At 45.8% G+C, this 71,379-nt stretch overlaps 2 protein-coding genes across 4 annotated transcripts; both read right to left on the bottom strand.

Moving 5' to 3' along the window:
* Window positions 1–16,013: 16,013 nt before the first annotated feature.
* On the bottom strand, window positions 16,014–43,017 carry CASP2 (caspase 2). Of its 3 annotated transcripts, none has more exons than XM_077345853.1 (11): window positions 42,886–43,017; window positions 39,224–39,374; window positions 36,746–36,913; window positions 33,994–34,075; window positions 30,799–30,893; window positions 27,572–27,748; window positions 24,610–24,738; window positions 24,316–24,406; window positions 19,419–19,568; window positions 19,213–19,322; window positions 16,014–18,903 (listed from the first exon to the last, which is right to left on the bottom strand). In XM_077345853.1, the coding sequence occupies exons 2-11, from the start codon at window positions 39,371–39,373 to the stop codon at window positions 18,769–18,771; spliced, it is 1,287 nt and encodes a 428-aa protein (XP_077201968.1). In that variant the 5' UTR covers window position 39,374; window positions 42,886–43,017; the 3' UTR covers window positions 16,014–18,768. The 3 variants fall into 3 exon arrangements, 2 of the variants coding, with proteins under 2 accessions (XP_077201968.1, XP_077201969.1); XM_077345854.1 differs by lacking the exon at window positions 42,886–43,017 and adding an exon at window positions 39,628–40,379; XR_013232701.1 differs by lacking the exon at window positions 16,014–18,903 and adding an exon at window positions 24,165–24,220 and having other exon boundaries at window positions 19,209–19,322.
* An 11,823-nt stretch (window positions 43,018–54,840) lies between these two features.
* On the bottom strand, window positions 54,841–64,531 carry TMEM139 (transmembrane protein 139). Its single transcript, XM_077345852.1, has 3 exons — window positions 64,099–64,531; window positions 57,643–57,939; window positions 54,841–56,186 (listed from the first exon to the last, which is right to left on the bottom strand). Exons 2-3 carry the CDS (start codon window positions 57,894–57,896, stop codon window positions 55,787–55,789), a joined length of 654 nt encoding a protein of 217 aa, XP_077201967.1. The 5' UTR covers window positions 57,897–57,939; window positions 64,099–64,531; the 3' UTR covers window positions 54,841–55,786.
* Window positions 64,532–71,379: the final 6,848 nt, after the last annotated feature.

Genomic DNA, 71,379 nt, shown 5'->3' with positions numbered 1-71,379 from the left:
AAGGACCACTTTTCTTTTCCCGGAAGTAGAGCCGTGTCTTAGATAAGTTACAGCCCCATCCAAAGGAGGTGCCCCCAGGAATGTGCTTTCTGGGGAAGTGATAAGCACAGGTTCAGGAGTGGACAGAACAAATCCTGCACAAGCTAGAGACGTTAAGGCTGCCGGGGACCTTCCTCGGATGCTCCTCTACAGGCCCTCCAAGTTATGTGCAGAATAGACTCAGGTGGTTTAATCCCCCCCCCCAAGAATATACCCCCAGGAAAGTGCTTTTGCCAGGTTCAAGAGTCAAGTCATCCACATCAAAGTGCCTGGGGAGCCTATGGATGTTTCCACAGGTGATGAATTTCAGCATCCCCTGTTGATTTTAAATTGGGTAAACATTTTGTCTGAGCAGAGACGGCCTGGAAAGTTACCCATTCGTAAACTAGCATGATCCTCCATGACAGCTTGAAAGTTCGTGGAAAGTGGACCGTGAAATGGCCCAAATTTGTCATGAACTTTGGTTTGTGAGCCAGTTCACAGAATCAGAGATGGAAGGGGCCATACAGGCCGTCTAGTCCAACCCTCCTGCTCAATGCTGGATCAGCTTAAAGCATCCAGGGTAAGCGTCTGTCCAGCCACTGCTTGAAGATGGCAGATGGTGAGTGGGTGGGCAGGAAGGGTTGTGTCAGTGCTTGGCTCTTGTGGCCCTCTCTTGCATGCCCAGGGAATCGCCAATCACCGCTTTGGGGCCGAGAGGCAAATTTCCTCCAGGCCAGACTGCCCAGGGATTCTGGGTTGGGAAGGAAGGCATCATTTGGGCATGGCGTCACTGTGGGTGGGTAGGTAGCTGTGAGTTTCCTGCATTCTGCAGGGCGTTGGACTAGAGCAGGGGCAGTCAACCTGTGGTCCTCCAGATGTCCATGGACTACAATTCCCATGAGCCCCTGCCAGCATTTGCTGGCAGGGGCTCATGAGAATTGTAGTCCATGAACATCTGGAGGACCACAGGTTGACTACCCCTGGACTAGAGGACCCTGGAAATCCCTGCCAACTCCATGATTCTTCCAGGGCTCACCACCTCCTTAAGCAGCCAGTCTCCCTGCTGAACTACCCTGACTGTGAAATCCCCCCCCACCCCTATATCTAGCCTGTACCGTTCCACTGCCAATCCCAACTCATTTACCAAAGCCACAAAACTAGGAAGGGCTTGACAAATTCAAAAATGTTTTAACTGGTCTTTAAAATATATATTTTAAACACCCGTTTCTTTCTAAAATGAAGAAAAGCAACAACGTTCGGGAGAATACTCAGCTTGCCCAACCCAGCATGGTATGAAGAAGAAGAAGAGTTGGTTCTTATATGCCGCTTTTCCCTACCCGAAGGAGGCTCAAAGCGGCTTACAGTCGCCTTCCCATTCCTGTTGGTCGGTGTGTCAGACTAGCACCTGAGAGACACAGATCTGAACCTGTCCTACAGGAAAGAGTCTATGTTAGGGGGAATTATGGCACAAAAACAGACCTACTGCATATTCAGGGTTGAATGAGGTAGCCCCAGTCCCAGACCGGCGTAGCGTCGAAAGCCGTTCGCATAAAAGCACCCACCAGCTGGCTGCAGCCTGCGGTGTAGATTCGTTCCACCACCCGTTGAGAGAACCTCTCTGCTTTCATTCCTCAGGTCACAGGAAAAAGTGATATGCCCCTCACGAGAAACATATAGCTTAACACAGAGACGGCTGGTATTTGGTTCCAGCTAAAGTTTCCGAGCAGGCTTAAGGCAGCAAGGAGCTCCCAGTGATTCTGGAGGAGCAAAGGGAGTGACGGCTGGGATAAGGTGTTAATCCTGAGGGGAAAGCGATGGAGCTTAAAGAAACAACAACAGCCACCTCTTCCATCACGTTTTTTCAAAGGGCGCCCAGCAGCCAAAAGTCTGGCTGCCAGATCTGTTCATTCCTCTCCCTTTTGCCTAGGTCAGGGGTAGTCAACCTGTGGTCCTCCAGATGTCCATGGACTACAATTCCCTTGAGCCCCTGCCAGCAAATGCTGGCAGGGGCTCATGGGAATTGTAGTCCATGGACATCTGGAGGACCACAGGTTGACTACCCCTGGCCTAGGTGACACTTCCAGCTGTTTAGGAAAAGGGTACTTTTTGTGTGCAGTTATTGCAGTGGTCAGAGCTTGCACAAAATCTTAACAATGAATAAACGTAACGATTATTTGGAGCGAGTCTTTGGAGCGTTCGCAGTGCAGCATCCTTGTTAAAGCTTGTAAGGTCTGGGCGTGGTGAGGGCAGAAAACCTACCGGGAATCCCGTGTGTTTCATGATGCAAAGATCAGCGCACTCAACCGAACCTTAAAACAGGGTCCTTGTGATCCAGATTGTCAAACAAATGTTTAACTTTGGTCTAAGGAGAGCCAGCTTGGTGTACTAGTTAAGAGTGGCAGACTCAAATCTGGAGAACTGGGTTTGAATCCCCACTCCTCCACATTCACAGCTGGGTGACCTTGGGCCAGTTTTCTCAGAGCTCTCTCAGCCTCATGAGGGTTGTTGTGGGGAGAAGGCAAGGGGACTGTCAGCCACTTGGAGACTCCTCTGGGTACTGAAAGGCGGGGTTCAAAAACCAACTCCTGTAACATGTCTGTGGTTTTTGAATAAATCAAGAAGCAACATTATGGATTTCTGTTTGCTAACTGCGGCTCCTTCTTCCAGAGCCATGTGCGTTCTCCTGACACAAGTAGGTTGCGTACCAAGAGAAGGACCTTGCACTGGAAGAAGGTCCTGTAGTTAGTGGAAGAGAGGCACTGGATCCAAAGGCGTCATCTTAACAGATGATGTGAATGTAATAACTGGCTAACATCACTGCCCTTTAAGATTTATTTTTAAAGGCACCTTGTGTATGGGAAAAAATACATTGTGTAAAATAGTAACAAGGACTGGCCCATGCTATTATCGAGATGTTTTTATATTGTCCCTTTGAGCCCCCGGCTAGCCCAATTTCATCAGATTTTGGAAGCACCGGCCCTAGCTAGCATTTCGATAGGAAGTTGAGGTCACAATATAAGATGCAGGTGATGATAAAGCACCTTGGAACGTCTCTGCCTTGAAAACCCTACAGCAGAGGTGGTCAAACCGTGGCTCTCCAGATGTCCTTGGACTACAATTGCCATGAGCCCCTGCCAGCAAAATGAAAGTTGCATCCTGAGAGGCTCTCGGTCTATGCAGGGTTATTATGGGGCCCCACAAGTCCAGCCAACGCCCAGCCCGCAGGGGCTCATGGTAACTGTAGTCCATGGACATCTGGAGAGTAATTTTGACCACCTCTGCCCTACAGGATTGCTGTAAATCAGTTGCAACTTGACCACACACTCCATCAACTTTCGATCTTTTTAAAGAGTCCTTCCTGAGTCTTGTTTTTCTTTTCTTTTTAAATTAAGTCTCGGGGCAGCAGCAGGAGGAGGCACTGAACCACAATGTGGCTCAGCTAGGCTCCAAACCAGAGAAGTGGCCTTGTGGGCTGAACTCCAGGACCACAGCGATCCTCCAGAACATGGGTAGTCAACCTGTGGTCCTCCAGATGTTCACGGACTACAATTCCCATGAGCCCCTGCCAGCAAACGCTGGCACTCGAGTAAATGGTCCTACACTCGAGTAAATGGTCCTTACACATTTCTTAGATAACAGGAAATTAGCACAACTAATGATGTGAACCTGTATCAGAAAATGCAGAGAAGTCCAGTCCTTGTGATATTGCAGAACAGCTTCTGTAATAAATTGCAGTAAGCTTATGAGCATCCAGACCAGACTTTCAAAACTTTTCTACCATTGAGAAACCCCTGACCCATTCTTCAGGCTTCAAGAAACCCTAGAAGTGGCATGATCATGCAGTGTATGGTTGGGAAGCAGAGCTGTGGACACGCCCACTCAGGACACACACACCTCCCCTCTATCTGGGAAACCCTTCCAGTACCATTATGAACTACAGGAGGGAGATTTAGTTTGTTGTTGTTGTTGTTATGTGCGAAGTCGTGTCCGACCCATCGTGACCCCATGGACAATGATCCTCCAGGCCTTCCTGTCCTCTACCATTCCCCGGAGTCCATTTAAGTTTGCACCTACTGCTTCAGTGACTCCATCCATCCACCTCATTCTCTGTCGTCCCCTTCTTCTTTTGCCCTCAATCGCTCCAAGCATTAGGCTCTTCTCCAGGGAGTCCTTCCTTCTCATGAGGTGGCCAAAGTATTTGAGTTTCATCTTCAGGATCTGGCCTTCTAAGGAGCAGTCAGGGCTGATCTCCTCTAGGACTGACCGGTTTGTTCGCCTTGCAGTCCAAGGGACTCGCAAGAGTCTTCTCCAGCACCAGAGTTCAAAAGCCTCAATTCTTTGACGCTTGGCCTTCCTTATGGTGAGATTTAGTTACAAAGGGCTTTAAAACTGGAATTCAGACCTGACACAATGGATCTGCCTGGTGCTGGGAAGCTGTTTATGTATTTTAAGCACATACTTAAAAAACAAGGATTCTAGGATACTGATGATCAAAAACATAAGAGGAACGTTAATCAACATGACCCCAAACACAAACTTTACCAACTACTCTACCAGGAGTGGCCAAATTAATAGGTGCTGGCCGATACTCATGGTAATTATAGTCCAGGGACATTTGAAGAGCCAGTTTGGACTCCCTTATGCTGCACGTATTAAACTTAAAATATGACCCATGGGATCCTTTGCAATGGAAACATAATAGGTGTGACCTTCCAACTGACATTGAACCTTTCTGTGGCAATCTTCTGTATCCTTATCAGTTTCTTTAATCACAATGGATTCGTCCCCGGCTAAATTCTCCCAAATTTCACATTGATGAATTATGCCATTCACGTTTAAAGGAACTCTCAAGCCCAGTCCTCTAGCCAGTGGTGGCCTGGGCCCCGGAGGCAATGGGTCCACCTCGCTTGGGGCAAGAAAGTCCTTTGAACCAGCCCTGCACTACCTGGCCAACCAGCCTGGGCTCCTCTGTGAGTTGGCTGATAAATTAACTGCCTGATGTTGTTTTGGTCAAAAAGGGGTTTGCAGTCCTTTTATAGATACGGAATGAGCAATCCCTGAGCCCAGGAGATCCTCTTGGCGCTACAGTCTCCCTCACCGCTGCATATCCTGCGATTTGGAATTCAGATCAGGCCTGCCTGTCAGAGACAGTAGACATCAGAGATTTAGCTTCTGGCACCGAAATGCTGCAAACTCAGCAGATTGACTCATCTTCGCGGTGTGGCTGGAGCCCCGTTTCCTTTCGCAAGGAGAGCCCTGTAGACATGCAACTGTACCTGGTATGCTTCCCAGTGAGTTATTTCCAGTTTCCAGACAGGGCAAGATCCCTCAAATAGCTCTCTCTCAAAGGATTTGGCCTGGGCTTGCATTCTGAAGTCTAAATAAGGTATAGCCTGTCAGCCATAGGGACATGACTGAGGAGGCCTCAAATCTCTAGTAAGCTAACAGGTTCTCCAGGAAGAAAACCAGAAAGGAAGGTGGGGAAGATAACATGAGCAGTCCTCAAGGGGCACGCGGACTACCATGTTCCTCATTGGCAGATAGGCACAGAAGTCCTGGCATGTATCCTGGAGCTCTGCTCAGCATCTAAGAAGGCTCCTTCGGCAAGAGGAAGTCTCCAGCCTTTGCCAAGCAGAGCCATAGCATACACAGCCCTGATTCAGGTGAGTTTCTGTGTATACTTTCAGTCTGAACAGAAGTCCTCATGAGTTTCTAGTGCCACCCCTTTTCAGGTGCTGAAGTCTCCTCACCACCCTAGTGACCAGAATCCAGATAACACAAGAATCTCTAGCATGCAGGGGGACAGAAGGGACTGTACCTTATTCAGTCATGGTGGTTGACAGTGCTACAGGTCAACCCTGCGGATTTCCAAACTCAGTGACATTTCATCCCTCCACCAAACCAAGAGTCCCAAAGTGGTAAAGGTAAAGGTATCCCCTGTGCAAGCACCGAGTCATGTCTGACCCTTGGGGTGACGCCCTCCCGCGTTTTCATGGCAGACTCAATATGGGGTGGTTTGCCAGTGCCTTCCCCAGTCATGACCGTTTACCCCCCAGCAAGCTGGGTACTCATTTTACCGACCTCGGAAGGATGGAAGGCTGAGTCAACCTTGAGCCGGCTGCTGGGATTGAACTCCCAGCCTCATGGGCAAATCTTTCAGACGGCTGCCTTACCACTCTGCGCCACAAGAGGCTACCCAAAGTGGTAGACAAGTATTTTCCCCTTCCTATCTCCACAACAGTCACCCTGTGAGGTAGATGGAGCTGAGAGATCTCTAACAGAACTGCTCTGCAAGAACAGTTCCAAGAGAACTGTGATTAGCACAAGGCCACCCAGCTGCATGTGGAGGAGTTTTCCAGTTTAGAGTCCATAACTCTTAAAGATCATGCACAAACTGACTACGACTGCAAAAGCCTGAAACCTAATTTCAGGGCCATTTCGCACGGCTTCAAAATAGCACAATGGTTGCTAATTGAAAACGCTACTAATTTGCCTTAACGCACGACGTCGCAGACAATCTGCAACACTCCTGAAACCAATCAGCAAAAAGCGCTTCGTTGTAGCGCTTTCAGGGGAATTCAGAAAAGTGGATTCACCCTCCGGATAGCGATACACTCCTGCAACCAATGTGCAACACTAGCGCTAAAGACCTGTGCGTTACCATTGTTGCGGGTTCTTCAAAGTCCCTCCTCCTGAGCCTGTCCTCCAAACTTCCGGCGAAGCGATCGCCATTTTTTTTCTCCGAGCGAGCGGGGATAAACGCACCAGCGAGCCTCTTTCTGTTTAGAGGCTTCCCTGGCTTCAGTCCTTCACCTTTAGTCACTAAGCACAAACCACATAAAAGCCCGTTTGCTGAAATAAAGTCCCTTTATTTTTTACACATTAATTCAGCCGAAAATCGGGCCCGTGAGAGGGGGGGGGGGATTTTTTTTTATCACTCGAGGCAGCGTGCCAACGATCATACAATCAAACGACAGCTCACATTAGGCAGCTGGATGGGTCTCTCCGTTGCAACGAATCTACCTAGATTCGTTGCTATGGGTCTGTTTTTTTTTTAAAAAAACCTTTCTTAAAGGGAAAGGGGCTGTTTGGGAGCATGCTAACGGCTGCCCATTGGCTGCTTGACGGCCAGGGGCGGGACGAGCTTGGCAATAGCGCTTCCTTTCTAGCGATTTCTGCCGAGACCGGAAGCCTGTGGGAAACGCTAAAAAACGCAACTGATTCCACTACAAAGCAGGTATGCATAACGACGAATTCCACTATTTTAAATGGCGATTTTTCATTCCGCAAACAATTTGCAACAAAGATCCCCGTGCGAAAAGGCCCTCAGTCTTCCTGAACTTTGAGGTCAGGACCCACAGGATGGGAAATGCTGCACTAGAGGATTTCTCTCTGCTTCAACCGCTATCAAAATCCAGACCAGATGCTGTATAGTCAAGAATACAGTAGAGATTGCAAAGGGTAGTTTAGCCAGTTTGGTGTAGTGGTTAGGAGTGCGGACTTCTAATCTGGCATGCCAGGTTCGATTCTGCGCTCCCCCACATGCAGCCAGCTGGGTGACCTTGGGCTCGCCACAGCACTGATAAAACTGTTCTGATCAAGCTCTCTCAGCCTCACCCACCCCACAGGGTATCTGTTGTGGGGAGAGGAATGGGAAGGCGACTGTAAGCCGCTTTGAGCCTCCTTCGGGTAGGGAAAAGCGGCATATAAGAACCAACTCTTCTTCTTCTTCTAGGTATGCTGGGTTTCTGGGGCCACTTTTGGGAACATGAGATCCACTCAAGGATCATATTCAAACAAGCAGTTTTCTGAGCAGCCATGCTTATCACTGCAACCCCAGGGCTTGCTCACATGCAACAACATGGTGTAGGCACAGCCATCGAAACGCATGTGACTGTCCTCGTATGCAGGTTGCTGGCTGCATGTGCAACACACCCACAGGACAACTGGCCCACATCATCCGTGCTTCTCTGCAAATAAGGCTGGCTACAATCATGTTACGGCCACTAGCATGCATGGTATGCATACAAATTGAAAGAGGGCAGTGCAGTGACCTACCTATTTTCCCTTTGACCTGTCTTCTCCGTAATTACTGAAATATGTGATCATTCGTTCGTAGCTGGGCATGCCAAGACAATAGCTATACAGAATCTTGCTGTTCAGCTACCCTCAGATTCAATTAAGGAGGGTATTGAAAGTAAACTCCCCCCCCCCATGCCAGAGGAGCTGTACAGTCTCCTTCCCTCTCAGAATTGTTCTTTAGTATGACCTTTACATCCACAGAGTTTAAGCTTTGTCATACACTGATGACTGAATTACCTTCTGGAGCTTGAGGAGTTTTTGCAGGTCTGCACAGGCTGGGGCCATGACTGGTAGGAGTTTCAGAAAGCATTCTGAAGTTGGGAGATAAGTTGATGATCTATCACGTACAAATATTTAGCTACCCTCAAGGGACATTCATCTTTGAGCTTGCCCCGCATCTTGTCCTATCACAGGGAGGGACCAACTGCCCTCATCGGGAGCTTTGCTGGGTATCCGGATTTAACTAGTACAATAAAACTGTGCTGAGTTACTGCCCTCGTCTTCCATGTAGTTGCATATGGCATGCTGAGGTTCCCTGCTAGTCAGTTCAACTCATTTGATCCCTTGCTCAGCATTGTGGACGAGCTTCCATGATGTCTAATCTAGAATCTTTTGTTTGAGTGGACATTTAAATAGCTGAAAGTGCCTGGCCCACTTTCACATATTACTAGAGAGGTATTACATAGGAGTCCAGTAGCTACTGCTCTTGTGGACCAATCCCATGTTAATACATTTCAATGGGAGTAACACGAGTGAGCTGCAGACAATATTTCCATCCTATACTTGCTAGGGGGCAGGAGTGTGTGTGTGTGTGTGTGTCAGTGGCACAGACAATTTCTCATGATCTGCCCTCCTTACACAGCTCTTATAATTCCAGTGAGGCTCAAGTGAGGAAGGCCCGTCCATGCCCCAATGGCAAATATTAATGTGGTTATTATTTGTGGCCTAGGAGTATAGGGCTTGAAAGAATGTTACAGCTTTGGAGCGTGGGGATTACATGACTAGCCATGCGTCTGGCCCCACTGGTCCATTGCCAATTGGCTTTAAGCTATGCTTGGGAAAGATCGCATTTTCATAGGAAAAGTTGGTTGGTTCCGTGGAATAGTACAAAAATTGGTTCCATAGAATAGTAATGTAACAAGGTGTCTCATAATTAATTATAGAGTATCATCAGTGCTGCCATCGTCTTTAGATTCGAAAGTTCTCCTCCCAATTTCTCAATCGTCTTTCAGCCTAAACCTGGGAGATCTTAATGTCCTGCCGTATTTTTATCAGCTATTATCTGGAGATAAGGAAAGAAGGGCTTTTAAAAAATACCCTGCGTTTCACTACTTAGTCCCAAAGCAGCTTACAAATACTTTTCCCTTCCTCTCCCCACAACAGACATCCTTTAGGCAGGGCTGAGAGAGCTCTGACATAACCACAACTGACCCAAGGTCACCCAGCTGGCTGCATGTGGAAGAGAAGGGAATCAAACTTGGTTCTCCAGGCTAGAGGCCGCCACTCTGACCACTACACCACTGGTTCTCAACTTGGGGGTCGAACGACCCTTTCACAGGGGTCGTGGCAGGGCAAGCAGCTTGGCCAGGTGGGGAGCGCCATCCATACAACAACTTTGCGGAGTAGATCAAGAGAGTGTTCATCTGTCTGGAGCAGCAGAAAAGAGCGAGATTGGCATGGTGGGACAAGAGGCAGAACTAAACTGAGAAACCCTGGAAAAAAACCCAATTTATATACAATCCTGAACCATGGATCTTCACGCCATTGGCCAGTTTCGGTTTAATTTCTGTGAAAGAGCACTTGCATAATTTTATGGTTGGGGGTCACCACAACATGAGGAACTGTATTAAAGGGTCACGGCATTAAGAAGGTTGAGAAGCACTGCACTACACCATGCTGAAGGGTATCTACATTTCTACCTAGTGTTCTTATGGTTAAGAATGCTTTAAAACTGATTGTACCCACTACAGAGACGCTTAACATGACCCAGCACATGATGCACATATGTACACTGATAGACTTAATTCTTGGCATCTCCCATTACCTTGGGAAGCAGGGCTGAGAACTCCTGCCTGAGACCAGGAAAAGTCACTTTTATAAGAGGAGACAGTCCTGGTCCAGATAATACAGCTGCTTTCTTTTACTTAGGCTGCCGATTTCTCTTAAAGCAGCACCAAATACCGCGAAAATAACCAGACATCTCTAGGCTTCCTGTTCACAGGCTAGAATAGCTAAATAATCTTTCGCCTGACAACAACTGCAAAGCCCTCCTCCTTTTCAGCTCAATATACAGATCATGCAGTACAGCAGCAGCTAACACACTTGTCGTAATTACTGAGACCCGGTAGATAACCTGGAGAGATGCATCATCTAAAACAAATTACTGGCTCTACAGCACCCTAAGAGAATTGTGAGATACATTTAAGGTTATCTAAATGGCCTACAATGCAGTAGACGGAAAGCCGGAGAATGACATCATTGCACGTTTCCTAAGAACCACCAACTGGGATATTCAACTTTCATTTTTGGACCTTTTCTTCAAAGGTAAAAAAGCACCTCCGGCACCCAACTTGCACTATTTCTACCAGTCCAATAACCTCGCTTCTTAGTCCACACTCCTGGTTCACACTCCAGACAAATCTGCAAGCCGTTCCTTCAACGACAAAATGGAGGACGAGTGATAAGTAGTCCTCCTTTCTGCCTCAAAATATAAGATTTTCAGTATCCAGGTGCAGGAAAGAAACCATCTTTTTCCAGTGTAATGAATAGTCCATGGAAATGCCTGCATTCACTACGGTCTGCTGAAACCGTGTTTTTTTGGCGTTTGCCTGAATGAATACATACATTGACTGTTCAACAACACTCCTTGAGGCTCGGTACACAAATAGCCAAAGCGCAAAAGCCATAAACAATCCAATGCACTCACCAAGGTCTGCTGATACCGTAATGTCTTTTTTGGAGGGGCATTCCCAGTCATATCCAATGTTTCCAATTGGGGGAACTGGGCATTGCTGGGGAGGCACTACACCTTCTGCCTCCCCGTTGCAGCCTCATGGAATGGGGCAGAAGGCATTTGTGCTCCGAGTGCTCCGGCTAAAGGCACAGCGTGGGGAGGGGGGGGGCGTGTAACCAGAGACCCCCATTCTGATCGTGCTGTGACACAGCAGTGGTGTCTCTGCTTTAATACCTCTAACTGCTCCTCTGGCACTGAGTCAGCCCAGTAAATTAAAAGGTGATAAGATTTCCCTCTCCTGACTCTGCCAGGGTTGTTTCTGTCCAAGGCCAGCGATTCCAGAATGGAGATGGTGCTCAGGAGGACCGAAAGGGGGCAGAGGACGGCGCTTGGCTGGACGCATGGCATCTGGAAGCAGGAAATGATCAGGAATCAAGATGAAGAATCGCCAGAATTCATAGACTGAAGACCATGCAGGTGTCAAGGCAGGATTACCACCGATACAGCTGGTTACGTAACGCTTTGTACACTTTGAATTGACAGACTCCCAGCGGTGTCTCTCGGGAAACTCTATTCAAGGCCCAAAGTCTTCAGAGAGATGTTTCTCCATAAGCAAACCACAATCCGAAGAGCAAACAGCTTTCAACAAGATACAACTGAAAGTTAAAACTTGCTCAAGATTGGAATGAACAGCTCTGACAACGTCCTACACCCTTCGCTTTTGCTAAAAGGGTCAGAAAACGTTACGCTGATCCAGGCTTCTGAGTGCTGGGAATCTCAGCCACGTAATAAAAACTGAGTATTGGTGATCCATGGGATGACCGGCGTGAGCTAAAGAGTACATTCTTCCTCTCTGGGCCAAGCAGGTGGGGATGTTGAGGTCCTGTAGGCCAATGGTCCTCAACCCCTGGTCCAGGAACCGGTAACAGTCCGTGAATCAGTCGGTACCAGGCCGCAGCTCCTCCTCGTCCTCCTCCCCGGCTGCTGCCTCGGGGCCTGCCCTGCCACTCTGCCACCGGCTTACCTTTGGTGCTCTCCAGCGGCCGTCATAACTGGGGCTCCCCCTTGGAGTGGCACTGCGTAGCTGCTGCCGGCAGCACCCCCCAGCGGGCGGCGGGAAGTCAGGGACATCGGCAGGAAAGCATGTGGAGCAGGGGCTCAGGCAGCGACAGCAACATCCCTCGGCAAAAGACTACCCCCCAGCGCCCCAAGCCTCAGTAAAATTGTCAAGCGTTGACCGGTCCCTGGTGATAAAAAGGTTGGGGACCACTGCTGTAGGCCAGAAAGCAGGAGCCAAAACAAGCCAATTTAAAAGGTACTTTACTGGCTCTGAGAAATCCTTTGCTTTTAAAAACAACAACAGGGCTATGCCTCATGATTTATCAGTGTCAATAGATCCCCTCTTCCCTCATTTTGGATTTCCTTTCCACTCCACTATCACTTGCTTGAAATAAGCAACATGGCTGCAATTAACACATTAAGATGAAATGCTGTTGTTAGAGGGTATGGCTGTGACTCAGCCAGGCTCAACCCCCAGGATCTTCAGTTTTAAAGACCAGGTGATGTGTAATACCTCTGCCTGAGCCCCCCCACCCCTTCCCCAGTCAGAATAGACAGTGCTGGCCTTGCTATAGAGTGATGGCATGACTCAATATCAGGAAGCTTCAGGCATTTAGGAAAGCTTGATGATTCATACTAGACTGGGGTCAGTTTGGAAAGAGAAACAAAATCTATTATTGCAATTACTGCCAGCAGACTGTGGTTAAAAGGGGGGAGGGGGGCGTTGTGGTCTGAAGGCTTTCCAGAGTTTGTGCATTTTACAGTATCATAAGGGATTACTTCAGTGGAAGGAGGCACCAAAAGATTTGGAGTCATGCCATAATCAAAGCTCTCCGCTGCAAAAAGACTCTGTCACGTGTAATGGCACAAATAAAGTCTGAATAGATCGTTTCTCAATCTCATTTTAACTTGAATTTTTTATCTTCTTATAGAAGGCACAGACATTATAGTTCATAGCACAAATTCTAATCAAGTGGTCAAAACAGTCCAGGTGAAGCAAAACAGTGTGGGGAAAGGAAAATAATCCAGGTGAAGAAAAACAAATCGTGCTGTTGGGGGGCTTCTGGAGCCCTTCCCCAGTTTTACTAGAAGATATTTATATGTAGATTAAAAATCAGCGTACAATCACTGAAGTAAACTTCTTACAGAACAAACTCAAGTAAACTCACCAAGTTATAAGATCTTCTGACTACCAGGATTCCTGAACATCCATCTAGCTAGACAATTCAGACTACCAACTGCAAGAAATGGGTAACTGCTCAGCCATGCCAAAGTCTGGAGAGCAGGAGTGTCTTTAAATTATTTTCCCATGGGCTAGTAAATGGCACACAGCTCTGAATAATGACAAAGTAGCCCGTTTTCTATCATTTGCTTACTCTAAAAATGGTCCCTACCCACTTGGCCTTCTACACAGACACATCTGACTGTCTTTCAGTCCAGTTTCCTGGCTATAAATATGTCCAAAGGTACACAGAACAGCTTGTTGTTTCTGTAGTATGAACATATTCATCAATTTTATTTCCATTTTCACTTATTAATGGAATTATTTCTGCCTAAAGAGCTTGTTTGCAAATGCTTCCTCCCCTTCTAAACCCTCTGAAGCTAGCATTAGCCCTCCTTGGCTGCTCCCCAAAAGGACTACTTGATTTATCCTGCTGCTTAAAGAGAAATACCTTAATGGTAGCTTATAAGCAGCCTCTGGATCCAGTGTTCGATGGGCAGCTTCCCCCACAATCCTTCTAAACCCTCACCCACGTGGAATTAACTCATCCAGGAAACACTGGAAAAGGCTCCCTTCCCCACACTTCTTGTTAACAATTCACACCTCAAATTTTAAATATCAGTGCAACCTTCATGCAATTCCCTCCCCACAATTCTGCTCATGGGAACAGTCCAGAGAATCTACACATCCAATCACAGAACACTATACTGGCATACTCCGCTCTTTTACATATCCGCCAACACAATACGAGGCTACAGAACTAGAGAGGATTTAATGAGCTTGTTGCAGAACAGTGGAATCATTAAATAAATGATCTGCACGCATCCAGGCGTATTGAGCATATGGCCCGGGGGCCAGAACTGGCCTATCCAGGGGTCTTAATTGGCCTACATGCAACTGGAGCAAGGGAGGGAAGGCCAAAGGCAAAGGGCCAGTGTGTGGATTGGAAGGTGACTGGCTGGCTGGTGCACGTTGCTCTGAGGGCAAAGATGTCCTGGAGTCAGAAGCAAACGGGGGAGAACAGCTGAATAGCCACAGAGTCAGCACACAAAGTGTCAGGGCAGGTGAAGGACTGTGAGCTCCCTTCTCCACCCTACCTGTCCTTAGCCTGTGAGGAGAAAGGAGTTGCAGGAGGACAAAAAAGTGCCCCTGAAGGTTCCAGAAACAGCCTAGCCAACAGGCCTGCCTCTCAGTCCTGTTGTTTTCTCAGAAATGCAGGAGGGATGAGAACTGGGGGTGGGGTCTGGGAGATCCAGGTTCAATACTCGCCTTCCTCCTAAGCCCCATATGTCTGGATCCCTCCCCCTCTCTAGTATCCCTTGGGGAGAAAAATCTAGTCTTGCATATGATTAAATTCACTTATTGGAGCTTTTGTGGGTTTACAGTACTACAGTTTACATTACAGTACTACCACGAACACTAAAAACAAAAACTTTGAATTCGCCAAAGGTCTCCTGCCCTATCACATCTAGACACTACACTTTGATGCACAATGTATCTAGGTACCAGCACAAAGAGCTTTCTGCTGCACCAGTTTTTTGTTTGTTGCAATAGGCCTGTTTCTAGAAATATTTATTTCTATTTTGACTTGTATACTGCCACTCTCAAAGACTCACGGTGGTTTCCAATAAAAGAATAAAACTACCCAGCCCAATAAAATCCCCAATATATTAAAAGATGGCTGTCCTATGGAGTTAATACCCTATCTCTCTTCCTTTGCCCAGCAGCAGATGGAGTTCTTTCCTTAGGAGCAAGGGTCTTGTTCTAATTCTAGGGGATCCACTGATGATGACTCTGGGACCTCATGGGACCTCAGCCTGGCCTCAACCAAATGCCTGGCGGAAGAGCTCCGTCTTGCAGGTCCTGTGGGAAACTGAACTCGGCAGTTGGTTGGACCCACACTACACAGTTGACTGTTTCCTTCTGTTGCAGTGGGGGGGAAAAACATTACATCTCTCAGGGTCCTCATCCACCACCAGCAGCATTTCACAGAGATCCATGGTCTGCCTTTGGAGCAGGGAAGTTCCATTCCGCTGATGGGAATTTAAGAAGAAGAGTTGGTTCTTCTATGCTGCTTTTCTCTACCCTAAGGAGTCTCAAAGCAGCTTACAGTCACCTTCTCTTTCCTCTCCCCACAACAGACACCCTGTGAGGGAGGTGAGGCTGAGAGAGCCCTGATATTACTGAAGAAGAGCTGGTTCTTATATGCCGCTTTTCTCTACCCGAAGGAGTCTCAAAGCGGCTTACATTCACCTTCCCTTTCCTCTCCCCACAACAAACATCCTGTGAGGGAGGGGAGGCTGAGAGATCCCTGATATTACTGAAGAAGAAGAGTTGGTTCTTATATGCCACTTTTCTCTACCCGAAGGAGTCTCAAAGTGGGTTACATTTGCCTTCCCCTTCCTCTCCCCACAAGAGACACCCTGTGAGGTAGGTGGGGCTGAGAGAGCCTTGATATCACTGCTCGGTCAGAACATCTTTATCAGTGCTGTGGCAAGCCCAAGGTCACCCAGCTGGCTGCATGTGGGGGAGTGCAGAATCGAACCCGACTTGCCAGATTAGAAGTCCGTACTCCTAACCACTACACCAAGCTGGCTCTTAAGCCAACCCACCGGCTGCATAGGAACTCTAGAATCAGAGGCAAAGAAAAACTCACAAGATGAGAGGAGACGCATCTGTTAGGAAACTGAATTGCTTTATTATTTGCCCACGGAGGCGGTCAATATACAAACGTCTATTATCAAAAATGGCAGTGATAACAACACGGGCTCCCCTTTTCCAAACGCAGGGAGAGACAGCTGCATGGACACAGACACCAAGCACCAATCTGTGGAGAAGTAAGGACCCCAACTCTGCTTCTCCTTTGGCCACAATATGAACTCCTAACTGGCACGCTGAGCTCAATATTAAGCTGCCCACTGGCTCTGAAATAGGTTTCTTGTATGGAAAATACAATCATCTTTAAAAATCCAACCAGGAACTGCAACAAATATAACTGTTGAGAGCTCTGGTTTCCCCCAACAGATATTTCTATTTTTTTCCCCTTAATTATATTTGTTTTAAAACTATAGCACAAATTATTGAGCAAAGAGGATTCACAGAGCTCTTCAGAGTGGAAGGGCAGCTAATTCAACTTAAGGGGCTTGGCCCTTGTCAGCAGGTTTATTAGGGTACATGAATACAAACCAGTGGACAACAAACCCAAAGTTGCAACATTATTGAGAAAAGCAGGAGGAAAAGCAACCTTTCGGATCCTCTGCAACAACCCAATTAAACGCCGTTCTGATTCTTTAGGCACCAAGAACTTTTGTGCACTGGAGTTTCACCATTGGAGCACACCTTTATATGAATAAAGGAAACTGACATTTCACCCTTTACTTAAAGGAGACCACCCCTAAAAGAACTAAGAACTGCTTACAGTACTATAAATGTTTAAAAGGCATTAATAACATTGTTAGTCAAGCAGAACTCCCCGCCCTTACCCTTGGCCACTTCCTCGGAGGGTATGTCTAGTAGAAAAGCAAAAAGATTTCCTTCCCATGATGCATCAGCTGAAGTTAGTAATTCTCCACGAATTTAAGGGATACGTAGCTTTGAAGTAGCAATATTTTAAAATTATTAAAGCAGTGCAGCGTAGACCAGCTAAGAGAAAAAAGTGCATGGTCAAGCCCAGGCCTACGGGGGGTCTGATTCCAATAATCCACACTAATAGACCGATCTCCTATTCTACCACTCACCCGACGGCTAAACTAGAGGTTACCTGTAGCATAGGTGGAGTCAGTGCTCCACAAGTTGCATTTGGCAAACCTACCACCCCAGAGTAAGGCAACTATCACCTCCACAGCTGTTTTGGCTCAGAAGTAGGAAGGAACTGTAGGTTCTCCTTCTTCCGTGCCACAGTCCAGAGCCAAATTAGGCCCTGGTGTGTTTAGGAATATGAGTGACCCAACGTCATGTCTGTCTGCAAAAAGGACAGTCGGGTTGAGGTTCGTGTCACAAGTAACTTCTAGGTTTGCCCAAGGTAAGCAGCGGTTACACCCAGGCAGGCCCCCCGCAAGAGATCAGTATACCTGCCTCCTCGTTCAGAAGAAAGCAGTCAGTCTATATACACCTTACAAAAAGCAAGATGATAAAATAATCTCTATAAAATAATAGTCTTAACTTTTTGCAGCTGCCAGCAGGAGGCAAGATCAGAGTCGCAGAGGCATTTTGCCAAGGACTCCCTGTTGATGCATGCGTGGCTCAGGAAGGGAGAGAAGGAATTGGGAGTGATAGGAAAGGGCAGGCAAGGAGTACAAGCAAGAAGGACCCCTTAAATAAAACTGCAAGACTGCACATAATGCAGCTTGCCACGCTAGGCCGACGTTAGAAATCACCACTCTGGATCTCGGAAACACAAAATTGGTTCTGATGTACTCGGGAGTCTTTACAGAATGCAGATGCTTGACTGACTGCTTCAAAAGCCCCTACTGATTTTTTTTTCCTATGACATAGTTAGAAACAAGCCTGTGGAACCTCAACTTCACATACTCTCCCTGACCCGCCCCATTCAGCACAGTTCAAAAACCAAACAGTTGCTTTGAAGGAAGCAAATAAAGTACTGCTTTGGTTTGGCTGCAGCAACCAACTATGGTTTGCTGCAATAGTAATTAGAATGAGATTCAGGGGCCACTCAGAGCTAGCCAGCCACACCAGGGATAGGAGGCGGTTCAGCCACAGCCTCCTGCACCACCAACAGGTGGGCAGACACCTGTGCAAATGCACTTCCTCTCAGGTTTAGGGCAAGAGTCACATTTCAGCTTAGCCAGCTGTTTTGTTGCTGCACAGCGTTGAACATGAACTTCTCTTAAAGCGTAGAAATGTATATAAAACTATAAAAGACATTTTTCAAAACTATACATTTTCTCTCCCCCCCCCTTTTTTTTCTAAAAGAAAAAACCCCATGGGGTAATTTTCCCCTCTTCATGTTCCTGTTTGTAACAAATGCCCATGAACGGGTCATCATTAAGGTGCCACCCACCATTTGCAAATTTGAGCATCCAAATGGAAAATGAAGCTTATAAAAACCTGATGTCAGTTACAGGAACCCGCCATAACCATATTCTACTGGAGAGCAATGTTAGTGAAGCTTTCACAGGCATTAGGAAAACCGGCTTGGCTAGCCACTGTCTGCTAACTTACCACACTGTTACCTGCTGCCTTTACCAAGGCTCAAGGTAGCTCATATAAAAATGGCAGAAGCACAACAGAGACGTGGCAACGCTCAATGGCTCGTCAGCCAAACGGTTTCTGAATGAGGCGGGTCTGACACCTCCTGTTAGATGCCATAAGGGAGAGCACCTCCCAGACCCCCTCAGACAAGTCGTTTCATAGCCTCAGGGCTACAAAGAAAGTCATCCCCATCACTGCCTTTAGGGAAAGAACGGCAGCGTTAGTTCCCAGGGTAGATGCCTGGGAATAGGTACAGATCCCGGCAGAGAGTGCTGCAGTACTCCGACATCTCCTTGCAGCGGTGGAACTCTGTGCCAGGGGCATAGCCTTCCCGTTGCTTGATCAACCCGTTCACCTAAAGACAGAGAAGATAACGTCAGGCTGAATAAAGGCCGAGAGAGTTAACAGAATTTTTCAAAGCATTTCTCTTTGTTCAAATATCACTGAACTTCAGTATTTACAATAAGACATTACTTATTCATGCCACTTACTCTGTGGGGGGCATTAGATACAAAGCTAGACCTCAGAAAGGAAAGCGCAAACCTGCGTTTAATTATTGCGGCTCTTCTGTCACAGGGACGCATGGGTATGCACGCAGGCGCACAGGCATGAGGCTCAGCGGAGAGGGAAACATTCAGAGCTTTCCAAACGCAAACCCGCTCACCTTCACAAGCATGTCCGCCACGTGCGTATTCTGGGAATCCTCTGCAAACACGGAGGTGAGAGCCTCAACATACCAGGAGCCTCGCTTGGTGTTCCGCATGGCCGCTGTGCCTGTAAACGAATAAACACAATTCAGTTTCTATTTCAGCTCAGCTCAGTTCAAAGATGCGATACTTTTGTGCTATTCCCAGTTCTTAACCCAGATACCTTTCAAACAGGCGTAACCACAGATCATATCAGAACATGTGGGCAGGCGCAGCCTGGAATTCTCCTCCAGCTTAGCATCGCTTTCTTCGCAGCCTGGAGAATCGGCACGTTCACTCCCATCTATCTGGTCCACTCCCCGGTCAGTCTCATCTATTAAGAGGAAACAAAAGAACAGAAACACAAACACATGCAGCTCTGTTGGGCTTCTTTTAAGGACACCATTCAGTAGTCAAACAATACCCCTAGCTGCGTACTTCTACCATCTAATCATCACACAACAGCGTAGAGTAGTGGTCCCCAACCTTTTTCAGGCTGGGGACCGGCAGCAGCAGGGAGGGCGAGTGCCGCGCATGTGCGTTTTCGGCCACACATGGCCCTGCTTCCCTCTCCCCTCCTCCCACAGTAAGAAGCTTGCCGGGCCACAAGCTTGCGGCATGGGAAGTTTCTTACAGGGGGAGGGCGGGGAGAGGGAGCCACAGTCTGGTGTCAGGGCCTTTGTGGCCCGGCACCGGGCCGCAACCCGGTGGTTGGGGACCACAGGCGTAGAGCATTCATGTTAGCTAGAACTAATGCTCTAACCTTCTGCTGTTCTATAGGGGAGATTTCAACAGATCCCCGTATTCAGCTAGGTTGTGCCCCTGTGGACAATGCTGTATAGAATCAATTACACACGTTTTCTTCCACTGTCCATTTTATTCCTTGATCCGAGCTAAATTTCTTAACTCACTGCATTCGGATGAACGTAAGATTCAGGGGTTTTTTGACATCCCAGAACCTTGATATAACTGAACCAGTTGCAAAGTTTTTATATCTTGCCATGAGAAATCGTGAATGTAGTATGTCTTACCCTAAAGCATGATCTTTGCCTATGTTTTCACTAGCAGTGGATCCTTTTGCACTTTCCCTTCTTATATTGTACTTTTATATGCTATTAAAGGCTTGTTGTTGTTGTTGTAGTCAAGCAATGCTTATCCCTGTGAGGACAAGAGCCAAGCATTCCCAGACCATTCCACTCTTTTGGGCCAGGATGAGACCCTCATAAGCCACTTGTGTCTACATTATATGCCCGAGACCTTAGCTGACCAGTGGACGCTGGAGGCACGGCACTGCTACCAATGCACATGGGATTAAGAGTCTTACACTTGTTGCATGAAAAGCAAGCCATGTGCAAGCCAGGCTCTGATTCCTGAGATTTCTGAAGGCTCCCACAGAGATTGGCAGAGGAAGCTAGTAGCGGAGGAGCAAGGAAAACTAGCTGCTGAGCATCTAGTTTTATTGTAGCGGGATTTTTAGCTTGTAACCCGGCGTGAGCCAGCTTGCCAAGAGCAGCAGGAAATAAATTTTTAAACAAACAATATTTGTAATGACAAACAGCAATCCCTTCCAGCTTTCTCGCTCCTGTACTTGTAGGAAATGTTAGTAACAGTCAAAAATGGAAACTTGGCAACCCCTCCCCTCCCCCCAGTACTGATACCTACCGAATTGCTATTTTGGACTGTATTATACACAAAGATAGGTTCCCTAATTAAACCAAGACTTTGGAATTCATAAAACACATGGCAGCATGAAAAATCAAGGTTCCAACTGAAATGGTAAAGAGTGCTAGAATCAAAATACTATAAGCAGGAAAGACAAGCAAGTTTAGGAGTACTCGTAAGAGACTATTATATCTTTCTTGGACAGATTAGAAGCAAGGTTACCAATGGCGAGAGAAGCGAATATGGGAGAAAAGCATGAAGAAAAACAGTGTTTCTAAAACCATGAACCCAGTGCCCATCATCATGCCTTTTTTATAATCACCACACCCCTCCCTCACACAGTACAAAATACCCAAAGGACTTCTTATATATAGCAACACACACATATATAAGCAGTTTAAAGGTGTTAGGGTAAACAGGACAGGAAAAATCTGGGCCAGAGCTCTTTCTTGTTGTTAAGACATACATGGAATGTGTGATATAACACCTAATAGTTAAGACAGAACTCTCTGGAGTTGTAGAATACACTTCGAAGCACCGATCACCCAAGTAACCGAAACAAAACAGATGCAATAAGGAACACGGCATAGGAGCCATTACTGTTTCTCCAAAAGGAAAATTACTGCAGTCAGTAAGGCTGGCAGCATTGGACTCTCCAGCTGTGGTTCTACAAAGTTCAAATCATGAATGGACACATCTACTTCAAGAAGGGAGGGTCCAATTCAACTCTCAAGTCATACAGCAGATACCCCAGACCCAAACTCCTGTTGACACATGTGGAAAGCAACTCTGCTTGCCCAAAGGTATTACTGCATATACCAGAGAGTTCCCCCTTCCAGCTGCAGACCTCTGTGCCAAATGGCATCCATTCCCATAGGTCCCTCAGGAGTTGATTTCCAGTGGGGAAAAAGGGCTGTAGACAGGAGTGTGGGGTGGGAAAGTCCCACTGTGTAAACAGCTCTGCTCACAATTATCTGGCTCATGTCTGAATAAAATCATATTGATAAAAGTATGTTTAAGAGCCTCTTGTGGCGCAGAGTGGTAAGGCAGCCGTCTGAAAGCTTTGCCCATGTGGCTGGGAGTTCAATCCCAGCAGCCTGCTCAAGGTTGACTCAGCCTTCCATCCTTCCGAGGTCGGTAAAATGAGTACCCAGCTTGCTTGCTGGGGGGTAAACGGTAATGACTGGGGAAGGCACTGGCAAACCACCCCGTATCGAGTCTGCCATGAAAACGCTAGAGGGCGTCACTCCGAGGGTCAGACATGACTCGGTGCTTGCACACCTTTACCTTTACCTTAAAGTATGTTCAGTCAGCTAACACCTGCACATTTACACAACTTAGCCTGCTAGTAGCAAACCTGCAGAACAAGACCAAACTGCCAACCGTTAAATTGTGATGGTCAGTGAAGTTAAAGGCAACAACTTTCTTCAAGGTCAGAAACTCTGTCTTGCCTCAAGGAGACAAGCTTAACCTCAGCTGATGCAAAGCTCATCCCAGCAGTCCTGACTTCAAAATCTATTCAAAGCAATTCCTCCTAAAGCTGACACAAAATTTGGCAGGCACAGCATGCCAGGATTTCTCACATCTAAGAGGATTTCCACAGGAGACAGAAAACATGCTTCTGCTTCCAGGCACTGACTAGCCCAAGATGTTGTAAATTAGCCGAAGTTAATGATGAATGCCGTGATAAACTGTTCCCATAATAGAAATCTGTTTTTTTCACTGCCCAGGTAAGACTGGAAAGAAAGCTCTAAAGCAGGAAACAAGGAATCTAAGACGCTTCTAAGTACAGGGGGGGAAATGGCATCTCTCTTGTAATCAGCTGTGCTGCTTATGTCTTCTTATACTGATTTCCCTCTAAAATAACTAGCTTTAACCTATGCATTCCATATAAGCACTCTCAGTATGCTTTCATGAAAGTGACTCTAGGAAAAATAATGTATTTTCTAGAGCAGTGGTTCTCAACCGGTTGTGGCAGGGCAAGCCGCTTGGCTGGGGGGGGGGGTGCCATCCATACAACAGCCTTGCGGGGTAGATCATGATAGAGTGTTCGTCTGTCTGGAGCAGCAGAAAAGAACGAGATCGGCATGGTGGGACAAGAGGCAGAACTGAACTGAGAAACCCTGGGGAAAAAACAATTTATACACAATCATGAACGATGGATCTTCACGCCATTGGTCAGTTTGGGTTTAATTTCTGTGCAAGAACACTGGCATTTAATGGTTGGGGTCACCACAACATCTGGGGTCTATTAAAGGGTCATGGCATTAGGAAGGTTGAGAACCACTGTTCTAGAGCATACAAGAATAAAGTAAAATGCAGAAATAGTTGCAAGAGCTATCTGTTTTACCTAGCTCATGCAGGAAGGCTTACTCAGATTCTACATACACAGCTGCAGTTGAAAGATCAACTAGACCTTGCAATTGTCTTCACTTCAGAAGATGTGATGGGACAAGCTTTCCACTTGCACAAGAGCAGGGGGTGGTGATTTCACCTGATTTCTAACTTCCCCAACACTTTCTCTGCATCCCCCTGTGCTCCATGGAATCTCAAAATTCCAGCAATGTCTGAGGACACAGAAGGCTGCTGTGCAGAAAAGAAACCAAGTTAAGATCCAACACCATCAGTTCCCTCTGTCTGTGCAGCTATAGGACTTAAATCACAGTCTCCCTGAAACACTATATAGGCAGTGAAAGTTGTAACCCATCAATGTTTCCAATGACTTTTCATTTCTCACATCTATCTCTGTATTAGTCTTTCTCTCACACACAGAGCAAGAAAAGAGTCTGCCACTAAAAATTAGTGGAGGAGAGAACATTTTGATGCCTGAATTTCTAAATCTTGCAAAGCTGTCTAGATATAATAGAGCAATGGTCTTAACAGAGAAAGTTGGAATCTCAGAACCATCAACTTTCTCAGTGGATTTTCCCTTTTGAAGGAGATCGTAATGCTTCTGTCTTACAGAGGATTTTCCAGAAGATGCACTGCTAACCCCCAAAGCTGCAGTTAACTCATTCCTTGAGGTCCAGCAAAAATGAGAGTATGTCATAGTTCAAGCGATGAGAGTAAAAAAGAGCAGCTGAGATAAAATTCCAGCACACAGATAAAAACCTCTGGATGCTGGTTTGTGATTAGTGTGGCTAGACAACCTACACCACACATGCTTGACAGTGGGAATTATTACAAAGGGTCTCCCTGCTCCTTCCCCATGGTGCTGCAGGGTCTGTGATGCACTGACCACATGCCATGCAGAGTGAGAAGCACTTACAGAGAGAGGTAGTGGCAACAGCAAGGCAGGGAGGTGAATGTGGGTTCCGCTTACACCTGAGAGAAGCAAAGAGGAGAGTTGAGAGCAAGCTGCACAGAAAGGGCGAATGGTTTGTGAGACCCACCCATCCGTTCCTCATCCAGTCACTTACCTCCCCGGCATGCCTGAATGAAAAACATTTTGGGCTTGTTTTGCAGTCCGGGGCAGTTTGCATTATCAAAGAGCCTGAAAATTTCCGGCAACTGTGAAAAGGACAAGGCGGTTAGCAACGTTCAACAAAGCACCAACACCCACGCTTTCCTAGACATTGCCCTCCCCTGAACACCCTCAATTCTACTTCAGGTCAGGTTCTGTTACAGCAGTATTAGCCAAGGGTTGCCAATTTCATCTACCTCGCATGACTGACCTGCTGCCCTAAGGAGGAACCCCATATATGGTAAAGTACCTGAAGTAGTTTGCCATCCACGCCATAGACTCCACCCTCTACGCCGTGTGAGAGAAGTGACACCACGCAAGAATCTACTTCTCTGTGAGCTGGATTCTTTGAAAATTTTTCCAATTCTTCCTGCATTTCCTGAAGACAGAACTAAAATCAGTGATTCTACGATCTGCATGTCCTAGCTAACTAAAAAATGCAAGCTTCTGACACATCACAACAGAGTGAGATTTATTGCAACCACAAAGGGGACAGATTAGAGGGGGAAATGCAGAAAGAGAGCAAGGATCCCCAACGGGGTGGCTGTGGACAACGTGGAACTTGCCTGGCACCTTTCCTGGCACCAAGTGTTTTTACAAGGGGCCAGGGCCAGGTGGGGCTGTTCCCCAGCAAGGTTTCTTATCTGCCACTAGAAATTTAATTGCTGTGCAGATTTTCAAACATGTTGCTTTGGCACCAGTTTGTCACTGTTTGACTGAAGGTAAGCCGTTCTTGTCTGTGGCTGTGCCCGCCGTACTATGTCAGAATTCCAAAGGTGCCCGCAGGCTCAAAAAAGACTTGGGGCCCCCCTGGATTAGAGGGCACGGCTTTCATCCAGCAAAATAATTCCAGGTTTATGCATGATAAAAGGTTTATGCATGATAAAAAAAAAACCTGAAGTCATTAAACTGGAGGAAGGCACTTATGTCATACATTGCAGAAATGTAAAAACTGCACATTAGTTTATTAAGTAACTTTTTGGAAGCAAAATCATCGGCTACAGGAGACTTGATTGCCAAGAAGTTAATGCAAAATAAACTCATGAGGAGGGCAGTTATGGAGCAATGGCACCAATTTGCGGCATACTGGAATGGGAGAACGGAAGATGCTGATTGAATTGTTTCTGGACTGTTACTGTATTGTATGGGACTTACATATTACAAGCGGTGTGTGTGTGTGTGTGAGGAATCCTAAGAAACTGCCACCAATTCACCACTGCCTTATTCCCTCAGTGTTACAGGCAAGAAATGAGGAGAGGTACTTTGTCATTGCCTCTGCCCATATAGCAACCCTCAGCCGTCCTTGGTGGTCTCCCATACTGAGTACTAACTATGGGCAGCCCTGCTTAGCTTGGGCTATTCAGGCCACTGAGGCATGATAAGGGAAACACGTGAGCTACTGAAATCTCCTGATCTATGCTATAAAGCAAGCAAATCTGTCCATTCCTGCCCACTTCCATCCTTCCTTGAACTCCTCTCCAACTATTTTCAACCATCTACTTCCATCACCACCTGCACAATTAGGGAACTCAAGTAAGCAGAAATCCTGACCTTGTCCGTGGACCTTTTTCTCTGGCTAGCAAGAAGAACCTGAATATGAAGTTTGCTACTAACAAGAAGCTGAAAGCCCACAAGAAACTGCAAGAGGGGGAGGTGAGAAATGACATAGATGTGAGTGGGAAACCTTTCGCACATAGAAGTACTCAGAACTTCCTTCTTCAGAAAGCCCTCAGGAGCTTGAACTGGTGAGTGTCTGCATTTCTGTATTTGTCTTGCTTTAAAAGGGTCATCCTTCAACCCTCCCATTTTCCTTATGGTTAGTTCACAAGTTCTGTTTTTCTGCCTATCTGGGGCCCCCGCCCAGTACACAGAAACATCTTATCTGCGGTTGGTCTTGTTCTGCTGTTTTCATGACCGGCACTTTGCCCTTCAATACCATGACGAAGGTTTACACGGTGCCACCCAGGCACAGAACGTTTCAGAGTACCGGATGACAGGCTTTCATTTTCAGTATGGACATCAGGACAGTAAAATGCTGCAAGTTATAGACTCTGAAGAGCCTCTTGTGGTGCAGGGTGGTAAGGCAGCTGACATGCTGTCTGAAGCTCTGACCATGAGGCTGGGAGGTCGATCCCAGCAGCCGGCTCAAGGTTGACTCAGCCTTCCATCCTTCCAAGGTCAGTAAAATGAGTACTCAAGCTTGCTGGGGGGTAAAATGTTAATGACTGGGGAAGGGAATGGCATACCACCTTGTATTGAGTCTGCCAAGAAAACGCTAGAGGGTGTCACCCCAAGGGTCAGACATGACTCGGTGCTTGCACAGGGGATACCTTTACCTTTATGGACTCTGAAAAGAACGTGGTTACAGTTCATTGTTCCACCCTTTGCAGGTTTCCTGCCAAATTAAGCATGCACAGGATTGGAGAATCATCATGGGCACACTTACCAGGGAATAAAGCTCACTGAATTCAATGAAGTTTATTTGAGTACAAAAAAGGATATATACCAACCAAGGAAGACATGGAGTGAAAATGTCCTCCCTGCTGCTGTGCTTGCAACCCTTTCCGAAGCACAACTGAGTGCACCTATTTTGTTCCAATTTAAGCTTGCCTAACTTTAACTTTAACCAGGTTCTAGCCTCACAGTAGGCCAGTGGCATACGTCACCAGTGCTGAAGGCTATCCTCACTGCTGGTATACTAGCAAGTACTCTTGTTGGGAAATTATTTCAATATATACCACCACTACCACCCATAGGCACAAAGCACCTTAAAATGCAGTATTGAGACAGGGATGATGATAATTCCATATGGTACATCTGACAGCCTGTATATAACATCATCGGGGATATGGGCAGGGGGGGGGGAGAGTTATTGGGAGGTATTTTGATTTTTGCCTGCCATCTTGCTGCTGTTATACTGTTTTATTGTTAATATATTGGGGGGGCGAGTGTTTTTGGTTTTATTGTATTGGGGCTACTGGGCCCATTTTACTCTGCAAGCTGCCCCGAGTCAACTGGTCAGGAGGGACAGGATATAAATGTAATAATAAAATGAATGGAAATGAAATTAACACAAATGTTTGCTTAAGCATCAACAAGCGTTTTCATGATAGAAAGCATGTCAGTCCCTATGTCTCCAGAAACCCAGTGTTTCTTAACAGTAAGTTCCAGACGCAGGCATTTGTCATACTTGCTCTGTTCTCCAGACTCACCTGTGCAGTCTGATCATGCTGCACAAACACCCGGTAGCCAAGGTATTCAAAGAGTTTCTGTAGCGCAGCATGGTCCACATCCCCACCAGAGCGGAACTCTAGATCCTTCTCACCGCTGAAACGCACGTTGCTAAGTATGAGTGCCAAGCCTCGGGGGCGCGAGATCAACCTGTATGCCTGTGGAAAGCAGAATCTGATTAACCCCATTTCCTGGCCCATAAGAAATTAATACAATTATGAGATGCTAATAAAGTTCTTCACTATCAGTCAGATAGTGCAAGGCGAACAAACCAGTCAGTCCTAGAGGAGATCGGCCCGGACTGCTCCTTAGAAGGCCAGATCCTGAAGATGAAACTCAAATACTTCGGCCACCTCATGAGAAGGAAGGACTCACTGGAGAAGAGCCTAATGCTGGGAGCGGTTGAGGGCAAAAGAAGAAGGGGACGGCAGAGAATGAGGTGGCTGGATGGAATCACTGAAGCAGTCGGTGCGAACTTAAATGGACTCCGGGGAATGGAAGAGGACAGGAAGGCCTGGAGGATCATTGTCCATGAGGTCGCGATGGGTCAGACACGACTTCGCACCTAACAAAAACAATCAGATGCACCTAGGCAGTTATAGACAAATGCAAAGATACAGGTGCTTTAGGGATGTCACTGTGTACAGACTGAAGGCTAGCAAAATTCTCAACAGTAAAGACTAGATGCTAGTGTTTAAGACACTTTGCGTTTTTTTCCATCCGTGTCCAAGCCTGCTGCTCAGAAATGGGATTCCAGTTCTAAAATATTGTTATGTGCCACAGTAAAAACAGCTATGCCCAAGAATGTATGGGTGGGGTGGGGAAATCAAATGGCTGCAAAGGAGCTAAGGGGTACTGCGCTTCAGGACTGGACTAAGAAGCAAAGGAAGTTCCTAGGTGTGTGTTATCATAACAAGGCATTACAGAGGAGGGAAGGGAATAAGAACATGGGGAACATCAAAGCAGATTGGTAGCAACACCTGCCTCCATTGTTTGGTATAAATTTTAAAGAGTTTTGTTGATGCTCACGTTTTCCCAGTTACAGCTATTTTCCAGTAAATATTTACTTCCTGGATTGGCACTTCTTTCTTATTGCCATAACCATTCTGCTTTTGTTTTGTTGACCTCAGCCTTGGTCTACAACCGGCCTACACATGCAGCGAAATTCAGGAAGGTCATCCGAAAATTAAGCTGGAGGGTATTTGCAGGAAAAAGGGAGTCAGCTTGAATAGGCAGGAGGAAATCATTTTGAAGTTTTTAATCAAGAAATACAATGGCCAGCTAGCTCAGTCACAGGAAGGTGTAGTATGGCACAAAACAAAGCACCGCAGGAAAAAACTTAATCAGGACAGCCAGATCTGTAACTATTATTTTTATTGTGCTTCAATTCAATCAAGGTTCTTTTAGATACAGTATCCTATTGCCTGGCCTTGCCTAACAGAAAGGACAGTCCTGCCTAACAGAAAGGACTTTCACTGACCTCAATCTGTAACAGATGGAAGCTACTCCAGAGAAATGTCCTAACCTTTTCTCATCCCTGTTTTCCTTATCTGGAAAGCCCTCCACATACGCCTCTTCCCCACCTGAAGCCTTACCACTTTCCCATAATTCTACTTTCAAAACCAATGTAGGAAATTACTCCCAGGTAAATCAAACATGCTCTTATTCTCCTGCATATCAAGAGCTGCTGCCCCCTCAAGCCTTCTGACTTGTGTTCATTCCTGGATTTGTCTGCGTATTTTCTCAGGTCTAATATCACTGGCTGCCCCGCAGTTCTATTCCACATGATCTATTCCCCAAACCACTGCCAGGACTCCTGGTTGGTTCCCTGTCAAGCGGAGCCATTTTCTGAGTAAGATGCTTGAAAGGGTTTTTTCCCCCCTGCTCTATCTAGCCAGCTATACATGCTAGCCATTCACTCCCAACTTTAAACCACCAAGGTCCTTTTTTCAGATTTATGAATTAGTTCACTGATTACAGCTGGATACAGATTTGAGGGGAGGATGGGTTTGAGCCTCATCTTCCAGAAGATTCCTTGAAGACAGCAAGGTGACTGAAGGAGATCAGGCGACAACAGGCCTTTCATTTTCTATAAAACGTAATCTAAGCTAGACCTTCCTTCTTTCCCTACCCTACTTGCCCTCTCTATCCCTTGTAGTTGCATGCACCATATTCTACATCAATTATGGACTTTGCTGCTTGCTTAGGACTGAAATTTGCCAGAACTTGAAGAAGACCCTCTTTAGTCAGTATTCTTAAGAAGTCAGCTTTATTATTTTTGCTGGCCTGAACTATACACTGGAACAATGCTGTTCTGTTGCTGTGAGTTCACTGGCCCAAATTCAGGTTAAGGGTTCAAGACAGAACAGTTCTCTCACAGGTCAGCCTTGATACTGCCTCACCAAGCTTCACACATCTGAATGTTAGTAGTTCTCAAATACTTTAATGCTATAAGACAGGGGTAGTCAACCTGTGGTCCTCCAGATGTTCATAGACTACAATTCCCATGAGCCCCTGCCAGCGTTTGCTGGCATGGGCTAATGGGAATTGTAGTCCGTGAACATCTGGAGGACCACAGGTTGACTACCCCTGCTATAAGACACTCCCAGAAATCCCTTTCCAGAAAGGAACAGGTAGGGCTTCTTGTGCTCTACATGCTGTCACTTCTTTCCTCCCTCTCTTCTCCCTTTCATTCTCTGTAATATACACTGCATAATGTTGGTAAATACTGTGTGAATGTTGAGGGGAAGGTACTGGTATCAATAGACTCCTTAGTATTTTGATACTGTAGCATATATAAATACCACCTTTACTGCAATTGTGTTAATTGGTTCTACTTAATAAACCTTTTTCTGATATTCTGCTAAACTCCTGCCTTGATTCTTCCAGCCAACTCTGCACTGAAGACCCATCACTTCGTCTCTTGATTCCCACAAAAATTATTCCTTCTATCTAAGTGGCTAATAAAACCCATTGAAGTCAAGGACAACCAAGGAGAAGGTTCTCTACTTTGATTGGCAATCTTTCTGACTCTGGCTTCAGTTTGGTGAAGTAGGCGTGTTCATGTAGGATGTGGGTCTGACTGACATGAGAACAGATCACACTTGTTAATACCATTCAGCCCATGTATGAAACTGTCTTTTTTGTGGATTATCTACTTCTTTAGAGAGAAGAGATGCTCTCAGCTTCTACAACTTCAATTACTCACCAGATGCTGGTGAGCACGGTAGAATGCTGGTGTGCAAGCCTTCACTTGAGGGTAATGTGGACCGTCTCCATTATCCAAGGAATAATCCATTGATTCTGCAAAGAAGAAATTCAAATCATCAGGCAGGAAGATGATGTTTTAGCAATAAAACTTAAAACTCCTATGCAACTACAATAATTTGGGAAATACCTGGAACCATTAAGATGTCAAAATGGAAAATCTTTTCACTTTAATAGAAACAAGCTCTTTTTGAGTATCAAAGCATTTTGAAGCAACCAATCATGGTAGCTTGGGAAAAAATTTTGGACAGAATCTGTACCTAATTCATGGAAATTGCCAAGCACTTAGAAGCTTTTAAGGTTTTATCTGAATTCAAAGCTAGATAATGGCTAAATGTTTAACATTAGATTTTCTATAATTCCCTTAGCAATACTGTAACGTTCTTGTTTATTCACCTACATGCATAACTTCCTTTGTAAGAAGCTATCTTATTCACTCAGTTTTTGTCTTATCTGGAAAACAGACACATTTGAAAAAAGAACAGATATATCAGCAACTATGACAGGAGGCAGAGCAGCAGGAAAAGAGAGCAGAGCTAGAGGGGATAAAGAGAGACCCAAGACCCAAAGACTCCGCCTACTGCCAAGAGCTGGATCAGGTCTCAGGAGGAAAGCTGGGCTGCTTATAGAGACCTATCACTAACCTCCTTCACAATCACACCAGACTTTATGAAATGGTGTGTTCGATAAACAGGTCAGAGGTGGGGGGAGGACATCAGACAGAAGACTGTCATGGGCTTGCATAGCTAATTCTTTAGTTATATCCTGATAACACAATCCTTGACTTAGGTATGACTATCCTCTGAATAAATATGCACAGAACTGCCACCGTGAATCTTTTAAACAAGTGTCTTGCAGCAGTGTATAATTTGCAAGGTTATGTGCACTTAGGAAAATGTCTTGCTTGTTTATGCACAACACTGTAGACCAGGGGTAGTCAAACTGCGGCCCTCCAGATGTCCATGGACTACAATTCTCAGGATTCGCTGACAGGGGCTCCTGGGAATTGTAGTCCATGGACATCTGGAGGGCCGCAGTTTGACTACCCCTCCTGTAGACAGTTTCAAATATCTAGATGGACCCAAAAAGCCACATTGATATATTGTATGATCAGTTGCTTTAAGGCTCACATAGCATCCAAATCATCCTGGTATTTCTTTTTCAGCGCTATTAAAAGCACCCCATTTCACTCCTTGTTTGGGGGTGGGGAGACACTTTTAAAAACAAAAGACACGTTGCTACTACGTTCTGTGACAAAGCTTTTCGGTGTTCAGTGACACACACTGCATATTTTCTGTTAGTCCCATTGGATTTCATGGGGCTATCTCCTATAAGACTGTTTTAAGACTGCAATCTTGGAACATACTAGGTCATTAATAAGTACATTTTAGAGTGGAGAGCTTCAGTCTCTGCGCAAAAGAATCTATCTAGACAGGTAGGCAAAAAAATTAAATAAAACAATTCTTTATATTATAACTTCAACTTTTGAGGTGTTAAAAATAAAAATTATGATAGTGACACTTTTAGAGGTTGTCAACTTTAGTACTAGTTTAAAAATTAATTCAGTTTATTTCAATGCCATGTAGAAAGGGTATTAATAGCTATTTAAGCTTAATACATACTATTCATGTAACACCCAAATCCACGCATATATGTACTTTCTCTGATTTTTCTTCTCATTCCTGTTTGATTCTCAGAAAGCTGAATTTTCATGATTTCCACAAACCCAGGGACCGTGTCCTCTGCAAGCAGCCAAAGATGACTAATGGCAGCCAATTATAACTTTGTGCTATGCCCGTATTTCAGCTATTGCTAACAGACACAGATGGCAAAACTATCCACTGAATAATTTATTTGGTTACTGGTTAATAATGAAAGAGTTTGCAATTTAAAAAATCAGCAGGGTACAGCTGAATCCCAGAGATTTGGGCATAAAATCTGGACTTGGTGTATAAAAACTAGGTTAGCTTTCGTAACACCGTTTTACTTCACCCCTGCAAGTGAACTGCAAGAACTTCGCTAAAACATACAGCAGGAATCCTTTTTGTAAAGAGACACTAACCTCCACACTGTGATCTACTTTTTGCCGCTTTTAAGTGGTCAGGCTCCACAAAGTAAGTGGTTGCCATCTATTACTAAGAGTTTCTATTAGAAAGCATGTGCATTTCCTCAAGAGTTGGTCTTAAACAGGCAGAATGTTAGAGGGCATTTTATCTTTCCAGGAACCGACATGAGATAGCAGTGCAACAAGACTAATTTGCTGGGTTTCATTTGTTTTCTAAACTGGTTCAGCTTGGAGCACTACAATTATATTTACAAACATATAAATACAAAAACCTGGCACCGGTTGCTTATTCCCAATATACTTAAAATTTTAATTTACACTCATCATTTCTTAGTACATATTAGGCTAGTTTTGACCTTCCCATAGGACAGTTGTTCTTTATCTTCAAATGACTGATATAACCATTTCTTTTGTGGTTTCCACAACATCCTGGCTATTTCCAACTGCATTCCCAACAAGTATAATATACTTGGGTGTGTTCTTGAATACTGGGGAAAATATCTTCAGAGTCACAGATGTTGCCGAGGGTCACTAACCATGACCATTTTACAAAATCTCAAGGGACCTGTTCACAAACACATCAAGCAAAATTAGCTCTCCATAAAAGAACAAATTCTGGCAAACCCAAAGGTCGGCCACATACTTCCTTATTGCTTGCAAGTACATTTGGAGAGAGCAAGGGCAGGCCAGATGTGGAAGTGGTCTTTTCACACTAACTTCTTACTGTCAGTCCTTCAAAACACTGCCCAAGGCCTAACATATTTCCAGGTTTAATCTCTATCTAAAGCTCCTTTCCTAACACTGAGCAATGTTTGAACTTCATTCAACCTGAGACAGAAAAGGAAACTTGACAATTTGTCCTCCTTAGTGATAGAAAAGTCACTTCTTAAGTTTGTGAACACTGATAGTGTGTCAGGCAGGGCGCATTTTTATTTCAAATGTTTATGCCCAAAATATGGTTTGTAATATAATATGGAACTCCGGCACACTAAATATTCAATATTATTATTTTAAGGGGAAGTTTTAACCATCACAGCAGGGGGGGGGAGTCAAATTGCATTGTAAACTTACCATGATGCAAGCGTTGTCTTTTCTGCATGTTTCCTGATTCAGGGACAGGAAATGACAATCTTTCTTCATAGTCATGATTGAACTGTAAGAGAGAAACAGATCCAGGAAATCACCAACAAGAAGTCTTCCAGAAAGTTTTAACCAGCTGTGCAATCTTAAAACAGGATTGCAGATTCACAGATCCCCACACATCCGTCGATCCCACTACTTAGATTTTGGGTGACTACCTATAAAAGTATATTGATCAGCCTATATTGATTTTTGCTGAAAGCATGGAAAGTATCTAAATGATATAAAGAAACTGGGATGCAACATAAATCCCAGAGGCATATCAATACCAAGGCAGGGGTATCAGTGTGTATATACACTAGGTAGTATCTATGTGGATTTCTTTTTCTCACTCCAGAAGCTGACTACCAAGGGCAGACTTAGCCTTCCATTATGTCATCTGTGTGTTTGCCCTTTTCTATTTATTTATTTAATTACATTTATATATCGCCCTTCCCTAAGGCTCAGGGCAATTCACATGAAACGTAAACAAGAATACATCAAACTCAGGGATTGTAACGAATGAAAGGCAACAAAGAAGATAACATTCTAACAGTGTAAACAATCTAACAGACCATGGTTGATCAGTTCAATCCTATGGGTTCAAGGGAACTCATTCTAAGTGAATAGATGTCATAAACTGATACCGGGAAAAATAAAATACTACAACTGGGGATAATTATAGTGCGAGATATTTCCTAACAGTGGGAGGTCTGGCCTTCACCACAGGATACCTCAGACAGAGGCAGTGCACCCTTGCAAATGGCTGTGCACACACATTAGGATCAGAGGTATTTCTCTGGAAATTTAATTTAATCACATTGCCTTATACTATTATGCTGTGTACTAACAATACAAGTTCTTGATCTGCAACTATGGTGAATGATATTTCCTCAATATTTGCTCCACTTCTTCAAGCAACCGGGCACCATCAGAAGCAAAATGCCGAATTCAGTGCTTTCATTTAAAGGACAGAGTAGGGACAGTAACAGAACAGTATGCTGGCCATAGTTAAATGATACAGAAACAGGAGGACGCTATTCTCACTGAAAACAATTACGGCAACGGAAAGCCTGAGCAAAGCCCACATGTAGCTTATTTCTCTTACAGATGCTCATTAACACGACAGACACGCTGTGTGTGCTACTGTCCCCTTTGCAAAGTTCTCTGAAGCTTAATATACAATAAATACAAGTTACAGTTTGCTATATTCTTTGTACAGAATACAATTCCCATCTATTCTTAACTCTAGAGCAGGGGTAGTCAACCTGTGGTCCTCCAGATGTCCATGGACTACAATTCCCATGAGCCCTTGCCAGCGTTTGCTTATTTTCTAGAGAGAATAAGCAGAAATCTTACTAGTTAGTATTAATGTCACAATATTGTTCCAAGACACGGTAGAACCAGCGAGAAAATTCAAGTAGGTTCTTTTCCCATAAAGTTTTATTGCTTAACCAGAATATAAAGAAAATTTATGTTAATTCATTTCCTATAGCAGATAACTGATTCTTAAAGCATACTCCCTTTCAGGTTGGTTGTGGCTGTCATTTAAAGATAAAGGTAAAGCACCGGGTCATGTCTGACCCTTGGGGTGACGCCTTCTAGCGTTTTCATGGCAGATTTAATATGGGGTAGTTTGCCAGTGCCTTCCCCAGTCATTACCGTTTACCCCCCAGCAAGCTGGGTACTCATTTTACCAACCTCGGAAGGATGGAAGGCTGAGTCAACCTTGAGCCAGCTGCTGGGATTGAACTCCCAGCCTCATGGGCAGACTTTAAGTCCAACAGTATCAATACTGCATATGAGATTGATCAGAAACACTTAAATGTAACTGGAAGATTATTCCATCCCACCACCATGTTTCACCAAGTTTCTGGGGAGAATTCTGGAACTGATGGGATTCCATAAGAGCTGTTCCAGGTACCAAGAGACATCACGTAACATTTGGCTGGTACCTGCTGGACATGACTACAGATTCCATGAAGTCTGCTCAAGGATCTGTTCTGTCTGGGGAAATCTCATACAGATTGCTTCTGGGGCTATCTTCAACAGCAATGTTGTTTTGTGACAACGTGAAATTATAACAAGCAATTAGGTAATCCCGTCACTTGCGATCTGTTCCTATCCCTCATATTTAACTATGGGTCCTTTTTAGTGTTGTCCTGTGTAAAAAAAAAAAAAAAGTCCTAATAGCAAACCAAAAAACAGGACAACACATGAGACACTATTCATTTGAAAGTGTCTACAGGCTCAAAAGAAATTCCGTCTCAACATCTGGAATAAGTTCCTGACAGAGTGGTTTCTCAGTGGAACAGGCTTCCTCGGGAGGTGGTGGGCTCTCCATCTTTGGAGATTTTTAAACAGAGGCTGGATAGCCATCTGACGGAGAGGCTGATTCTGTGAAGGTTCAAGGGGGTGGCAGGTTACAGTGGATGAGCGATAGCGATGTGAGTGTCCTGCATAGTGCAGGGGGTTGATGACCCATGAAGTACCTTCCAACTATATTATTCTATGATTCTAAATCTCCTTACGCATGAAAGGCTACCAACATGTAGTGAAAGACACACAAGAAGCTTTTACTGGCCTTATGATAATCAAAAAAATCAACCCATGTTCTGAATCAGGACAGTCACATGAGAGGCCAGTGTGAGTTCACTAAACCCAGGTGTGCTCCTTTCTCATTTTTAATTTGGCCTTTCCTTACCTTTGTGGTTCCATTGCTCTGGTTGGGGATGGTGCTCAGGAGCATTTCTGCCAAGTGCTGCTGTTTGGTTTCTTGTAAAGCTTCACAGAAGGACAAGAAGGCTTTGGGACCTCTTTTAGGTAGTAAGTTTAGAAATTCTACATTTTGGCTGAAATTCCCATCCTTGGCCTACATCCAAGAAGAAAATATTAAAAATATATGACAATTTGAAAAATACGCTGTCACATCTGTCAAAGCCTAGCATGCATTCCATTTGTACCCTAGCTCTGTATTCCACATGACACACCTTTCACACCACTTAGAAAAGTCTCAGAGAATAATATGTATGGCTTTGACAGGAAAAGTAATATCCAAAGCATCATAAAAAACCTAAATGACCGTCACTGAGATTATGTAGTCATATTATGCTTGACGCTGATACAAAATGAACATTCCTTCCCTTGGGCCATACATACATACATACATACATACATACATAACTGATATATACATAATTTAATCAGTAACCTTACATCTTTTTTAAAAATTAAGTATATAATTTGTTTATGTTTGCTGCTGGAATAGTATGCCTCATAGTGTTTTCCTGATTTCTAGCCTTTTACATTATTGCAGTGTATTGGTGACACTGCAATACCCAGTAACACAGCAAGACCACTGATGATGAAAATAAAATTATAGAATGAGAATACTTCAACAGCAGCCCTCTGATTCAGGAGGAACAGGGTTGTTTGAAACAGAGAACTGTCTTAAAAAGCAAAAATTCTGTGAGCTGCTGGAAACTGACAGACAAAGCAATGTTGGTTCAATAACTGACTCCTTACGCCAACATAAAAGCTGTTTCAGAACTGAAACCTTTAACTGGTCAAGCATCTTGCTGGCATTCATCATACTTCCATTGCTGATGCTTTCCAGATTAGCAAACAAATCCATAAGTTATTAGCCTGCAATTTAATTAATTTATTCATATGAACTTGTCTGCATTGGGCACATAGAACATAATGGTATCTGAGAGAGAAAAGAACCAGCACTGCAATCCCATGTAAAGCCACTCCAATTTAAGCAAACTGATTTCCAAGTGGCTTGTTACAAGCTTGCTTCAGTCCAGCCTTCTTCAACTTTTTTGCCATTGAGAAACTCCTGCAACATTCAAGCTTCAAGAAACCCCAGAAGTGACACGATCGTGTAGAATCTAATTGGGAAGCATAGCTGTGAACATGCCCACCAGTAGCCTCTCCCCCTCCAGAACCATCATTGGCCATCAACATGACCATATATAAAGTCATATCACCCAATAAATGTTTAACAAATCTTAAAGATGTATAAAAATTAATTAACTCCCACCCATTTGGGAAACCCTTCCAGGGCCATTAAGAAACCCTAGGGTTTCATGAAACCCTTGGTTGAGAAAGCCTGCTTTAGTTAATGAAACTATGTAATCTATATTGCCTTTAGCCACTGCCAAAAGGCTTGGTGTGACTCTGGACTCCACATTACTCATGGAGGCCAAAGGTCACAATCACTGTCTGCAGGCATTTTACCACTTACACCAGGCCCGGCGGCTAGCACTCTACCTGTCAACATCTGACCTAGCCACAGTGATCCATGGAGCAGTCACCTTCAGACTAGACTATTGCAACTCTCTACGTAGAGCTACCCTTATATCTGATCTGGAAGATCCAGCTAGTCCAAAATACAGCAGCCTTTCACGTGAAGAGAACATATTTGATCAATACTCTCCCAGCTTCACTAGTTCCAGGTGGGAGACCAAATCAAATTTAAAGGTATTGGTATTTACCTTTAAAGCCCTAAACAGTCTGGGATCTTCATTCTGCAGGACCACATTCTCCCCGATGTCCCTCCAAGATTACACTTGAGTACACAAAATCAACTAAAGATCTACTAAAGAGAAATAAAATGGGCCTCAACCAGAGGCAGGGCTTCCTCAGCCCTGGCACCGGACTGGTGAAACATTCTCCCAAAGGAGACCAGGGCCCTGCAGAACCAAAAACAGTTCAACAGGGCCTGCAAGATGGAGTCGTTCCACCGGGCCTACCGTTGAGGTCCAGAACTCAGCAACACCCTATGTATTTAAATAGACATCTGCAACACCAAAATATCCAAAACATTGACTTATCACTTTCCCACACGCTACATGTGGGAAGAAAACAGATGCTCCTGGCCAGTAAAGGCTAGGAAAAACAGGAAATGTAAATATTTATTGATTTTAAATTTCTAAGGAAATACGATTATGTTTTCAGCTAGATTTATGTTATATGTTTTTTATTAGCATGTAAACCGCCCTAAGCTTCTTGGAAGGGCAGTATAAAAATCTAATAATAAATTTAAAAAACAACCATATTCATAGCAGCATGTTGCACTCAAGAATTTTTGTGTGTGTTAGTAGAATGTACTATAATGTTAGAAGATACGTTTGGACTGTTAAAACTTAAATCCAGTTTCTGACAAGACTCAGTGTACCTGTATAATCTCCACCATTTCGATAGTGATAACATCTTTTTCTATGAGATGTTCCAGCAATTCCTTCAGCACCAGCTGTTTTGCTAGGGAGACACGATTCCTTTTTAGGGCCTCTTGGTGGCACTTCTGCATACCGCAGGAACCCAGCATTCTACATGTTAAGAAAGAAGCAAATCCCAGTCAAGCCACTCCACACCTTGCACTGCTCACAATAGAAAGGCACACAAAGTTTACAAGGCAGAGTTTTGTAAGCGCACTTATGCTGATGTAACTGCCTACCAGTGAAATCAGTGGGGCTAGATTCTAAGAAAAATGCTTACGATCTGACAAGTGAGGCAAAGATTTTTGTGCTAAATCCACCTCCAAACAATAGACTAGTGACATTAGTATACATATTAACTTACTTTTAGTGATCCCTTTCACTTTGGGGACAGACTGCACATTCTTTCTTCTCTTCCTAATTGCAGCTTTGCATCATTTATACCCAATTAAGACAGCTGTATTAACCCCTGGTAAAAGGAAGGGATAACAAAAACCAAGAGCACTCCTCTGTTAACAAACTAAAAGCAAGAGATTGACTCCCAATGGAGGCTCAAATTTCCATCCACTAAAATGGATGTGCTTCACAATACTGTCCCATTTGAGTTTTCTAAATATACTTAAATTATTACAGACTATAAAGCCACAGACCACTAGAGCTGATGCACTTTGATAGTTCTTTTGTTTTAAATCTGTGTTCCTGCTGTTAATTCTCCAACAGAGGAGATGATAACAATGTAAGCTGCTTTGGAACCCCACTGGGAGAAAAGGCAACGTGCAAATGAAAGTAATAAAATAAGACTGCCCATATCTGTAGTTGATTCTTGGTATTTTGATTGTACTCCAATCATCCAAGCAGGTTACACTGTAACCTTCTGATCTCAGTTCTCATTCTATTTGAAGTATAACCCCATCGAATTCTACAGAATCCTGGGAAACACATCACATGCCTAATACTTCCAACACAAAGGCAGCAAGAACAGAGCTATAACTATAAAAATGCCATCTGTTCAATCAAATAACAAATGAGACCTAGAGCCTCTTCTCATCCTATTCTCCAGAGCAGTGTCACCTCTCACATATCAGACCTTCAAAGTTAAGTGTTTACTTGCTTCCCAGGCAACCCTTTAAATCAGGGACCCAACTAAGGAGGTGGTGAACTCCCCCTCACTGACAGTCTTCAAGCAGCAGCTGCAAGGCTACTTATCCTGGATGCTTTTGGCTGATCCTGCATTGAGCAGGGGGTTGGACTAGATGGCCTGTATGGCCCCTTCCAACTCTATGATATTAATGTAATGGACTATTTTATAGTCACACATCAGCAATTCCAGATGCCAACTCTGTCCTCCATATGCACTCAAGTAGCAATATTACAAGACATACATCAAGCCCTACCATCATAGGTTCATCATAGAGCCAGTTTGGTGTAGTGGTTAGGAGTGCAGACTTCTAATCTGGCATGCCAGGTTCGATTCTGCGCTCCCCCACATGCAATTAGCTGGGTGACCTTGGGCTCGCCACGGCACTGATAAAACTGTTCTGACCGAGCAGAGATACCAGGGCTCTCTCAGCCTCACCCACTCCACAGAGTGGGGAGAGGAATGGGAAGGCGACTGTAAGCCACTTTGAGCCTCCTTCAGGTAGTGAAAAGCGACATATAAGAACCAACTCTTCTTCTTCATTCACCTTCCCATATTTCATGTGAAAACAGAACTTCCATGTACTGTTATTAACCCTACTCTCATGCCAAGGATTACTGCCAGGACAACCCTCTGGCTCTCTCAACCACAGTAGCCTGCCCTATACTGTCTCACTAAAACAGTACATGGATCACACACGTGAAGCTGTCTTACACTGAATCAGGCCTTCAGGCCCATCTAGGTCAGTCTTGTCTACTTACACTCACAGTCACCCTTCTCCCAGGATCTCAGGTCAAGGTCTTTCACATCACCTACTACTTGGCCCTTTTATCTGGAAAGGCTGGAGACTGAACCTGGGGTCTTCTGCAAGCCAAGCTGATAGATACTCTTACCACTGAGCCATGGTTTTTCCCTCAGTAACAATTTCCATTAAAAGCAATAACTACAGAGGGGTAACTTATTGCAGCACAAAAAAACAGCTTTGGAGTGAGCTTTTTAGTTCACAAGTTTCCCCTGGAACAAAATTTACATCTCGTTAAATCTTTAAGGTGCCACAAGACACATTTATTTCTGCCACATAGCAGATTCTAGCACAGAAAATCAGCTCATCTTTAAACATAACATGAACCTCTTGCAAAAAGGGGACTTTTTAAAGTGCACAGTTATGCAGCGATAAGACTTCTGCTAATCTTTGAGGTGCCACAAGCGCCCTTTCGTTTGTTGCCATTTCACTTTCAAGAACTGTTTCCATTTCACTCTCAAGAACTGTCAACATTTGGTGGGGGGGAAGCAGTGCCTCAAGTAGCGATCCTTGACTCTCAAGGCAGCCACGCACAAAAATCCTGCAAACTTCCTAGCTAGTCAGAAGGGAAGTTCAGAAGTGTGAAGAAATGTCTTCGCATTAGGGCAGGTCATCATAATTTTGTCCCCTGGTTCAGATTTTGCACCTCCACCATCAGCCTAGGCTACACAAACATGGTGTGGTGGTTAAGAGCAGCAGCCTCTAATTTGAACTGGGTTGGATTCCCCATTCCTCCTCCACATGCAGCCAGCTGGCAAACTTGGAACAGTTAAAGCTCTCAGAGCTCTCTCAGCCCTAGCTACCTAACTCACAGGATGTCTATTGTGGTGAGAGGAAGGGAAGGTGAGTGTAAGCCCCTATGAGACACAGGAGGCCTGCTGGGTGAACTTGGGCCAGCCACAGTTCTCTCAGAGCTCTCAGCCCCATCTGCTTCAAAGGTATTTGCTTTGGGGAGAGGAAGGGGAAGGTGATTGTAAGCCCCTCTGAGACATAGGCCTGTTGGGTGAACTTGGGCCAGTCACAGTTCTCTCAGAGCTCTCTCAGCCCCATCTGCTCCAAAGATATTTGCGTGGGGAAAGGAAGGGGGAGGTGACTGTAAGCCCCTCTGAGGCATAGGAGGCCTGTTGGGTGAACTTGGGCCAGTCACAGTTCTCTCAGAGCTCTCAGCCCCATCTGCTTCAAAGATATTTGTGTGAGGAGAGGAAGGGGAAGGTGATTGTAAGCCCCTCTGAGACACAGGAGTCCCGCTGAGTTAACTTGGACCTGTCACAATTATCTCAGAGCTCTCTCAGCCCCATCGACTTCAAAGAGGAAGGGGAAGGTATCTGTCCGCCGTCCTTTGGGCAATAAAAAGCAGGGTACTAAAAAAAAAGAAACCCAACACCGATCTCTCCCCTTTTTCTCACAGGCACGACACCTATACTCAGAAAGCAGGGCAGACACCTGCGAAGGAGCCATCCTGAGGGCCTCATCTCCCCCCTCCATTTCCGTGAGAAAACGGGCATGTGTGTGTGTGTGCAGAGTGGACGCACCGCCCACGGGCTAAACCCGAAAAGGGCCGAGAGGAACTCAGGCTTTTCACTTCCCTTCGAATAGGCGCTCGATGCTCCTTCCTCCCCCCAGGGCGCCCGGATCAAGCCCGACCCCCTCCTTTCCTGCCCCCATCGCTGCACCTTCCTTACCTGAGGTAGGCCCCGAGGGCGTGCAAAGGCGCAGGCGCGAGCACAGGCTGGCGCGCGCGCGCGGCCGTTTCCCGCCTAAATTCCTCCTCCTCCCCCCCCCTGACGTAGTGGCGGGAACGGAAGGGAACGGCGTACAAAGGAGAGGCGGGGCGTCGCCGTGCGCATGCGCAAAATGGTCGCCCGAGGCGAGCCCACGGCCCGGCCCAGCTTCGCCGGCGCGTGCTTTCCGAAAAGAAAACAAACAGACGCGGAAGCTACCCGGATGTTGCCGGCGCATGCGCGACTGCTGTGGCTATTGCTCTGCAGTGCGGGGCTGGGGTCGTTCCGCACACGCGGGATGATGGACTTCCCCTGTCCTTTGGCAGCTGTTTTTTTCCCGCGCGAAACTGGGGGGGATATACTTCTGATGTGCATTAGCCGGCGTGTGCAGGAGGAGAAAAGGCTCTTGCAAAGGGGCTGTTTCTGATGGAAGGGAGCGGCGACGCACGAGAGCGCCTGTCCTGCCACAAATGTCACTCACGGTGGGCAAACTGTGGCTCTCCAGATGTCTATGGACTACAATTCCCATGAGCCCCTGCCAGCAAATGCTGGCAGGGGCTCATGGGAGTTGTAGTCCATGGACATCTGGAGGACCACAGTTTGCCCGCCCCTGGTGCTGGACTCTTGTTCTTTTGTATTGCAAAGGTGGATTCAGAAATGGTCCTTAGTCGGAAGAGCTGCCCTGGGCTGCCCCTTTTGCTGATCCTGAGGCCGCTTCCGTCCGGAGCTCGCTGGGTCTTCAGGGGCAGCGTGGGTTTGAAAGGAGCTTTGCAAAAATCGAATGCCTCCAAGCCATCTTGCCGTGCATGCTCATTCCGTTTCCGCACCAAGCAGGGCTCAGGACTGGAACTCTGCAAGGTCATACCAAGGTCGCATTGAATTCTGCTTAATAAGGGGCGCTATGCATGCCCTCCTGGCCTAGCAGTGAGCTGCAAACCGTGGGGAGCATTCAGGCCCATGGGGGGGGGTGGAATTGACAATTTTAAGCGGCTGTCTGGACAGTGTGTGAAAGAGATTGCTGGATCAGCGGAGCAACTCTTAACTATCCTCAGTTCTCCGGAAGCCCCTTGCTCCCGCTTGCGGTGGCTTCTGACAACCAGCAGAGGAGAACTGCTCACTTTGCAGTGAGGATCAAATCTCAGATCGCAAGATTCTCCCCTTAGCCTCTTACAAAAAAATGGCACACAGGAAATACGAACCAGACCTAACATTTAAGATATTAAACAAAGAAACAGAGCTTGAAGGGACAGCAAGGATCAACTCCAACCCCCCTACACCAGGGATGGTCAAAATGTAGCTCTCCAGTTGTCCCATGAGCACTTGGCAGGGGCTCATGGGAATTGTAGTCCATGGACAACAGGAGAGATAATTTGGCCATCCCTGCCCTTACACCATGCTGGCAGGGGCTCATAGGAATTGTAGTCCATGGACATCTGGAGAGCTACAATTTAGCTGTCCCTGCACACCATGTGGGAAATTCACAAATATCACAACCTCCAAACACTCAACACACACTCCCCCAAAGTGGCTAGTGGATACCGGAGAAAAGAGAGAAAAGAATGCATGCTTGAGATCTGTGTGATGCATGCATACAGCGCAAGCTTACATAAACAATGCTCCTTTGGCGTCTGTTTTTATGTCCAAATTTGTCATCGGTGGTTTGGGAGGCGTTCAGCAAAAATGCTGTGTATTTTCATGGGCAGCAGTGAACGAAAGGTTCAGAACTGCGGGTGTAGCACTCTGTTTCCCACAATGGCCAGGAAGAGACTTCCAAAAAGAAACCCACAAACAGGATGGGAAGGCAACAGGGCTATCATTTCACCGGCAAATTGTCTAGAAATGCTCCCAACTTGGATATTTTGTTCAGCTTTCATGGTGAATAGCTGTTGCTACTATAAACCTACTTTTCATGAATAATCTCAGGTTCTTAAAGCCATCCAATGCACTGGCCATTGCTAGATCTAGCAGAAGTGAATTATATAATTCAAGATTCAAGTGGGTAGCCATGTTGGTCTGAAGTAGCACAATAAAATCAGAGTCCAGTAACACCTTTAAGACCAACAAAGATTTATTCAGGGCTTGAGCTTTCAGGTCTCACGAGTCTTTCGAGTCTGACGAAGAGTGCTTGCACTCAAAAGCTCACGCCCTGAATAAATCTTTGTTGATCTTAAAGTAAGGTGACCAGATTTTAACATTGGTAAAGCGGAACACCATTGACCGGGGGGGGGGGGGTCCTAATTAAAAATTTGGTCTATATGGAGCAACAAAATGTTTAATAGAATGCATAGAATGCAAAAATAGTATTGTAATATATATATATTAAATTTCAACATAAGTACAATCGGCCAGGTGCCCCCAGATGTCCCTCCAAAAGTGGGACAATCTGGTCACCTTATCTTAAAGGTGCTACTGGACTCTGATTTTATTATATAATTTAATTCTGCTTTGTAAGTATAGAAAGAAGAACTTCCTTTTGCCTTTCCGGATTTTTTTGCCAGTGTTATCAAATGACTCCGATTTCTACTAACATATTATGAGAAGGGGGGAAGGGAACACTCCACACCTTATTTATATGAGGCTTAAGGTATGGTAACCTGCTGAACATTTTGGTTGCCTTTTCTTATATCTTCCACCTGCTGTCATATGCTTTTCTGGTCTCCTAGGGAGTGGCCAAATACCATAAAGGCATTGTGATACAGGTCATAGTTCAAGGTTCATTTTTTTACAATCAATTAAACCAGCATAGGAATAGCATCACATTTCAGACAAAATATTATATGTCTGTCTGTCTGTCTGTCTGTCTGTCTGTCTGTCTGTCTGTCTGTCTGTCTATCTATCTATCTATCTATCTATCGCCTCTTGTGGCGCAGAGTGGTAAGGCAGCAGACATGGTGTGAAAGCTCTGCCCATGAGGCTGGGAGTTCAATCCCAGCAGCCAGCTCAAGGTTGACTCAGCCTTCCATCCTTACGAGGTCGGTAAAATGAGTACCCAGCTTGCTTGCTGGGGGGTAAACGGTAATGACGGGAAAGGAATGGCAAACCACGCCGTATTGAGTCTGCCATGAAAACGCTAGAGGGCGTCACCCCAAGGGTCAGACATGATCCAGTGCTTGCACAGGGGATACCTTTACCTTTATCCATCCATCCGTCTATACATACATACATACATACATACATACATACATACATACATACATACACAAACAGTTTGGTGACCATTCAAAAAACCATAACATAGTAACTAAAAGTATACAAATAATCTTTTTTAATTTAAGAAACCTGAGGGGGACATTAATTTTTTTTTAAAGAAAAATCTAAGATTTGATTAAGTCCGGAAATACAACCAATTTACAATTTGTGTAAAATGAAGGTACTTATTTAATCATATTTAACCTTTACTGGTCCCCGCGTATCTTAATGACGGCAGCACAAAATTTAGCAATGCAGATGGTTGAATGGCTCCCTCTGTCACTTAGCATTTATTATTTCCCTTGTTGGTAGGTCTGAATATCTATCTAGCACAGGTTACAAAAGTTTGCCTGTTACAAGGACATAGTCTCTGAAGTCGAAGAACCTTCTTGCAACAACCTTCCGAAACAACTGCGGACAGGGAGGAATATCTGGCAAAGTGCGTCTTTATTGTTCTCCAGGGTGAAAACGTATGTTGTTGGCTTTACCAAATATTTATTTCTGTCTGGAGCCAGGAATCCTGGGGCTTTGTTCCTATCCCCTTGCTGGCCAGTATCTTGGAGTCTTTGTTTAATTATGCTTTTGGCCAGATGCAAGTTCAATCCTAATAAGAAATGTGTTGACTTCCCCAGTTTTTGTACACCGGCTCCAACAGATTTAAGCTATGACCGTTGAAATGTATCTTTTATGACAAGTGCTGTCACACTGTTGGGGTTGTGATTTAATGTCAGCCACATAAAAATGAAGAATATGGTGAGCCTGTCTTCTACTTTCAACATCCCTATTCCCAGGCGTATTAGGGCATTTGATTCACAACAGAGGAGTTGAAAGATGGCCCAGAGAAATCTGGATTGGACCCTTCCTATGCCTGTCCCTGAGGTGCCATATGAGAGCCCAGAGAGGGGCTTTGCTTTTGTATACTCTTTAAGTATTTGAATACTCTTTTTGTATACTCTTTTTATTTTGTTTTTGTATACTCTTTAAGTATTTAAATACTCTTTAAGTAGTTGAAAGGTTGTCACTTGGAGGAGGGCAGGATGCTGTTTCCATTGGCTGCAGAGTTGAGGACACGCAGTAATGGGTTTAAACTACAACGATATAGGCTAGATATCAGGGGGAAAAAATTCACAGTCAGAGTAGTTCAGCAGTGGAATAGGCTGCCTAAGGAGGTGGTGAGCTCCCCCTCACTGGCAGTCTTCAAGCAAAGGTTGGATACACACTTTTCTTGGATGCTTTCGGCTGATCCTGCGTTGAGCAGGGGGTTGGACTAGATGGCCTGTATGGCCCCTTCCAACTCTATGATTCTATGAATCTATGATTCTATGCATAGTTCTAGGAGAGCTGGAACAAAATGCCTGCCTTGCGTACGGAAAAACGTTACTATGTTTTTTGCTGATCTTTGACCAAGCTCTGCTATGTATTAGAAATGGGCGTTCCTCGCTCCTGAGGCTTGGAAGATTACCCCATAATGCATAAGCTTATTAACCTGTTCTAATCTATATCCTTTTGGCTTCCATGTTCTTAATTTGGGGTGTTCCCCAAATGCCAACTGGCCATGGTATTTTCAGTTCCTTTTGCAGAAATTTAGAATGGCCTTTTTCTCCACTGTTTTACACTGACTAGATATTTACATGGACGCATTTACCATAAATCCCCCAAATGCTGTTTCGGGCTATTCACATCTAAGGTTGTCACAACTAGGAAAGTGTGGGGTGGAGTATGGGGAGAAGAGAGACCTCAGCAGTGTGTGTGATGCAGTGGAAGCCACCCTCCAAAGCTGCCATTTTCTCCACTGGAATTATTGTCTGGAGATCAGTAATTTTGAGAGAACTCAAGACCTAATCCCCCCCCCCCATTGCATATTGCTTTGCTCTTTCATGTCGGAAGCTTTCTCTGCTTTTAGTTGCTTTCCAAGTGTCTCTGCTTAAGGCACAACATGGGAAGAAGTCTTTTACGTGTACCAGTTCTGCATAAATCAAAGCAGAGAGTTAGCATCTTGTCCTTGGCTGGGTGGAGGGGTCCCACTGGGCCTACAGTTGAAGCCAATAGAAATACCAGCGATATCTGGCCTCCCTACATAGACAATAACATCTGGACACCATAGAGCTAAATCCACCTCTGCGCTTTGTTTGCCTTGCTTCCAAATGGATGGAAGGTGATGAGCCCCTGGGTTTTAAGATAGATCAAGGTCAATACTAATTTAATGTTTTAATGTGTTTTCAATTATTCATTTGTTTGGATTAATGTTGTAAGCTGTCCTGAGCTACCAGGGAACGGCAGTATAGAAATGTGAAAAATAGATTTCTCAATAGCTCACTGAACTCAACTTCTTTATCTCTGCCCTGAGCTGGGGTAGGCCAAGCAAGCCCAATCTTATCAGATTGTGGAAGCTAAGCAGAGTATGCTAGTATTTGGATGAGAGACTTTGAAGGATTTGGGTGGTGGCTATTCCAAGGAATACTAGAGGTCATGACATTGATACAGGAAATGGCAAATCAAACGTTCCTTGCCTGGCTGCCGGTCAATCCTTGGATTTAGCTACATTGCATACAACATATGATAAATAATAATAATTCTCCATCTCTATTTCCTATTGAAGTGATAAACTAAGCTGTTTTGCTGCCCTACGGTAAAGGGGGTAGGATTGGGACAGCAAAATAGACTGGGGAAAATAACCAGAACGCACTACCAATTGAACATCTTTAATAAATAGGGGGTCTTTAGTGAACAGGGCAGTTACGTTAAGTTATAAGCTGGCTGGTTTCTGAGTCTGGGGAGGGGCTGTGCACCTCAGTGGTAGATTACCTGCTTGGCATGTAGAAGCTCCTAGTTTCAGCCCCCAGCATCTTCAGTTAGAAGGATTAGGTCATCTGAAAGCTCTCTACCTCTGATCCCGGAGAGCCACTGCCTGTCTGAGTAGGCCTACTGAACTTGATGGACCAATGGCCTGATTCAGTACAAGGCAGTTCCATGTGTTCTCTTGGAAAGTTGTAGCCAGAAATCAAGCAAGGGACATCTTGTATGGTTGTATGGTGCTGCTTGAAGCATGAGGTTGGTATCAAGTGACATCTTCTTGACTTAAATTAAAATTTAACCTTTCAGGATGAATGGCATTGATTCTTTCAGGCAATTTGTGCTCCCAGTGGGTGAAAGCTGTCAAGGAGAAACTACATTTATGTGGATTGATGCCCCCTTGGTCCTATGTCATCTTGGATTTATGAGAGACAAAGGTATAATAAAACAGTGAATCTGGGATATAACCCTTCAAGTAGACATGGCATGGACATAATCTTATCATGACAAAAACTTTACTCCTGCAGAGTATATGTTTTAGAATTCCAGAATATTGAAGAGCTTTTATCTTGGCCTGCATTAATGTGTTCCCATCAGCTCTTTGGAAAGGGAGATATGCTGTATCCTTTACTCTCAATGCATTTGTCCCGGCAATTGGGCGTGGGTGAAACTGGCCAGATGTCAAGATCTTCCTGGTTGCCAGCCTCCTGCCATGAACAAATTGGTGTCAGCTGTCAATGTCCCTTCTCATTTTGTGTTTTGTCATTAGTCAATGGGTGCGGGCCTGAGAGACTTAACCGATTGTAGCTGTTGTTATTGCTTTGCATTGATGGTGCGGTTCTGTAGTTTAATTGCCAATTTTCTCTTGGGAGGATAGAACTGTGGAAGAGGCGAGCTTGGATGTTGGATGAGGTCGGCCTTGAGTCAGCCTTGCAGGAATGGTGCCATGTGTAGGGTGCAGGATTACAGTTGGCTCAACTTTTCCTCAGAACAGGGGAAACCCGCCAGTTGGGGAGTGGACTTTCGGCCGTTATAATGGTCAATATGTTGCCTATCAAATTTGTTTCAGCGAGAGCCATCATAAGTTTCGCATCACTAGCTCAGTAAGCAGCTGTTGCTGCTAATGTCCTTTACTGCTATTTTAATTGTTTTAAATGTAATTAAATTATCTTAATCCAATTTAATTTTTAATTGTATTTGTCTGCCATGTTGTCTGCCATGAGCAGTATAAGAATCGAATGAATGAATGAATGAATGAATGAATGAATGAATGAATGAATGAATGAATGAATGAATGAATGCCAAGTGTGTTCATTGAGAAGACTGATGGGGATGTGACAGTATGTTAATATATTACTCTCTGAAAAGGGATATTTGCCCTCCAGTCCTTTCAGACGTTCTAAACAGACCTGATGTGTTTTGCATTTCCCTCCTCGTCTCAGCTTGTTCTAACAGAACCACTTGGCACGCTCAACCAGGAAGTGGCTGCTGAAGACTAAGATATTGAAATCAGCCAGTCCTATGGATCTGAAATTCGATTGTATGTAGATGTGCTGAATAATAACTCGCTCTCTCCTTGAGTCTTGGTTTATCTATGATTGTAACAAAGACTGATTGTACCTGGCCAAGCACTTTCTTTATGTCTAGCCAACTTCTTGCAAGGAAAAGAAAATTCAGGGAGGAATCAGCTTTTTAATGGTTTGCTTTGGTTTTGTGGAAACGTTTTATTTGTTTATTTATTTGTTTTTTATTTATTTGTTTATTTATTTGTTTATTTATTTGTCCACGGGGTCACGATGGGTTGGACACGACTTTGCAACTAACAACAACAACAAATTTGTTTTTTTGTTTATTAATTAGATTTTTATACCGCCCTTCCATACAACTCAGGTTGGTTTACATATAAATCACGGGGGGGATACATGGAACGGCCTAACATATAACATAGTCAAATATGACAACAATAATCGAACAGTGGTTCTGAATAACACAATTTAAGTGATCTTAAACAACAATAATATAACAGGAACGGTAACTTAGCTGGGGCCCCCAGAAAGGTCAAACTGGTTCAGGCCATTTTGTATGCTGCTTATATCCAACGGTTTGTGTTTCAATGGCTTCTGTTCTATTTAGTGTGGCCTTTCATTGTAAGCTGCCTCAGACAGGACTCTGAAGCAGCAGCATAGAACTATTATAAATAAATAAATCGATGTAGCGGGATGGGATTAAAATGTAGTGAGAAAGAAAGAGAAAAAAATACATTGTGCCAATGCGGTTAAGAGTGTCGGCTTCTAATCTGGAGAGCTGGGTCTGATTCCCCGCTCCTCCTTCACATGCAGCAATCTGTGTGACTACTCCCAGTCCTGTTAGAGCTGTTCTCACAGCACTGTTCTGTCAGAGCTTCTCAGCCCCACCTCCCTCATGGGGTGCCTGTTGTGGGGAGTGGAAGGGGAGGTGATTGTCAGCTGCTTTGAGACTCCTTCAGGTTGTAAAAAGCAGGGTATAAAACCAGCTCTTCTTCTGCTTCTTCTTGTGTGCTATATAATGCTGATTTTTTTTTCAAAATCGAAGGCTTTCTTTGAACTGTCACGAGGTCTGCAGGGGGACTTGTGACTTACCTGTTCCCTCCTAGGGTTGCCAGTTCTGGGTTGGGAAGTACCTGGAGAACTTGGGAGTGGAGCCAGGGGAGGCTGCAGTTTGGACTGGGGAGAGATTTCAGTGGGGTTTAATGACACAAAGTCCACCCCCCCGAGGCTCCTGTTTTCTCCAGGGGAACTTATCTCTGCTGTCTGGAGCTCACCTGTAATTCTGGGAGATCTTTAAGCCCCACCTACAGACAGCTGCTTCAAGATGGGAACCATCTGCCAACCAGAAGCCCAACTAGTCGCGTGCCTCGCCCCCTTTCCCGAAACCTGGGGCTGGTGCCACATTAGGGAACGGTACTCAGAAGAGCCACAGTCAGCCTGCCAGAGAGCCTCCACACCCACTGAATGAGTCTCACTGATCAAAAGGGTGTGGGAGAGAGAACTCATGCTGTTCTTAGTCTAAAATTATGTCACGGCATCACTGGGTCAGAGGTTCACTGTGCTATCAACTTTACCCGTTGCGTAATAAATAGGTAGGGTGTTGTATGCAGGATAAGAACAAAAGGCATCCGTGGTCTGAAACCATTTTCTTTTCTCCTCTCCCCTCTTTTCAATTAAACACCCGGGCTGGTAAGGAGATCTGGAAGACTCAGACGTTTGTATGTTGTTCTTGGCCATTCTGATTGGGTCTCAATAAAAGGTATTGCACGACTTTGTGGATTTTTATTGACCGACCCTAAGCAAATCAGCACTCAGTAGAGTTCTTTTAGATATGGCTTACTGTGATCTCGTTTATAACTTGTGTCCTCTCCAACCTGACTGAACCAGCTGAATATTCCAAACCATTGCTTCAGTGCTTGGATTTCCTCATATCCTTGCTGTGTTTGGAAGGCTGCTGTCCTAAGGAAATGTATTAGGATTCATAAGCAGATCTCAGTAAGTTCAGGTTACAGGGTCATTGACAGGATTGTGGGTGTCCTGCATGGAGCAGAGGGTTGGACTAAATGACCCAGGTGACTGTAAGCTGCTTTGAGACTCCTTCGGGTAGAGAAAAGCGGCATCTAAGAACCAACTCTTCTTCTTCAGTAATATCAGGGCTCTCTCAGCCTCACCCACCTCACAGGGTGTCTGTTGTAGGGAGAGGGAAGGCGAATGTAAGCCGCTTTGAGACTCCTTTGAGCAGTGGAAAGCAGAGTATAAAAATGAACTCCTTCTTCTAAGCAAATGTACAGGACTGACATCTTGTATGAAACATCCAATTAATCAAAGATTTGCAGTTGTAGAGGAGGATTTTTGAAAGCCCCTTCCCTGTTCCAGGTAGGCTGCCTGAAGCTTTTATCAGCATCCTCCCTACCAAGTGACCAGTGTACCAGACCAGGGGTAGCAAAGTCGCAGGTGATAAGCTTCTATCGGGGCAGAGCAGTCAGCAAAAGTGGTTTTAAGTTCCCCTTGACGCTTAATCATGGAACCAGTTAGGAGACCAGCCCCTGAGATAAGGAGGCCAGGGCTAATTTGGTTTTATTCCTCTGCAGCATTCTGAAATTTAAATTTAAATAAAAGAACAGCTCCCACAGGCTCCATAATCCCATTGTCAACATGATGAGTAATGCTGATCCATGGTGTGAATCGGCCTCAAGGTGAAGTGTAACAAGCTACTGTTGGTTGCCCGGTTGATAAAAGCGATTTCACACCAGTTGACCTTTCTGTGACAAGTGCCCAGCTCATGGGGGGGGGGGCTATGCATACATTTTGAGAAGCCAAGACGTCATTCGCATTTGAGAAGGGAAACAACAAAACAGGTGACTTCTGTGAGATTCTCTTCACAGTTGTGAATTCTTCTGGCTGCACTACCAACCAGCTCTTAGAATCATAGAATGATAGAGTTGGAAGGGGCCATGTAGACCTCTAGTCCAACCCCCTGTACCATGCAGGGTCAGCCTAATGCAGGCTTTCTCAAATAGGGTTTTGTGAAACCCTGGTGTTTCTTGACAGCCTTAGAAGGGATTCCTGAATGGGTGGGAGAGTTTTGAATTTTGTGAAACATGTACTGGGTGCTATGACCCACAGGGCCCTGAGACATCACAATAAGGAGCAGTATATAAATCAAATGAATAAAATATATACACTGAGAACTGTGTATATTTTATATGGCTGAGAACGGTGGCTCTCCAGATGGCCATGGAGTACAGTTCCCATGAGACCCTGCCAGCATGTCCATAGATATCTGAAGAGCCACAGTTTGGCCACTCCTGATATATGGTCATGTCGACTTGCCCCTGCTTCCCCCCCAATGGCAGCTATTTTACAATGTGTACAACAACATCCATTCTGACATAAACCTGACATATCCTTATGTTTTTAATTACAGTTTAAAAATTTAAGGGCAGTTTAACGTATAGCTGAACAGTGTTGGGAAGCTCAGGCATTAATTTATTAGGAGTGGCAGTTTCTACTCTGGTGAGCCGGGTTTGATTCCCCACTAGGCTAGTCACAGTCCTGATAGTACTGTTCTGACCGAGTAGTCCTGTCAGGGCTTTCTCAGCCTCACCCACCTCACAGAGTGTCTGTTGTGGGGAGAGGAAGGGGAAACTATTGTAAATCACTTGGAGACTCCATTGGGCAGTGAAAAGCCAGGTATAAAAACCAACTTTTCTTCTAGTGAGAGAGAAGTGAAATTATGGGAGAATACAAGATTGTCCCTACTTTCACCCATGGAATGCTAGGAAGACCAGGCCAAAAAGCTACAGTATTCACAAGAATTGTTTTTTATACCCCAATTTTCACTACCCGAATGAGTCTCAAAGCAGCTTACATTTGCCTCCCCTTCCTCTCCCCACAAGAGACACCCTGTGAGGGAGGTGAGGCTGAGAGAGCTCTGATATTACTGAAGAAGAAGAGTTGGTTTTTATATGCTGCTTTTCTCTCCCCGAAGGAGTTTCAAAGCGGCTTACAGTCACCTTCCCTTCCCTCTCCCCACAACAGACACCCTGTGAGGGATTGAGAGAGCCCTGAGAACTGTGACTGGCACAAGGTCACCCAGCTGGCTGCATGTGGAGGAGCAGGGAATCAAACCCAGCTCTCCAGATGAGAGGCCACCACTCTTATCCACCACACCCACCTGGAGATTCCTGAAAATGTCTGAGGTAAATTCCAGAACGTAATATCCTACCCGGTACTCTTCGTTTTTTATCTGGCTGAATACGAAACTCCACTCACAGAATTTAATGAGAACAGCGGGGCATGTCTCAAAATACCACAGCATGACCAAAGTAGGAATACTACCTGGTTTTAAGATGAATCCCTTCACCCAGTAAACGTTTGAACCAGGAACCAATTCAGAAACCAACGATTTCCTCAGTGCAACCAGGCCCCTCTGTTTTATTTTTTTACATTCCATAATTAGTCCCAAGGCCAGACACAACCACCAATTTATTTATTTTTCTTACGCTTTATTGATTATGTCCTATCCTCTCCTTCCCTTCCTGGCCCACAAGTCTCAACTATCATCTATTAGATATCTTTGAGAGTCCATCCTATGGGAATTTCAGCAAACCTTCTCCAGGCCTAGCTTCCCAAGCAGCCGGCTCGATCAGTCCCAGAACCCGTAAACGGTATTAGGAAGACACAGTGAGCCACGGAAGAATTGCACAGTATCCATTTTGTAAAAAGTCCAAAAAATAAAATTCCAAATAGGAAGGTGGTCCCACAATGGCTGCATGCATGCATTTGTGAGAGTTTTTTTTAAAAAAGGGAAGGGGGAAACTCACATTAAAACCCACATGATTATTCAAGCTTTGTTCTGTGTGCAACACAGGCAGTAAGGTCTTCATTTGAAGAAAGTGGCACAGCAAGAGAGAGAGAACAGATTCCAGCCATGTCAGTCTGTCGGCAGTCAATCTCACCACTCGTCTTGTAAGACCTTGAAGACGAATGTCGTTACTGCGGCACAAACTTGAGCTTTATCAAGCACCACTTTACCAGCAGTGTCGGGGTTAAAACGGCAGAGGAGCAAGTCAAGTGGCCCCGCCCCCTGACGGAACTGAGCCAATCCGCAGCGATGTTGAGGTAGGTCAGCAGGTGAGCTGACACGGATCACTGTGGCTGCCAGAAGGCCAGAGCCAAACACCCCCTGGGGGGCTGGCAGAGCTGCCAGGGCTTGGCTCTGCTTGCTTCTGGCCAACGGTGGCCCATCAGGAACCTTCCCAGTAAGTGAAAGGCCAGTCCACTTATCCATCAGATGCACTGCTATAACGCAGCACTGAGATCATCCGTTTCCTTGCCCCACAGCCTTTTGGTCATAGCCTTGTGGGCTGGCCTGTTTCTTCAAAGACCTCATCGCCGGCTACATTGTCATAAGCAGGAGGCGGTGTGAGAGGTTCCAGGTTCTCTTCGGGACCTTTGAGTTCCTGGTTATCGGAGACTAATTGTTGCAGCCTTGGAGGGAGCACCAGTCTCAGGCGCAACTTCGAGTGCATGTCTGCTTCCGAGGCGCGCCGTGTGCCCGGGGCCACTGAGACGCTGAATGCCTCGACTACAGTCTGACTGTGGGAGGGCGGCTCAATAACCACGCTGTACGGAGGGGGATCCCCTGGGGAGGATGCTGTTCCAGAGGTGATGGTCCAAACGGTCGGGGCTGGTACCTGCCCAGTTCCCACCACCTCCTCATACGTTGGTGCTTCGTATGCCTCATTGTCTCTGCGGGAAAGAAAAGGGGATTGTAGTTAAAATAAACGATTGCAGTAGTTCACTACTTAAGCAAGGTAGGGATTAAGCAAGACATCACTGCAGCCATATGCAAAGCAACAGGGGGTGTACCCTGGGCAGGAGGCGTGCTTTGCCCCAGTTGTAGCTTAATGGAGGCCTCATGCATCCAGTCCAACACTTTTCATTTTTAACATGCAGTTCTGGTTGCAGCCACTAGGGGCACTTCAGGATGGACTAGACTTCCTTTTCCCGAAGACAAGCAAACTTGCTTAACAGATCATAAAACCAAGTCAGCATGTTAATAGCTGCTTCAGTAATTGCCAGTCTGCAGGTAATTTTCTCCAGTAATCTAGCCTTTCTCTCTTCCTCAGCTTAGACAGATCTTGCCGTATTTAGGGTTTTACAGGAAGGTAAAACAACCTTTCCCTCTCTTAAATTCTCTCCCTCTTTTCCACATTTCTCATTTGTTTGTCTTTTTTCACCAACCGTATTTGCCGGCGTATAAGACGACTGGCCGTATAAGACGGCCCCCCAACATTTCCACTTAAAATATAGATTTTGTTACATTACGGTACCTGTCATTGTCACATGCTCTGGCTAGTGTTAATTAGTAAAACTAAGTACAGAGACAAACTCTTATGTCTCAAATATGCCTCACAGCTGAGATGGTAAGCTTCAAAATGGAGACCAAAAGCCCTCCCAAATGCGTGCTCAGAACATGAGTGGTATGATGGATTGTTCTCTTTCAAGTCACAGTAGATTTATAGTGACCCTGAAGGGCAGGCTTTCTCAACCAGGGTTTCATGAAACACGGGGGTTTCTTGATAGCCCTGGAAGGGTTTCCCAAATGGATAGGAATTATTTTTTTATATATTTTTAAAATTTGTTAAACATTTAACTGGTGATATGACCATATATGGTTATGTCAGTCTGCCCCCCCCCCAATGGCCAATGATGGGCCTGGAGGGGGGTGGGGAGGGGAAGAGCCTCAGGTAGGTGTGCATAGAGCTATGCTTCCCAACCATATTCTGTATGACTGCGCCACCTCTGGGGTTCTCGAACCCTGAATAATGTTTCAGGGGTTTCTCAATGGTAAAAAAGTTGAGTTTTCATAGCAAGGGACATTTGGAAGTAGTTTGCCATTCTCTGCCTAGGCCTAAGCCTTCTCCTTTCTCCTGGTCAGCCTCCCTCCCTCCCAGAGACTAGAGGTAGAGCCTGGCAGTGTCGAATCCCCACCTCCACCGGGGTTCTGGCAACCCTAGCTCTGCCTCCTGTGGCAGCCATTTTGTAATTGTGCCCATGACCCAGAGTCAGAATTCCAAAGGTGCCTGGAGCCTCAAAAAGGCCTGGGACCTCTTCTCTACCATATTATCTACCACTAGTGCCACCCAGCTCTAAATTGTCTGCAGATTTACGCAGAAGAGGGGATCAGGATGCAGTTGCTTACACGGCGTGACTTTGTCTCCTCGAGGCTGAGCCGTTCTCCTCCGGCGGATTCTGCGGCTTCACGTAATACTCGACCACCAAGCTGATGAGGTAGCCGACCAAGCACAGGCCTCCCACTCCCAGGAAGAAGAACCCGACGGGATTGATGTTGGAGGAGATGGCCAGCATGGTTATTCCGATGAGGAGGGCAGAAGTGAAGAGCACCAGCAGAGTCTGGCGGAGGCTCCTCCAGTTCGACGTCGACAGCATGGTCATGTGAACGGTAGTCGAAGCAGCCAGCCAATGGGGAAAGGAGCATCTGCCAAAAAAAACCAAAATGAAATGACACAGAGGCAATGGCGGACACCCCACAGCTGAAGCACTGGGAAATGGGCCCCTGCATGACGCGCACAACAGTTACAAAATGGCCCCTGCAGCTCACCTTTAGCCGTACAGGGAAGATCCTCATGCTGAGGTGGCAGCTGCTGCCAGAGCAATTCAACAAAAATCTGCACAGGCCATCAGCTCTCCAATGGCCAATCAGGATCTTTATTGCACAAAAGCCACACCAGACCCTGGCCATTGTCTAAAAATACTTGGCCGGGCGCCACAAGACCAGAGGGTGCCCCGTCGGAGACTCCTCAAGTCCTCCTTTGTGAATACCTTGTTGGTATAAGTCTGCTGGCAGATTTGGTTAAGAAACGTTCTCTCTAGATCAGTGGTCCCCAACCTTTTTATCACTGGGGACCACTCAACGCCGGGGGTAGTTTACTCCTCTACTCTCAACCACTGCCCTAACGCTCTCTGATCGCTATGCTAATGTTTAAACATCCCTTCAAAATAAGATACAGACATGCCACAACAATGAAGTGTGTTGTAAAAGGCTGGGGGGGATGAAGTAAAGGGCAAGGGGGGGGGGGAGAAGGCGTCCTTCGGGGCCCACCTCCAATTAGTCAAAGGACCACATGTGGTCCGTGGCCCACAGGTTGGGGATCGCTACTCTAGATGACTCAGTAAAAAGAGTAAAGCAGAAAAATGGCAATCGAGGCCACTGGCGTAGTTTGACATGTGACCCCTTGCAGCTCACGTGAACTTGCTGCATTTTCAGTCAGGCCATTTGTCTGTCAAGGGCAGTATGTCCTAACCCTGAGGCCAGGCACCTCAGAAGACACAAGAGAAGATTCATCAAAGCTCTCCATGGAAGCTGCACTGGTAGCCTTAAGGGGGCCTCTACAGGGAGTTGCCGTCACAGAGTGTACATCAGTGGCGGCCAAACTGTGGCTTTCCAGATGTCCATGAACTACAATTCCCATGAGCTCCCGCCAGCATGTTGAAGACACCTATGGAGTTTCCCAGGAGCAGATATACCCATCCAAGAGCTTTGTCCACTAAATGGGGTTCTCACAGCTAAGCACAGTGATCTCACCATAAAGCGAAACCTTCAAACACCTTCACAGCCTGGCACAGTCAGCCGAGGCCAGTAGCATCCTTAACAAAAACCCCAAACAGTATTGTTCACATAACACAAGCAGCAGGAGGAACAAGGACTGAGGGAAGGGCCTCCTTGGGAGAAAAACATGTATTCTGGTGAGAGATACATGCCACAGTGTTGTGTGTGACTGGCAGAGTCTCAAGTGGACATTTTGATATTGCCCACTTTCTGATCCTTTTAATAGGTCCTGAACTGGGGATTTTCTACACACAAAGCAGATATATAGAATAATAAAATCACAGAATCACATAATCGTAGAGTTATAATGGGGCATCTAGTCCAACTGCCTCCTCAATGCAGGATCGACCTAAAGCATCCAGGGTAAGTATCTGTCCAGCCACTGTTTGAAGGCTGCCAGTGAGGGGGAGCTCACCACCTCCTTAGACAGCCAGTTCCACTGCTGAACTACTCTGACTGTGAATTTTTCCCCCTCTGATGTCTAGCCGGTACCATCCTACACGTAGTTTAAAGCCATTACTGCCAGTCCTGTGCTACCAACAGGAACCACTCCCTCCCCAACTCAAAGTGACAACTTTTTGGTTACTTAAAGAGAGCAAGCACGTCCCCACCCCAGATCTCACCCCTACAGCTGAAAAGCAATGTATTGTTCAAGAAATCAGACCAAAATGTACATAGGCTGGACTTCAAGGGGTTAATCTTGTCAAAGAGCTACAGAAGAGGGCAAGAGTTTGATCACATCAATGAAGCTTCTACCAGAACCATCCTAAGCAAAGTTATACCCTTAATTCTACTTAGGATGGCACTGTAAATCTCTGAAAAGCCGTTCTCTGTGGTCAGGCAGATAACATCAAAATTGCATTTCTCATTTTATCTGTGACATATGACCTGCAGGCTGGGACAGCCTCAGTTAGCCTCAGGGCTGTGCAAGCAGAAGACTTTTAACTTTTCAACTACCTCCAGGTTTTGGTATTTGAAACAAAGCTCCCTGCTTCATTGCTGGTTGTATTTGTATGTGTGTGTGTGTTTGTCGTTGTTGTTGAAAGGATCCATGCTTTCTCCCTTAAAATGTCTGTGTTACCATTTCTGAATACCAGAACTGAGTAGCGGTTGGAAGGCCAAACACTCTGTCCCCCGCAAGACCCCACGACAAGCCACAGCTACACAAGCTTGTAATGAGTGCTTTATGGATAAAACAAGACTCAAGTTCACGTCTGCAGCACTAATGAACAGGACTCTTGTGGCACCTTAAGAAGATTTGTATATGTTTTTGCTGCAGCATGAAGTCCATGCAAGAATAATGACTCTGGTTTCTTAAGACGATGCAAGGGTTTCTGCTTATGAGCTGCATCTTTCAGAAAGTCGGTAGCGGTTATATTACAGCATATTCTGATTAGCACACATGGTGATTCCTGTTAAACTTGGCATGTCCCAACTGGGATCCCCTGAATGATCTCACCCGAGGTGAGTTCACACTTGCTCACGAGAAGCCCTGCCAAGCAGAGTCAGCAAAGACGTTGTGAATCACAACCTGGGCATCTGTGGGAGCATCAGGAGAGCTCTGCACTGTGAAAAATGGAGTTGTGAAAATTATCCCGCATTGTCTTTTTAGTCTGAATTCTCCCCCTCCCTCAAGGGACCGGTTTGCTCTCAAGGCAACCCCAGGATTGTCTCAAGAGAACTTGTCAAGCTCATATGAAGGTGCAGATCATGAGACCAAAATTACTAGTGCCCTATCTGGCCCCGGACCACCTAGCCACGGTGATCCATGCAATGGTCACCTCTAGGCTGGACTTCTGTTACCTGCTCTATGTGAGCCTTCCCTAAAACCTTGCCCGGAAAGTGCAGTTGGTCCAGAATGCAGTGGCCCAGGTCCTCACAGGAACACCTTGAAAGACTTACATTTGGCCTGTGTTTATCAGCTGCACAGTCTTCCAGCAGAATTCCAGATCGGGTTTAAGGTTTTGGTACTCACCTTCAAGGCCATCTGCAGCCTGGGCCTGTCGTACCTGAGGGACCACCTCTCTGTCTATGTCCCCCAAAGAGCACTTCGCTCTGCAAATTCCCACCAGCTGGTGATTTCTGGCCTCAAGGAAGTACATTTGGCCACAACTAGGGGCAGATGTTTTCAGTCCTAGTCTCTACTTGGTGGAATGAGCTCTATCAGGGCTGTGACGAGCCCAAGGTCACTCAGCTGGCTGCATGTGGAGCAGCGGGGAATCAAACCCGGCTCACCAGATTAGAAGCTGCCACTCTTAACCACCTCACCATGCTGTACAGATGAGCTGTAATTCCAGGGGATCCCCAGGTCCCCCTGGGAGGTTGGCATCCCTAGTCGGAGTTACTCAAGTTGCCACTGGGACCTGCCATAGGATTAAAATATATATTCCGCTGCCCAGCCAGTGAGAATGAACGGCTCCTGAACCCTCTGAAATGAAACGCCCCTCTAGTTTTGGCATCCATTGTAACCTGGCACCTCAGAAATGTTAACAGGCAGAAGGAATGGAGCATGCAGGCCCTCTGCTGACCGGTAATGGCGCACAGTCACGGTTAAACAGCCCCCTGTCAAGGAAACAAGCATGTGTTTTGAGGGAAACCATTGACTTCTTCCCTGGACCGCAGTGCTCCTTCCAAGCAATAAGGAAATCCAGCGTGGAGGAAGTTCTGCTCTTGCTGGCTCAGTTTTCCAACAATAATAGCTCTGTTGCTGTTTGGACATATCTCAGCTTGGGGGGGGGGGGGGCACCAGCACGGCAGAGCCGGGTTTTGTTGTGAGCAAAAGGACAGGAAAATTCCACCATGTGGCATCAGAAGCAGAAGGAGCTTGTGAAAATCTAGGCTGGGAGAGGGAGGAGAATGTTCAGAAGAAGAAAAATGTGAGTGTGTCCGTGGAGGGGTGTGGCTAGGATTAAACAACCCTGTGAACTCTTTCTCTCTTAAGTTGCCGTGACTTTTCTCCAAGTACATGCGCACATCACACACCCATGCATAATCCACATATATGCATCTCCACATATATGGAACGCGCTTAATGGAAAGATGGTGAGCCCTAAGACAAGTGAAAGAGATTCACGCACATGGCAGTTTGGTGTATTTGTTAGGAGTTTGGACTTCTAATCTGGTGAGCCAGGTTCGATTCTGCACTCCCCCACATGCAGCCAGTTGGGTGACCTTGGGCTCGCCAGGGTGCTGATAAAACTGTTCTGACCGAGCAGTGATATCAGGGCTCTCTCAGCCTCACCCTCCTTACAGGGTGTCTGTTCTGTGAGAAAAGGAAAGGGAAAGGTGACTGTAAGCTGCTTTGAGCCCCCTTTGGGTAGAGAAAAGCGGCATATAAAAACCAACTCTTCTTCTTCTTCAGTAATATCAGGGCTCTCTCAGCTTCACCCACCTCACAGGGTGTCCGTTGTGGAGAGAGGAAAGGGAAGGCGAATGTAAGCCGCTTTGAGCCTCCTTCGGGGAGAGAAAAGCGGCAAATAAGAACCTATTCTCCTACTTCAGTAATATCAGGGCTCTCTCAGCCTCACCTCCCTAACAGGGTGTCTGTTGTGGGGCGAGGAAAGGGAGAGAAAAGAACCTACTCTTCTTCTTCTTCTTCCTCTTCCTCTTCCTCTTCCTCTTCCTCTTCCTCTTCCTCTTCCTCTTCCTCTTCCTCTTCTTCTTCTTCTTCCTCTTCTTCTTCTTCTTCTTCTTCTACCCCACCTTTCTCTCTAGTGGGGTTGTAAAGTGGCTCACTTTGTTCTCTTCTCCATGTTATTGTCACAAGATAGGTTAGGCTGAGAGAGTACGACTGGCCTGCAGTCACTCAACAAGCTTCCAAGACACAAATGAAGATTCAATCCGAAATCTCCCAGCTACTAATCTGACACTCTTAACCACTACGCCTCACTGGCTTTCATTTCCTGCCTTGTGCCAACCAGGAAGGGCAGGCTATACAAATTAAGTTATTGTTGTTGCTATTATTATACCTGGAGAGACAGCTTGGGGTAGTTGTTAGGAGTGGCAGCCTCTAATCTGGCAAGTGGGGTTTGATTCTCTGTTTCTCCACATGCAGCCAACTGGGTGACCTTGGGCCAGTTGCAGCCCTGATACAGCTGTTCTCACAGAGCAGTCCTGTCAGAGCCCTCTCTGCCTCACTTACCTCACAGGGTGTCTGCTGTGGGGAGAGGAAGGGAAGCTACTTTGAGACTCCCTTGGGTAGTGAAAAGGGGGTATAAAAACCAGCTCTTCTTCTGTTATTATTGTTATCATTACCATATTTTCATTAATTAAAAATACAGACTTCATAATTAATAACGTTTAACATCTCGGGAATTGTTTTCAAGTTAGAGGTTTTTCACAAGAGGAGTTTGGCTTCCTCTTAAATAGAAGAAGAGTTCTTATATGCCACTTTTCTCTACCTGAAGGAATCTCAAAGTGGCTTCCAATTGCCCTCCCTTTCCTCTCTCCACAACAGACACCCTGTGTTCTTTGTTAACCTCTGGCTTTCTTTGGGATTCTGACTGGGCTGTAACCTTCTGGATGACAGCTCAGATCCTTGTGATTTAAGAAGCCGGAACACTTTAAAAATAGCTCAGAAAGCATTGCGAGATTTATGACAAAGCAGTGGCAACAATGTTAGGCAACAAACTGAGGTGACGGCATCCAGAAGTCTGAAGCGGCGCGGTGTTCTTTCTTTATAATGAAACTACCAGGACTGTTGTCCTGAGTGGGCTTACAGATTCCCCCGTTTCTTTCTCCTCCCAAGAGAAGACCCTCCTCGTAATTCAAAGACTCAGAAGGGGAGTTCTCAGACCTTTTCCGCGTTCCCTAACAGGATTCTATGACAGAACAGAGACCCCGTGTGGCAAACGCTGTTGAACAGAATATAAACTATCTCACATCCGAGCATACACTGTCATTCTCTTGAAAGCTGGCTAGCGCGCATGTTCCTGGAAGCATGGTCACACCTGCACATGGAAAGCCTGCAGGTGCCTCTCGAAGCAGCCGCAGCCCCTTTTGGCAAGACTCTGAGTTATGTGCACTCACCAAGCATGGATGTTCTCCACGAGACCCGGCCATGAGCTCTGGCCTCCCGCTGTCATGCCACAACTTGTTGCTGATTTCCTTGGCCCATGGTTTGTACCAGGAAGAGAAAGGCGGCAAGATTCTCGCTTGTTCTCGCTTAAAAGGCAAATATCCAAGTCAGAAATCACCACGGTGGAGACACACAGAAAAACAGCAAAAGTCCTGCCAGATTGTCCTCTTCAAAATGGTACAGTGGACTGGCTCTAACTCTCTCAGTGTCTCTCTCCTTCTTTCTTCTAAGGAATTCTCTTCCTTGGCTCTCTCCCTCTCTCTGTGTGTTGAGCTGCTCCAAAAGAGCAGGAAACCAGCTTGAGGAAAAGGGAGCTGTACACAAATGCCGGTGGTGTAATTTGTTTCCTCCCACTCCTCCGTCTCTATCGGGCCTGGGATCTCTCTCACTTTTGTGTGGAGAGCCTTCTGTGACACCTCCCTCCTCAGGGCTGGCCCTCCAGACCCAACCCTACGTCACGCGAGCGGGTTCATAAAATTATTTATGGGCTCTGTAAAAATATAAAAATGGTGGGCTCTTTCTGCTCAGATTGGCTGCCAGGAACTTAAAAAAAAAATCATACTCCTGGCTTATGTCATGTGTAGATGAGAATTAAGCTACTCTCAGGCCAAGAACGTTTCCCGCTGAGGAGGCATCTGGGGGTTAAGGAAAAGACCAGGCAATTAGGGGGAAAGTGACATTCCTGTACAATTCGGTGGAAAAGGGCAGGAAGAACACTTGGCAGCTAATGGCCAGAGCAATTCTCTCAGGAATGACCTCTGTTCTTTCCACTGAAGAAGAAAAAAAGTCACTCAGTGCAATCCTACCCATGTTTACTCAAAAGTAAGTTCCACTGACCTCAAGTGGCTCCCTCCCTACTAAGTATGTTTAGGATTGCTGCCTCGGGGCTCTCGGTATCAGCTTTCAAACTGTCTACCATCCTAGGAGCCTTTTCACCCTGTGAAGGGTTTCCCCCCTGGTCACAAAGGATTCCAGGCAGGGTTTGAGCTCATTTTCCTGGGTTTGGCTGCCTGGGGCTACCTCCTGGAATTATAGCAGATCTCCATTTGACAGAGACAATGGTTGCTTTAGAGCAGGGGTAGTCAAACTGCGGCCCTCCAGATGTCCATGGATTACAATTCCCATGAGCCCCTGCCAGCTGGCAGGGGCTCATGGGGATTGTAGTCCATGGACATCTGAAGGGCCGCAGTTTGACTACCCCTGCTTTAGAGGGTAGACGCTGTGGCATTATGCCCCACTGAAATCCCTCCCTCCCCTTCTCTGACTCCACCTTCTCCAAGTTTTACTCCACAAATCTCCAGGTGTTTCCCAACCTAGAGTAGGCCAACGTGGTGTCAGTGGGTAAGAGTGGCAGCCTCTAATCTGGAGAACTGGGTTTGATTCCCCACTCCTCCACAGGCAGACAGCTGGGTGACCTTGGGCCAGTCACTGTTCTCTCAGAGCTCTCTCAGCCTTTCCTACCTCACAGGTGTCTGTTGTTGGGAGAGGAAGAGAAGGTGATGATGGGACACAGGAGGCCTGCTGGGTGACGTTTGTCTAGTAATAGTTCTCTCAGAGCTCTCTCAGTCTCATCTACCTCACAGGTGTCTGTTGTGGGGAGAGGAATGGTCGGTGATTCTAAGCTCCTCTGAGTTTCTTTCAGATAGTACAGAGTGGGGTACAAAGACCCAGCTCTTCTTCCATTCCTGGGGTTTCTCACCGTGCTGGAATCTACTTCTATGAGATTATAGTCCTAGCGAGGCCTTTGGGTTTCTTTCAAAGAAGCTTGCTTTATTTTGTTGGTGGCTTATGGGAGGAGAAGGAACTAAATTGCTTTATAGTGGTTCAGAGCAGCGGTGAGCTGCATATGATTCCCACTCCTCTACATGCAGCCAGCTGGGTGACCTTGGGCTAGTCACAGCCCTGTTAGAGCTGTTCTGACCGAGCAGTCCTGTCAGAAGATCTCTCAGCCTCCCCTCCCTCACAGGATGTCTGCTGTGGGGAGAGGAAAGGGAAGGCGATTGTCAGCCGTTTTGAGACTCCTTCAGGCAGTGAAAAGCGAGGTATAAAACCCAACTCTTCTTCTTCAACTCTTCTTCTGTATGATGCCGTGATGGTGACATTTCCCCTCTTTCCTTTACGTAGAGAACACAGCAACGCCCCACGTGCCCTTTGAGGCGCCTTACGTGCTGGCAAGGAGTGCTGTTGGAGGAGATCCAGGACTAGTCAGACACCTTTACCCGTGGGAGTGGAATAACCTCGGATCACGGGCTGAGGCCAAGTAAATTTCACAGCCTGGGTGTCTGCCAGTGGAAAATCAGCAAGTGGAGCAGAAGATCCTGCAGCGATTGGAAATCTTGGATGGAGTAGAGATGCCAAAATCCAGGTGGGGCTTGAGCATCCCCTGGAACTCCGGCCCTTCTCCAGACAAAGTCAGTTCCCCTGGCGAAAGTGGCTGTTTAGAAGGGTGGGATCCATGGCACTGCATCCCACTAAGGATCCTGTCTTCCCCAGACTGCATCCCCAAATTTTCAGGTGTTTTCCAACCTGGATCTCCTCCTGTCCTTGACCGGTGACTACGGGGGACCTAGGATGGAAGAGCCAGTCTGATATGATATGATAACCGCCCTGAGCCTTCGGGGAGGGCGGTATATAAATCTAAATAAATAAATAAATAAATATAAACTTGGATGTACAGAGCTTCTGAAAATCATAGAATCATAGAATCATAGAGTTGGAAGGGACCTCATGGGTCATCTAGTCTAACTCCTTGCACTATGCAGGACACTCACATCCCAGTTGCTCATCTACTATAACCTGCCACCCCCTTGAGCCTTTACAGAATCAGCCTCTCTGTCAGATGGCTATCCAGCCCCTGTTTAAAAATTTCCAAGGAATTTCCACCTCCCGAGGAAGCCTGTTCCACTGAGAAACCGCTCTAACTGTCAGGAACTTCTTCCAGATGTTGAGACGGAATTTCTTTTTACTTAATTTCATCCCATTGGTTCTGGTCTGTCCCTCTGGGGCAGAGAGAACAACTCTGCTCCATCCTCCATATGGCAGCCTTTTGAAGATGGTTATCAGATCCCCTCTCAGTTGTCTTCTCTCCAGGCTAAACAGACCAAGCTCCCCCAACCTTTCTTCATGTGTCTTGGTCTCCAAACCCCTCACCATCTTTGTCGCCCTCCTCTGGACACAATCTGTTTGCTTGTCAAAAACATTCTGAATATTTCTCCTGAGCAGAAAATCCCAAAATTTGACTATACCAGGTTTTCTTGACCAGGGTTTCATGAAACTCTGGGGTTTCTTGATGGCCCTGGAAGGGTTCTCCAAGTGGGTGGGAGTTAATTAATTTTTATATACTTTTAAAATATGTTAAAATTTATTGGGCGATAGGACCATATATGGTCATGTTGACCTCCCCTGCCTCCCAGAATGGCCAATGATGGGCCTGGAGGGGATGAGAAGGGGAGGGGTCCCAGGTGGCCATGTTCACAGCTATGTATCTCAACCATGCCCAGCGCGATCACCCCATTTCTGGAGTTTTTGTAACCAGAAGAATATTTCAGGGGTTTCTCAAGGATAAAACAGTTGAGAAGGTAGTCAAACTGCGGCCCTCCAGATGCCCATGGACTACAATTCCCATGAGCCTCTGCCAGTGGAAGCCAGTTTCATCTCCCCAACAACCTTGCAAGGTAGGATAGGGCAAGACAGAGTTGCTTAGAAGGAAGCATTGTTTTTTATACACTGCTTTGCAATGCCCAAAAGAGTCTCAAAGAAGCTTCCAATCTCCTTCCTTTCCTCTCCCTACAACAGACACCAAGTGAGGTAGGTGAGGCTGAAAGAGCTTTGACAGGACAGTGAGAACTGCACTGTCAGGCTGTGACTACCCAAGGTCACTCAGCTGGCTGCATGCAGAGGAGTAAGGAATCATGCCCGGCTTGCCAGATTAGGAGCTGCTGCTCTTAACCGCTACACCATTTAGTGAGGTTCACGGCAAAGAGGTGATTTGAACTCCGAACTCTCCGGCCCTGGTCTAACATCCTAACCCGCTACCCCATCCTGGCTCTGTCGCCTGTATGAGCTTGCCCAGTCTTTGAACTCTGACTCAGGCACCCTGCTTGGTGAACTCTAACCGTGTTCCATGGATGGAATATGTGACTCAGGAAAAAAAGCAAACAGGACTTCATGGCTTATTAAAGACTTGGGTGGAACCAACAGTAGTGAGTAGAGTGGGGACAGGCAGGAAGGGCATCCATGTACACCCATTCCCTATTTGCTTGCTGCTGTGATGGCGGTCTCCTCCTCTTCTCCTCCCCTTTGCCTCTTTACCCCTGTGCAAAAGCACAACCGGAAAGCCGAACGCACCAAGTTCCTCAGCAGCAGCCATGACACCTCTCTTCCCCCATCCCTTTCCTTGAGCTATGCTGTAGAGGTACAGGATAGTACATTAAGAGCGTTAAGATCTTCCAACTGAAACCTACGTGTAAACTGCACGGAGCTTTTATTCCAATCCCAGGTCGATTCAATCCCTGCCGTCTACACGGAATACAATTTCTGTTTTGATCTTGGGCGATTTAAATTTTCCTTCTGCAACAAGAAGGAGTGACCCTACTTTTATTGTGTGATATCTTAGAGTGCTTTTAATGCTCAATATTTTAAGAATCCGTGGTAGATAACCCCTGATTGGGCAAAACTGCTCATGTGACAAGCTTGCCTTAAAGGAGAAGCCCCTAATTTCTCTCAACTTCTGTCGGTCTTGGATTTTTTTATTCCTCCTCTGCCTTCTTCAATCCTCTCGCCCCCCCCCCTCCAAGAAAAGAAAGAGGCTCCCTACTTGGCTCCTCTCCCCCCCCCTTCAAGAAAGTGGCTTGGCTCCCCCCCTTCTGAACTACCCTAACCATGTGCAGAACACATTTTTGTTTCAATGGGGAGGGGGGGGGAGAGGAAGACCCGAGTTCAAATCAATCTGAATTCAACAGGATTGACAATGGAATAAACAAAGTAAGTGCAAACTCTGCCCTTCTTAGGATCCCTGGCACAAAGGAGGGGAGACTGGCCTTGACCAGGGCCGGGCCCTTTTCAGCCTTGGCCCCAGCCGGATGAAATGCTCTGCTGGGAGAGATGGGGGCCCTGTGGGGCCCTAACCAGTTCTGCAACACCTGCAAAACAAAGTTGTTCCGCCAGGCCTATGGTCAAGGCCCTTGTAGACCGCCAAGAAATGCTGGTCTCACTGTTGGAAACTGAGAGAAGATCTACCCTCTAAGGATTTGACCTCCCCTCCCCCCGCAACTAGTTGGGGGCGCCCGAAATACATGTTTTATTGAATGTTTATATATGTTCTTACATTTTAATGACTGTCACCTTATGTTGTTCCCTGACCTTGAATATTCAGGAAGGGCAAGCTATAAAAATAAAGATTTACTGTATTTGCCGGCGTATAAGACGACTGGGCATATAAGACGACCCCCCAACATTTCCACTCAAAATATAGAGTTTGTTACATTACATTACGGTACTATGGGCCACTATGGGCAGCTATGTCTATCCCAACTGAAGTGCACCAGGTGTATAGGACGACCCCCCCACTTGAAGGCATGTTTTTCAGGGGGGGAAAGTAGTCTTATACGCCAGCAAATACTGTATTTATTTTATTCAGAGGTTTAAAGGGGGCGCAAAAACTGTGAATAAGAAGAGGAGTTGGTTCTTATATGCCGCTTTTCCCTACCCAAAGGAGTCTCAAAGCGGCTTACAGTCACCATCCCTTTCCTCTCCCCACAACAGACACCCTGTGAGGGAGGTGAGGCTGAGAGAGTCCTGCTCTGTCAGAATAGCTTTATCAGTGCTGTGATGAGCCCAAGGTCACCTAGCTGGGTTCATGTGAGGGAGTGCAGAACCAGATTAGAAATCCACACTCCTAACCACTACACCAAACTTGATAATGAGCTGCCCCAAGCAGAGCTGACCTTTTCCAGCACCCTCCCAGTAGGGTGGATTAATATAGATGAAAGGAAGGGGGAAATCTCAGGAATTTGACGAGTCATGCTTGGAATGAACATGATGTCATTTTCTTCTTTTCTGCAGGAGCTTCCTGCTTTCCATGTGGGGGAAAACCCTGCGTGAAAGACAAGGAGCGCATTTGTTTTGTTGCTAAACCTATTTTTTTGCAAATGTTTATTTTATTTTAGAAAACACGATAGCGGTATGAAAGGGGAATGCGGAACGAGGGAGGGGCTACATAACCCATTGTATGTCTCAGAAATCATTACACACTCTCAAATATAAAACAGGAAGAGACTTTTCTTCCCAGCAGCCCTTTCATTATAACCCTTGAAGCATTCTCTACAAAATACAATAAGTCTTATTTCAAGCATTTTGAATTGCTAATTTAAATTTCTAAGCATCCATTAAGTCTGCAGGTTTGGTAAACACCAGCACAGCTCTTCGAAAAGTATCGGCTCTTTATTAATTGCAACGCCAACCAGAATACCAAACGGAGAGCATAGAGACAGCACAAACTTATATACAGTCTGGCAAACCTGCCAAAGCAACTGATTGGACCTTAACACAGGCTACTCATTGGTCCATGAGACCTTCAAGAGAATATCTGTGATCGGTTCACTTATAATCCTTCATTTGCATAGTATTCTGGATTAGCACCATGAAGTTCACATACATAGCGCCATGTAACTAGCTTGGAAGGATCTCACAACTAATTGTTAAACCTATTTGATGAGTAGGGCCCATTCTGCACACATAATGCACTTTCAATGTGCTTTTGCAGCTGGATTTTCCTGTGCAGAACAGGAAAATCTACTTCTAAAGTGCATTGAAAGTGCATTATCTATTGTGTGCAGACTAAGCCCTGGTGTGAAGGAGTGGGTACTTGGGTCAGACTCAGATCTGGGTGACCCACATTTGAATCCCCATTCTGCCATGGAAGCTGGTGACTTGGCCCAGTCACTAGGGATGCCAGCCTCCAGGTGGGACCTGGGGATCCCCAGGAATTACAGCTCATCTCCAAACTATAGAGGCCAGTTCCTCTGGAGAAAATGGCTGCTTTGGAGGGTGGACCAAATGGAATTGTACCACACTGAGGTCCCTGGCCAACCCAGGCTCCATCCCCAAAGCTCCAGAGGTTCCCTGACCTGGATTTGACCACCTTACCCTCCCATCTAGGGTTGTCAAGTCCCATTGGTAGGGGATGGGGATGGGGTTGAAAGATCCTGGCCGAGAAACTCCTAGAGATTTAG

This window comes from Paroedura picta, chromosome 7 (assembly GCF_049243985.1).
Source record: "Paroedura picta isolate Pp20150507F chromosome 7, Ppicta_v3.0, whole genome shotgun sequence".
Lineage (NCBI taxonomy): Eukaryota > Metazoa > Chordata > Lepidosauria > Squamata > Gekkonidae > Paroedura > Paroedura picta.
Note: the sequence above shows the minus strand (reverse complement) of the source record. Positions and strands in the feature narration are given on the sequence as shown.

Excerpts from the sequence above, each read along its gene's own strand:
- CASP2 (XM_077345853.1), bottom strand. The coding sequence starts at position 39,373 with ATGCTGGGTTCCTGCGGTATGCAGAAGTGCCACCAAGAGGCCCTAAAA. Across the intron at positions 19,569-24,315 it reads CATTCAGGCATGCCGGGGAG|ATGAGACTGACCGGGGAGTG; the intron begins GTAAGTGACTGG and ends TCCTCTTAATAG. Across the intron at positions 19,323-19,418 it reads TGGTTACGCCTGTTTGAAAG|GCACAGCGGCCATGCGGAAC; the intron begins GTATCTGGGTTA and ends ATTCGTTTACAG.
- TMEM139 (XM_077345852.1), bottom strand. The coding sequence starts at position 57,896 with ATGACCATGCTGTCGACGTCGAACTGGAGGAGCCTCCGCCAGACTCTG. Across the intron at positions 56,187-57,642 it reads AGGAGACAAAGTCACGCCGT|AGACAATGAGGCATACGAAG; the intron begins GTAAGCAACTGC and ends TCTTTCCCGCAG.